At 33.6% G+C, this 72,089-nt stretch overlaps 1 pseudogene; it reads left to right on the top strand.

The window, feature by feature from the left end:
- The first annotated feature begins 53,549 nt into the window (after positions 1–53,549).
- On the top strand, positions 53,550–54,183 carry LOC141499073 (chromatin modification-related protein MEAF6 pseudogene; annotated as a pseudogene).
- Positions 54,184–72,089: the final 17,906 nt, after the last annotated feature.

Raw genomic sequence — 72,089 nt, 5'->3', positions numbered from 1 at the left:
CCAAGGAAGAAATGGAGAAACTCATTAAAAATAAACTAGACATTTATGAGTACATTAAATTAAAAAGCTTTTGTATAGGAAAACCACTGTAACCAAATCAAAAGAAATGTAAATTGGGAAACAATTTTTACAACTAGTATTTCTGACAAAGGACTTAATTCTAAAATATACAAAGAACTGAGTCAATTTTTTTTTAAAAAGACAAGCCATTCCCCAATTGACAAATAGGCAAATGATATGCAAAAGCAATTTACAAATGAGGAAATAAAAGCAACCCACAGTCATATGAAAAATTACTCTAAATCACTAATTATAAGAGAAATGCAAATTAAAGCATGAATGTCCTTCAGTTGTGGAATGGCTTAACTAACTGTGGTATATGTATGTGATAGAACACTATAGTGCTATTAGAAACCAGGAGGGTTGGGAATTCAAGGAAGCCTAGAACGATGCTGAGGAAAGAACAAAGACTATTACCTTTCATTTAAAAAGAACAAAACAAAACTTTATGTAACTTTGCTATCTCTTATACTTTATGCTTCTTCCTTAAGGATATGATTTCACATTCAACTTAGATTAATGCATACCACAGAAAAATGTAAAGACTAACATACTGCCTTCTGTGAGGGGGTGAGAGTAGGAAAGTAAGATTAGGGGGGATAATTGTAAAATCCAAAATAAATAAAATCATTCCTTAAAACAGAAAGATTAATAAAACTGATGGCAAAGAAATCATTGAACTAAGAATAACTAGAAGCTGGCTTTATGGGCGACAGGAGAAAACAAGTGAGAAAACATTGACTAATTTAATTTTTCCATGATTTTAAAAATAAGAGAAGAAAACAAATTATCAGTAGCAAAAACAAAAAGATTATTTCACTACCTTTCAAAAGAAAATTAAAACAATTTTGGTAATTATTTTATAAAATTACATCTCTATAAATCTAGCAATCTAAGTGAATTGCTTGTATATTTACAAAAATATATATTGCCCAGAATAATAGGAGAGGAAATAGTTTTCAATAATAACCCTATATTGGCACAAAAAAATGAACAAACAATCCATAAGTAAGCTTTCTATGAAAAATTAGCTAGAGCCAGAGGGATTCAAAAGTGAATTCTAGGGGGCAGCTAGGTGGTGCAATGGATAGATCACTGGCCCTGGAGTCAGGGGTTACTGAGTTCATGTGGGGCCTCAGACATTTAATAATTACCTAGATGTGTGACCTTAGGCAAGATACTTAACCCCATTGCCTTGCAACAAAAACCTAAAAAAAAGTGAATTCTACGAAATATCTAAAGAACAATTATTTCCAACACATATAAACCTTTTGTAAAAGTAGACAAAGAAAGCATCCCACCAAATTACTTTAATGAAAATATATGGTGATGATATCACAACTAGGAAGAACAAAACTAGAGAATGAAAGTTGTAGACTAATTATTCTAATAAATATGGATGCAAAAATCTTCATCACAAAGAACATACCTTAACTTGAGTATTTAACCAGGCATATAGGCTAGTTCAGTATTACAAAAAAAGTTTCAGTATAATTTACTATATCAACAATAAAGAAATGGAAATCATGCATTTATCTGAATAGGTGCAGAAACAAAATCTTTTGAAAAATATAAGAACCATGATCAAGCAAGAGATAAAGACTTTTATTGAATGTAAAATATATAACTGTGATATCATGGAATTTAAAAGGTTACTCACAAATTAAACTAATACAGCCAGCTTTAGAAGTAAAATAGATAAGTGGGAGGGGGAGAAAAAAAAGTTCCCCTGATAAAGCCTCATTTTACAAATAAATAGAAAACTGAGTCACATTTTAAGTATAAAAGTCAATCTCCAATCGGTAAATTGTCGAATGATATAAACAGAAAATTTTTAGTTAAATAAATCAAATCTATCTGTAGTTAAGTGTTATGAATCATTATTAATTATACAAATACAAAAGTCATTCTGAAATACCACTTTTCACCTATCATATTGGCTAGTATGTCAGAAAATACAATGACAAGTATTTCCAGCTATATGAGGAAATGGAAAACTAATGCATGATTGCTGGAGCTGTGCACTGATCCAAACATTCTCAAAAACAATTTTGAATCATGGTGAAAAGACTTCAAAACTAGGCCTATCCTTGGACTGAGCAATAGTCCTTACAAGTCTGCATGGCAAAGATATTTTATTAAAAGGATAAGGACTTGCCAATAAAAAAAATACTTAATCTTTTGGGGGGAGTGGCAAAAAATTAGAAACTGAACAAACGAGTTGGTATATATGATTCTGAGGATATCGTTTTGGGATATAAGAAATGATAAGCCCATTATTATTTTTTTTTAGATTTTTCAAGACAGTGTGGTTAAGTGGTTTACCCAAGGCCACACAGCTAGGTAATTATTAAGTGTCTGAGGTCGGATTTGAATCAAGGTACTCCTGACTCCAAGGCTCGTGCTCTGTCCACTGCGCCACCTAGCCTCCCCAAGCCCATTATTTTGAAAAAAATACTTTGAAATACTTTGAGGCAAATTGAAACAAGCAGAAACACAACATTCTACACAATAACCACAATATGATAATATCCCTACTTAAACACATTTCTACCTTTTGTAGCTAAACAAAAGAAAACCAACAAACAAAAAAATCTTCATTATCTTCTTAATCTCTTAAAAATATGGCTTCAAATTTTATTCCAATATAAATGTTTTCACTGGAATGAATCTAATGAAACTGTTCCCTTTCCAAGTTACTAGTAATCTCTTAGCTCTCAGATTCAATGGTCTTTTTTCAATCCTTATTCTCATTGACCTTTCTTCAGTCTTTGACACTGTTAATTACTATATTCTTCTTGATATTTCTGTCAATAAAGGATGCCACTCTCTTCTTGTTTTGTTCCTACTAATCTGCCCACACCTCTATCTCTTCTTTTCTGTTCTCTTCCTCAACCCATTAAGTATAGCTGTCACTCTTGTTGTTCTGTGTCCTCTTCTTGACACTGCATTTATTCTTCTTGATTTGGTGATCTCATCTGCTCTGTGAAATAAATAAAAATTCTTTATTGACTCTCAACACTATTTATCTTACTGCAAAGTCTTTGCTGACCGATTATAACACATCTCCATATAGCTGTTAGACATTTAACCTAGGTTTCTGGGAGACATCTTAAAATTAATATACTCATAATAGAACTCATTATTCCTCCCTAAATCTTTCTCACCATCCAACTTTCCTTTTTTACTGAAGAGTACCTCAAAGATTTACTGAAATCCTTCCTATCTTTACCCTTTCCAAATCCAATCTTTAGCCATGGTCTATTGGTTGAACTTTTGCAACATCTCAAATATGTGCTCCTTCTCTCCTCTGAATCTAACACCACTCTCCTGCAGGTCCAGCGCTTGTCCTTCAGAAGAAGATCACAACATCAGGGAGGTGATGGCATGACAAGCAAGTGAATTGGATTTTGATTGAAGGGGGACTGTACTAAGTCACTACACTCACTTTCTCCTTCAGAGTCATCTGGGTCCAGTGTTCAGATATGAATCAATATGACTGAAGATGACCTTGGATGTGAAGCAGACACTGTTAAGTGACTTGCCCAAAATCACACAGCCAGTAATTGTCAGAGGCTGGATTTGAGCTTCCATTCCAAGACCAGTGCTCTATCCACTCTGCCTCTTAGCTGTCCTATCTCTCATGCATGTGTTCATCACTTAACAGACTTCTGTTTTTTCAACATTCACCAAGTATTCTTACTGCATTTCATTCTCCATTAAATCAATAATGTGATTTTTTTAAATTCAAGTCTGACCATGTACCCCATTCTGTCACAATACAAATGCTCAATAAACTCCATTGATTCTCTATTTCTCTGATATATATATATATATATATATATATATGTGTGTGTGTGTGTGTGTGTGTGTGTGTTTGTGTGTGTATGTACATATATATATGTGTGTGCATGTACATATATATGTGTGTGTGTGTGTATGTGTGTGTGTGTGTGTGTGTGTGTGTGTTCTTTTCTTGTCATTGAAAGTCACTCACAACCTGCTCTCTCCTACTATTTCACTTCCAGTCATGTCTTTGTTCCACTGACAATGGCCTTCTGGTTACTGTATGAACAAGGTATTCCCTTTCTCAATCTGGGCATTGAATGCTTGCCATCCTCTGCTCTACATACTGATCTCACTAACTTCCTTAAAATCTTCTAATTTTTTCAAGATACAAGCATTATGCCTTTCTTTTAGCATACAACCAAAGCACATTTTCCATTCCAATTGGAAAATTATTCAGTAATAAACAATATGATATGTGTTAAACATAAGCCATCATTAGATAAAAGTCTGTAGGTATCCAGGTAGACCAAGAGTCTCTCTTTGCATTTTGGACCACCTGTATAATTTAGTATGAAAAGATAGTGATATTCAAAGATTCAATTATGTAGCTTCTAAAGGTAGACATTAATTAAGTAAAAAGATAAAAGCCCATGGTGTGGCAGAAATTAGAAACGGTTCTTTTTAAATCTTGCACTATTTATTCATTCATTCATTTATTTATTTATTCAGCCTCTCATTTATTTATTTATTTATTCAATGTCTATCTATCCCTTTGTTATTTATTTCTTTATTTCTTTCTTTATTGTTTTTGCAAGGCAATGGGGTTAAGTGACTTGCCCAAGGTCACACAACTAAATCTTATATTTATTGTAAGTCTTTGTTTTTATATCAGCTTCACTTCAAACATATCTATCCCCTTCTTCTGCCCCAGCTAAACAAAAGAAAAATAGAAAAAAGTCAGGATGTAAGACATGAATTTGTTTTGATAGTATATGCAATAATCTAGTATTCACCTTTCTTCACCTTTGCAAAGAAGAGAATAATGTTAATTTAACAAACTCTTCTTTAGATTATCTTAACTACATAGAGGTCAATCTCTTTTCATTTTTGTATTTTTACTGTTGTAGTAATTCAACTTTTGCTTATTTCACTTTACTTCAATTCATATAAGGCTTCTGATACTTATATAGGGCATGTCAAGAGGTATTTCCACAGATGATTGATAAAGTCTTCTATTATATGTTGGTAACATGGTGACTAGGTAGTCCATATTGTGACTGCTACTGACAATAGACTTTTGATCACCAATTATATTAGAAATCGGTACCTTCTGCTCAGCCAATGGGCTGTGCGTCTATCAAACCATGTAAAGAACTGCAGACCACATGATGGTCAAAAAGCACTTGATATTAAGAACTTTCCAAGATACTATCAGTATAGATATAGATATACATAGAGAGATAAAGATCTATATAAACTTTTTTATATGAATCTCTCTATCTATATCTATTCTGTTATATAATTTTCCTGGTTTACTGGGAGGTAGCAGCTATCAACAAATAAAGCCTAGAGGAGGAGAGAAAACAGGTGAAATTTTCTGCATGGATTAGTACATGATCAAGCATGTAGTGAGGTTCATGGACTCCAAAACTATAGATGTACAGAATTTAATCTTATGCCACTGCTGTTTTATCCTCTGTATCTTCATATCTTATCAACTACTATAATTTTCCAACCTCTGAAGCACTGAGCTGTAAGGTCTTAAAAACTAATAGAATTTGCATCTTACTTTGACAATTCACCTTAAGAAATTATTGTCATTCTAATTATATTACCATTGAACCCTCCCATATTCATAGCCTCTCCCATTAGAACAAAAACTTCTTAGATCACAAGGCCATCCTTGATTATTCACAGCCCAATATTAGCCCAATGATTGAGATATAGTAAAATAATTCATCCATTGATTATTTCATCTGTTAGCTTTCATTTATCTGAATTCTTTATATTTGCTGTTTCTAATAGTACAAAGATATTCCATAATGCTTATTTATATAACACATATTATTTGTCCATTGTATAATTTATTAACCTCCATTTTGTTTCCTAATTCTCTGATAAAACATATGCATAAGATAAAATCTATTAATATTTTGGTATATTTATTAGTTTTTTTCTATTTGTAATATCTAAATACATATTGATAGAAGATTTGTTCCTGGAGTATGGCCATTTTAATCACTTTTTAAAGCAAAAGAAACACAATTTCCTTTTCAGAATACACCCCAGAATGTGAAGTTGTAGCAATAGAAATAATCAATATTGGAAGAGAATTGGAAAACAAGGCATAGTGATACACTATTGGAAAGGTTGTGACTTGGTCAAAATATTATCAGTGTGGCACTAAGTATGTATTTGCATGTCTGGCTTAACAAAATCCCTTCAAAAATAATGTTACATTCTATTTATATTCTCAATTTTTTTGCATGTGAAAAGAAACTCAATGATGTTTTTATTTACCTTTCTTATATTATGGGGGATTTGGAGCAAACTATCATATAGATTTTTTTAAATCTATTTAATTTTTTCATCCATATGTACATGCTGATTTACAAGTTACAAAATTTTCCACCACTCTCCCTTCCCAACCCCCCTCTCCTGGGCAGGGAATACCCTGCTAGTATTTTACACACATATTTTAAAACATATTTTAAAATTACATATTAGTATTTTTTTGACATGAGGAATCAGGATTGAGGGAAAGAAATACATGAGAGATAATTTTTGAAGTGTTCATCAGATTAGCAATGGTATTTTTTTCTGTGTGTTTTGTTTTCTTCTGTTTTTCTTCCTCTGGTTGGGGATAATGTAGTCCATAACCACTTAACTACAGTTGTCCTAGTCCTCTGAACTGTCAAGAGGAGTTGCTCATCTCATAATGTTGTTGATGTATACCTTGTTCTCTTGGCTCTACTCCTTTCATTCAGCGTAAGATCCAATAAGTCATTCCATGCTTTATCTAGAGTGTCTTTTTATGGTTTGGTTTCTTATAGAACAATAATATTCCATGGAATTCATGTACTATAACTTGTATAGCCATTCTCCACTTGATGGACATCCCCTCAATTTACAATTCTTTGCCACTACAAAAAGCGCTGCTAGGAATATTTTGGAACATGTAGGACTTTTGCCATTTTTTTACAGCTTCTTTTGGATATAGTCCTAGAATTAAATTTGATAGGCCAAAGGGTATGAATAGTTTTATTGTTCTTGGCATAGTTCCATATTGCTCTCCAGAAATGTTGGATCCATTCACAACTCCACGAGCAATGTAGCAATGTCCCAATCCTCCCACAACCTCTCCAACATTGATCATCTTCCCTTTTCTCATCTGGGCTAATCTCATTTGCTGTTTTAATTTAGATTTCCCTAATCAAGAGTGATCTGGAGCATTTCTTCATATGATTATATCATTAATTTCTTCATTGGAAAATTGTTCATATTATTTGACCATTTATCAATTGGGGAATGACTTGTGATCTTATAAATTTGAAGCAATTCTCTAAATATTTTAGAAATGTGACCTTTTTCAGAGCTCATGGTTGTGAAGATGATTTTCCAGCTTTCTGCTTTTTTTTCAAATTTTGGCAGAATTGATTTTATTAATGTAGAACCTTTTTAATTCAATATAGTAAAAATCATTCCTTTTGAAGTTTATAATGTGCTCTAATTCTTTTTTTGTCATGAATTTATCCCTTTTCCATAGATCACATAGAGTATATTTTGTTCTATTAATTTCTGTATCGCTCTTTATGATTAAGTCCTTTATCCATTTTTATCTTATTTTGGAATAGGATTGAGATGTGGATCTATGTCCAGTTTTTGCCATACTATTCTCCAGTTTCCCCAACAAGTTTTCTGAAATAGTGAGTTCTTATTACAGAAGCTGTTGTCTTTGGGTTTGTTAAAAGTAGGCCGCTGTAGTCATTTACTAAAGTATCTTTTGAACCTATGCTAATCCATTGATCCATTACTCAATTGGTTAACCAGGACCAGACAGTTTTGATGACTGCTGCTTTATAGTACAAATTTAGATCTGGTAGAGCTAGGCCACATTCCTTTATTTTTGTTTTCATCAGTCCCCTTGCCATTCTTGCCCTTTTATTGCTACAGATGAATTTTTTTTTACTATTTTTCCTAGTTCAGTAGAGTAGTTATTTGGTAGTTTAAGTAATTAATTAACTTAATTTGGGTAGAATTGTAATTTTTATTATATTAGCTCCACCTATCCTTGAGCATTTGACATTTTTCCAATTTTTTAGATCTGACTTTATTTGGGTGAGGAGAGCTTTATAATTGTGTTCATACAGTTTCTGGGTTTATTATATAGATGTTAGTTGAGAATTTTTCTTCTGAGAAGTATTTGCATCCTTTGATGTTTGGTCTATTAAAAGGATGTATATTTTTAAATTATACATATATAATATATAAACTATACATAAAACATCAATATGTGATGCAAATTTTCTTCAACATACTTTCCTTTCTAATTCTAATGTTGATTTTGCTGGCAGAAAAATCATTTACTTTAATCTAATATCTCTCTTTCTCCCTGTCTCTTTTCTCTGTTTCAGACTCTCAATATCTCTGCTTTGTCCCTCTTTCCCTTCATCTTTCCTTCTCCTCCTTGCCCACTCTCACCCTTTTCTCTCTGTTATTGTGTGTGAAAGTATGTGTATGAGTGGGTGCTTTCTTATTCAGGTATAATATATATTTAGTTTCTTAAAACACAGTGTAGGATTGGAAATGGGAGAGTTTAGTGCAAAAAAACAGAGAATCTTTTATTCTAAAATATCTGTGTTCAAGTCCAAACTCTGATAAATAGTGATTGTGTGACTCTAGGTAAGTCAAATTAATTCTCAGTGTTCCATTAACAACAACACTATGAGATGAAGAACCTTGATGAAACTAACTTTGCTCAACAATTCAGGGCCAGGACAATGTATTAGACCAGTTATGGACAATGTTATCCCCATCCAGAGGAAGAAAAACCAAACAAACAAAAAACACACAAAAAATGATCCTTCAAAATCTGATGAACACTTTATAAAAATTATCTCTTCTATTAATCCTAATTACTCATACTGAAAAATAACTAATTTGCAAATATGGTTATCAAAAATATGTATATACAATGCTATCCTCCCTGATAGCCCCTGAGGGGAGGGGGAGGTAAGGGAGGGGGTAAGGATATTTTAAAGCTTAAAATATACATGTGTATATGGATAAAAATAAATAAAGTAAAAAAAACTACAAGAATAAAAATTCTCAGTGATCCAAACAAATTTCAAGCCTTCACTTTGACAATTATGAAGTCCTAGGTCAAGAACAACAACAAAACATACATGTGAGATTTTGTTGTGAATTTAGATTTTTGCTAAATGACTTTAAAGCTTTTTGAGCAATTCTTGTGTAAATGAGATGTATTTAAAATTATAATTTCATGAAATGGAAATCAGAAAATAGTATTCTTCCTATACAGTCAAATTGAATAAAATTTTATTAATCATCTGCTATATGACAGACACATATATTTCTGAACCAAACTCCTTATGCACTGTCATGCATTTTCCAAAGAGGTTTATGCTATACTAATTTGATATATTGGACATTTAACTGAAAAGCATTTTGAAGGAACAGGGGAAGATTTCTCATGCGTGTGTTGTTCCATTATTAATTATCAAGTTCATCTCTTCATATTTGTCATGTATTATAAGGAAGTGACTCTTTATTGTCTGTGGATTGATGTAAGTACATCAATGTTGTACATAAAAAACAAATACTACAAATCTTTCTCATGATTTATAAAACAACATTTCATTTGTACTTGAATAAAACAACTGATGTATTTTTTATTTTATGATTCATTTCATGCATACATCTAAATGGTGGTTACTCAAAAATTATCTTTGTGAATGCATTTATCAATGAATATAATATAACCTTAATATATGTACAAAAGACTTCATGTATTATAGGTAATCTATGATTATGATGATTTTTCTTCTTTCTTGACTAACACTTTGTTTATGTCATCAATAAAACATAAAAATAGAGCAATATCTGCACCTTTGAGTCAATGTAAGACTATAAAGAGGTTTGCTATAGGTCATCCCCAATTTTTTTGTTTTTTTCTTCTTCTACTAATGAAATATGGTCAGATCATTTTCATAAGGATTTTTATAATAATAAGTAAAACATGAGATAGTAATTATTAATATTTTTCAGATGACTTTTGAATTTCTCCCTGAAGTATTTTTTATCAAATATGTCCTCAATCTTTTCAAAATTGTGTTGACTAGAAAAGGTTTTATCTGTGTGTATATAGATATATACACACACATATATATGTATTTATAAATGCAATGATCATCTTTAATTAAACAAATTATAATTAATTTTATTTTGAAAAAAATTACATTTAGAGATGCTCAAGACTAAAAAAGAAACAGAATAGCCTGTACCAAAATGTCATAGAAGAGAATTCAAAGATAAAAAATATAACATAGCTTATTTTTAATTATATAAATATTTTTCAATTATGTATAATAGTAGTTACGACATATCATTTTTGGCAAGGTTTTGAATTTCACAATTCCCCCCTTACCCTCCCCTATCCCCCCAACATAAGGTAATCTGACATAGTCTTTGCATTTGTTTACTTGATATACATAGATGAAAATTGAATGTCTTGAGAGAACAGATATATACACCTGAAACAAAATATTAGATATAGCAAAATTATATAATACATAAGACAAATTTTGAAAAATTGAAGATAATAATCTTTGTTCTTTATTTAAACTCCATAGTTCCTTCTCTGGTTATCAATGGTTTTCTCCATCACGGATCACCTAAAATTATCCCTGATCATCGCACTGTTGGAGTAAGCATGTCCATCAAGGTTGATCATCACCCCATTGATTCTTAAAGTGTAAAATGTTCTTCTGGTTCTGGTCATCTTACTTAGCATCGATTCATGCAAGTTTTTATAGGTGTCTCTGAAATATGAAACCTCCTGGTTTCTAATAGAACAATAGTGTTCCCTCACATTCATATACCACACTTTGTTCAGTCATTCCCTAATAGATGGACATCACTTCAATTTCCAATTCTTTGCCACTACAAATAGAACTGCTTTGAATACTTTTGTACATGTTAGCTCTTTTTTTTTCCATGATCTTTTCAGGATATAGATCCTGTAGTGATATTGCTGAATCAAAGGATATGCACAGTTTTATTGCCCTTTGGGTATAATTACAATTTGCTCTCCACAAAAATGCATTATTGTCCAAGATAACCCACTTCCTACTTCCTTTCCTAAACTGATCATTAACTTTTCTGGACATATTGGACAATTTGAAAGGCTGGATGAGTTCATAGCATCACCAACAATGTATTAGTGTCCCTGATTTCCCACATCCCTACCAACATTGATCATTGTCCTTTCTGGGCATATTGACCAATCTGAGAGGTATGAGCTGGTACCTCAGAGATATTTTCATTTAAATTTCTCTAATCAGGAATGATTTACAGCAATTTTTCATATGCTTATAGATTGATGTGATTTCCTCAACTGACAGTTGTGTTTGCATATCCTTTGACCACTTGCCAATTGGAGAATGGCTTTTTTCCTTTACGAATTTGACTCAGTTCTCTATATATTATAGAAATGAGTCCATTGTCAGAAACAATAGGGGCAAAAATTATTTTCCAATTTACTACATTTCTTTTGATTTTGCTTGTGCAAAAATTTAATTTAATCAGAATTATTTGTTTTTTTTTTTATAATGTTCCCTATCACTTCTTTGGTCACAAACTGCTACTGCTTCCATAGATCTGACAGACAAGCAATACTTTGTTCTCCAAATTTACATATAACATTGCCTTTTTGTCGTTTTTATTTTTTTCATTATTCATCCATATGAATATATATTTTTAAGTTACAGAATTTCCTTCCACCATCCCTTCCTACTCCGTATCCCTCAGCAGTGAACAGTCAAGTTAACATTGTACTTACATATTTTTGATAAACATGTTTACAGATTAGTCATTTTTGATATGAGAAATTAAGATAAGGGAAATAAATATGTATCAAACAATTTTTATAATGTGTTCATCAGATTTTGAAGGGTTACTTTTTTATATTTTTGTTTGTTTTCTTTTGATTTTCTTACTCTGGATGAGGATAGAATTGTCCATAGCTGGTCTAATTGGTTTGTCCTACCTCTCTTAACTAATGAGAGAAGATGCTTCCAAAAAAAGTTGATCATCTCATAGTTATGGCTAATATGTACATTGCTTTCTTGGTTCTGTTCCCTTCACTCAACATCAGACCATGGAAGTCATTCTGAGCTTCTCAAGGGTCCAATCATTTATGGTTTCTTATAGAAGAATAATATTCCATAGTATTCATAAAGCAAAATGTGTTTAGACAGTTGCCAAATGATACTATTGTCGACTGATACTTTATAAAATAATATTAGATCTGGTAAGGCTAAGTCACCTTCTTTTCCATTTCCTCCCCTTAAATCCCTTGAAATTCTTGACTTTTTGTCACATTTTTTCTAGCACTCCGAAGAAATTTTTTAGATGTTTGATGGGTTTGGCACTAAAGTAGTTTAATTTTGGTAGAACTGTCATTTATATTCTATTAGCTTGACCTATCCATGAGCAATTGATATTTTTCCAGTTATTTAGATCTGAATATTGCATCTGCCTTGGCAGGTAGACTCCCAAATATTTTATGTTTTATGAAGTTATGCTAAATGATATTTCTCTTTCTAACACTTGCTGTTGTAGCTCTTTAACAATATATAGAAATGTTGAGGATTTATATGAGCTTATTTTATATCCTGTGGCACAATTAAAGTTGCTAATTATTATTTCCAGTAGTTTTTTTAGGTATTTATTTTAGGGCTCAGTAGATGTACCATATCATTTGGCAAATGAGAGTGTTTTGTTTCTTCATTCCAAATTTTAATTCCTTCAAAATCTTTTCTTCTCATTGTTAAAGCTAATATTTCTAATATAATTTTGAATAGTAGTGGTGATAACATTCACCTTGTTTGTCTGGTCTTATTCAGAATGTTTCTGGCTTATCCCAAATGCATATAATTCTTATTGATAGTTTCAGATAGATACTGCTTATCATTTTAAGAAAAAATCCATTTTCTCCTAGACTCTCAAGTGTTTTTAGTGGTAATGGTATTGTATTTTGTCAAAAGCTTTTTTGGCATTTATTGAGATAATCATATGATTCCTGTTCAGTTTGTTACTGTTATAGTCAAGTATGCTGACAGCATTCCTAATATGGAAAACTGCATTCCTGGAATAAATCCTACTTGGTCATAGGGTATTATGAATACAATGAACTTCCTGTTCATGAATGGCGTATTGAATTTCTTTTCCTGAGATAGATTTATTTAGATTTTTAATTTCCTCTTCATTTTACCTGAACAATTTATATTTCTGTGAATATTCATCCCTTTCACTTAGATTATTAAATTTATTTGACAAAATACCTTGGAAAAATAGTTCTGAATTATTATGTTAATTTCCTCCTCTTTGGCAGTGAGTTCACCATTTTCATTTTTGATAATAGTAACTTGGTTTTCTTCTTTCTTTTTTAAACAAATTAACCAAAGCTTCATCTTTATCTTTATCTATTTTATTGGTTTTTCATAAAACCAGCTCTTTGTTTTGTTAGTGCAATAGATTTCTTGCTTTCAATTTTATTAATTTCTCCTTTAATTTTTAGGATTTTTTTATTTGTTATTTCTCTAACTTTTTGTTGCATGCTCAGTTCATTGATTTCCTCTTTCTCTATTTTGTTCATGTAAGTATTTAATGATATATCCCTTAATACCTTCCTTGGCTGTATCCCATATTTTGGTATCTTGTCTCATTATTGTCATTATCTAGGATGAAATTATTAATGTTATCTATGATTTGGTGTTTGATCCACTGAGTCTTTAAAATGAGGTTATTTAGCTTCCAATTGGTTTTAGGTCTATCTCTCCATGGCCTATTATTGTACATGATTTTTATTGCATGGGCTAAAATTATATATTCATTATTTCTTATTTTATGCATCAGATTATGAGGTTTTTATGACCTAGAAGTGGTCAATTTAGGTGTAGGTGTCATGTACTGCAGAAAAAAAAGTATATTTCTTTCTACCTCTGTTCAGCTTTCTCCAAAGGTCTATCATATCTGTTTCTAACATGCTATTTATCTCCTTACCTTTTTTCTTGTTTATTTTATGATTAGATTTATCTAAATCTGAGAGCAGGAGGTTGAGGTCTCTCATTAGTTGAGTTTTGATACCTATGTCTTCCTGTAACTCATTCAGCTTCTCCTCTAAGAATTTGGATGCTATACCACTTGGTGCATACAAATTTAGTATCGAAATTATTTCATTTTCTATGGTACCATTTAGGAGAATATAATTTCCTTCCCTATCTGAGATATATTTTTGCAGCTGCTTTGCTGAGATATGGATTGCTACACCTGCCTTTTTCACCTCAATTGAAACATAATATATTTTGTTCCTTCCTTTTGCCTTTACTCTGTTTGTATCTCTGTATCAAATACATTCCTTGTAAGGCATCATATTACTGTATTCTGGTTTTAAATCAACTCTGCAATCTGCTTACATTTTATGGAACAGTTCATCCTATTCAAATTCAAAGTTATAATTACTGACTCTTTATTGTTCTACATGCTATCTTCTCTCCATTTGTATTTTTCCCTTTCTGCAACTTATCCCTATGTTCCACTATTTTGATTCTGAATACTTCATCATTCAGTGTTTTGCCCTCTAATATCCCACCTCTCCTTTCTTTCCCCTTTCCCTTTGACCCTCCTTCCTTCCCTTCTTTTGTCAGTTCCACTTTTCCTCGCCCTCCCCCTTTCCCCTCTTATTAATTTAAAGGCAAAATAATTTTCTAAATTCACCTGAGTTTGTGTGTATATGTGTGTTTGTGTGTGTGTGTGTGCATGTGTGTGTGTGTGTGTGTATGTGTGGCAATCCCTCTTTGAGCCACATCTAATGAGAATAAGTTTAAGGTGATTCTCACCTCCTCCCTTCTTCTCCTATATTGCAATATGCTCTTTGCACCGCTTCATGTGATGTAATTTACCTGATTTGATCATTCCCCCTTCATCCCTTTCCTTGACTTTGACAAATTTTAAGTAGATATGATTTTTGAATAATTCCATCAGTCATGGACTGATATGTATGTATGAATCGTCCATGACTGATGGAATGTATATATCTATATCTATATCTATATCTATATCTATATCTATATCTATATCTATATCTATATATATGTAGAGAGAGAGAGAGAGAGAGAGAGAGAGAGAGAGGGAGAGAGAGAGAGAGAGAGAGACCTCCATTACTTCTGACTAAATATAATCACACTAATGCTCTAATGGAGCTACAATTCCCCAAAATTATGAGAATTTTTATCCCAGTTTGGGTTATAGCCAGTTTCATCTTATTGGATGAGTTTTCCTCTTTTTACCTTTTCAAGTATCTCTGGAGTCTCCTGATTGAAGATCAAATTTTCTGTTTAGCTATGGTCTTATCAGGAAAAGCTGAAAGTATCCTATTTTATTATATGTCCATCATTTCTCCTGGAAGAAAAGGCTCATTTGTCCTGCATAGTGAATTTTTGTCTGCATTTAAAAGTTCCCTTGCTCTAAGGAATATTATATTCCAGGTCCTTCTATCTCTTAATTTTCATGCAACCCAGTCCTGTGTAATTCTAAATGTGACTCCTTGTTATCTGAATTATTTCTTTCTGAGTGTTTACAGGATTTTCTCCATGATCTGAGAGTTCTTGAGTTGACGACAATAGTCCTTGGTGTTTTCATTTTGATATCTCTTTTTTTCTGGCATAGAGGTATTCACTTATTGTGATAATCACTTATGTTATAAAAGTAAATTCTTGAGTATCCTAAGGATATAGTGAGCATACAACTTATAAATCATGTCCTCAGTTTATTAATTTTTTTCTGGAAATAACATTTGAGGAATATTGTTTAAAAAATATGAGATTCCCACTAAAGTTCAATACTTAGATACAATAAATTGTGCCCTGTCCAGTAAAAGGAATGCATTTTTTAGTTACAGGACTATTTGATTTATCAATAAATTAATCTTGAGTCTCATATTTGAAAATCAAAATTTCTGTTTAGCTCTGGTCTTTTCATTAGGAAAGATAAAAGTTCCCTATTTCATGGAATAATCATAAGTTCCCCTGAAAAAATATGTTTGTTCTGCTGATTATAATTCATTCTTGGTTGTAATCCAAGCTCTTTTGCTTCCAGAATATCATATTCCAAGTCTTATTATCCCTTAATGCAGAACTGCCAAATCTTGTGTTATTCTGTCTGACTTCATGAAGATTGAATACTATTTTTGAGAATGCTTGCAATATTTTCTCCTTGACCTGGGGGTTCTAAAATTTGGCTGCAATATTCCTAGGAGTTTTCAGGAGGTGACTGGTGGATCTTTTCAATCTCTATGTTCTCCTCCAATTCTAGAATATTAACAGTTTTCCTTAATAATTTCTTGGATTTCATGGATTTAAGGTAGTTCAAATTATTTTTAAATTATCTCTCCTGGATTCATTTTCCAGAACGGTTGTTTTTCCAATGAGATGTTTCACCTTTTCTTTCAATTTTTTATCCTTTTGGTTTTGTTTTAATTTTTCTTGAGTTCTCACAGAATCAACTACTTCCCTCTACTCAATTCTATGTTTTAAGGAATTATTTCTTTTCAGACAACTTTTATAACTCTTTTTTTCCATTTTATTAATTCTGATTTTTAAGGCATTCTTCTCATTGGTTTTTGGGACCTCTTTTTGCATTTGTTACAGTCTGGTCTTTGGCATTCAGAATGTTTTGTTTTATCTCCTTCATGATTTTCCTAAAACATTGTTATTTCTCTCCTCATTTTTCCCATTACTTCCCTTACTTGATTTTTAAAATCATTTTTGAGCTTTTTTTGTCACCTGAGATCAAGTCATATTTTCCCCAGACTCTTGGATGCAGAAGTTTTGAGTTTGTTACCTCCATCTGAGTATGTGTTTTGATCTTCTCTAACCCTACAAAAATTATATTTGGTCATAGTTTTTTCTTCTGTTGTTTACCCATTTCCACAATCTGTGACCTCATTTAAAAAATTTGTTAAGGTAGGACTCTACTTCCAGGGTATGGTGTACTTTCCCCAAGCTTTTTTTTGTTTGTTTGTTTTTGTTTTTGCAGCTATTTTCAAAGAAACTTCTAGGGAACTACAAGTTTTCAGTTAGTCCAGGGTAGTATAATCTAAGAATATGTGTTTACTATTCTCTTGGTCTGTTCTCTGGTTTGCTCCTGACTACAAGCACTCTTTTCTGCCCTGGAATTATGAGAGGCAGCAAGGTCTGTTTGTATACTTCTATTCTCTTCCTGGATCTGTGACTTGGGACTGAAATTCAGATAGTAGTATGGACAAAACAACAGAGTCCTACCTAAGAGGCAGAAACAGGACCCTTTAAATCTTATTCTGATTCCCATATTGTGTGAGAGTTGAGAGATCTAGAACAAGTTGCCACCACTGCTGCAAGGTTTCCCAAGGACCTCTTCTCCTCCACTAAGTCTGGATCTATGCTACTGAGGCCTGGGTAGGATTGTGCTGTACTTTTACCATGGTGCAACAGATCTTTCCTGCTGAGCTCTCAAGTTATCCTTAGCAATTTTAGGCGTGAAGATTGTCAACACCAACACCGACTCACTCACCTGGTTGTCTTTTCTTTTATTGCTGGCTTGGGTTTTTTCATCTACCTCAAGTTTCTTAATCTGGTGCAACAGACCTTTCCCATTGATCTTGCTGGAATCTTTTTTCACTCAATTTTTTTGTAGGTCTGCCACTCTAGCATTCACTTAGTCAATATTTAAAAGTATTTGAAGTGGTTTGGAGGAGATCTCAGGTGAGTTCCTGCCTTTAACTGTAATCTTGGTTCCTCCCTCCCAACTTCCATCTAAAGGAGAATTCATCTCATTCACATTCACAGGTAAGATTACTGTGTATTACCTTCATCTTATTTTCATTTTGTTTGTATTTTTCCCTTTGATTTCCCCCATCCCTCCTTCCCACTATTTTGCTTCTGACCACTGTCTCCCTCAATCTGCCTTCCTTTCTATCACCTTCCTACCAAATTTCCTTCTTCTCCTCCTCTTTCTTCTCTGCCTTCTGTCTACTTTCCTCTATTTACACTCTTTTATACCTCCTCCCTTTCCTTTCTTCTTTCCTCTCCTTCTTCCCTAAAAAGTAAAATAAATGCCTATACTCCATTGATTGTGTATGTTATTTATTTTTTGAAACAAATTAGATGAGAGCAAGTTTAAAACTTACTCATCTCTTGCCATCTTTCCATCTTTTGAAAACTATTTTTGTGACTTCATCTTATTTACTCTATTTATCCCTCCCCTTCCTATTCTCCCTGTACAATTCATTTTCTTACTCCTTAATTTTTATATCATCACATAAAATCATCTCATACAGTTTTTTTTGTCTATACTCATGAAGAGTGGCAAGTATCATCTTCTCAAGTAGGGATGTAAATAATTCAGCCTTTTAGAATAACATTTTTCCTTCCTGTTTACATATTTATGCTGCTCTTGAGTCTTGTATATGAAGATCAGATTTTCTTGTCAGTTCTGTTCTTTTCATTAGTAATGTTTGAAATTCCCCTATTTCATTAATTGTCCAATATTCTTATTGAAAGCTTATGCTCAATTTGCTGAGTAGTTGATTCGTGCTTATAACCTAAGTTTTTTGTCATCTTGGCTATACTTCTTTATTCTTCTAAAAATATTTATTTTCATACTAACACAAACACAACACATACACACAAATATATATATATAAATATGTATGTATTTATCTATTTATGGATGCATATATATATATATATTTATGTATGAGAGGGTACAGATATTAGGTGATTTCTTAGATGTTTCAACAAATTCTAGGCTTCTGACATATTAAATTAACTTTTCAGGGATCTACTCAAATAAATCTATAATTTGTAAAAATGTCATTTATTTGTCTTCAAGGAGATTATAGACAAATTTTAGAAAAATAAAAATCTAAGAAGATTTTTCTGTAAGTGATGTGTTTGACTATAGAATAGAAAATTAATCAGAAAGTATGGAAGTTTTATGCATTATCATTTTTAGGAAATAATTTTTGTCTATTTTGTTTGTTTTCTCAGTAATATTTTTAATGAATTCTGTCCACTTGTCATTAAGTGCACCCTCATTCATTTTAGAGGCACATTTTTCTGCACTAGATGAGAATTCTAATAAGACCCAAATTAAGTCTTTCAAAGTGTGATTTATGGCCATAGCAGGGCTTCTTAATGTGCAATAAGACTGATTTCCTTTGTAATACTAAAAACTTATTTTATTAATTTAAAATATTATTTTGAGAATGCTTTGTTTCTCCAGATTAACAAAGAGCTCCATTGTACACAAAAGGTTTAAGAATCTTCACCATAAAAGGTGTCATAATATAATGACAATTACTGTTACAAAAACAAAAGTTTGTCAATAGGAGAATATTTATTGAGACAATGTTTGGAATATAGCATTCCATCATATAAATGTGATTTTTGTTTTATTGCTTGTTTGTTTTTTCACTGTGGGAAACAGATCCCATGTCATACAGATGCTAGGATTTCCTTATTTAGAAATCAAGAATAGTGCAATTCTAATAAGCTTTATGCTACATTAGTCTCATCTGAACCTTGAACTACATCCAACTGTTAAATGTGACTCAGAAAGGGAAACAATTTGTGGAGGAGCATCTATACTCACAAACACTCTAGTGCCACTTGTACCAGGAAAAGTCAGAGTGTTCAAAACAGGAGATAATGGGAGCTAACATGAAATCACAACAAACAGCAAGAGTATATAGAGACTTTCTACTAGTGTGAGCATGACTTTGATCCCTAAGAAGGCATGCTAGATTGAATAATATTGTCAAATTCCATCAAAAACATATGTAAGAATCATATAAACATACCTAAGGCACAAAGAAACAGAAGCTGGTAACAAAGAATTTTTTTTTCCCTGTACATTTGTTTTCCCTGCTTCTATGCCAATTTTTACCATCTCCTCGGGTTTTCATTTTCTATTGTATCAGTTTCTTTGACTTTCCAAGTTTGACCTTTTTTTAATTGTTCCTGAATTTCTACTTGGACCAACATATTAACCTTAGCTCAGCCCTACTGCTGGGCCTAATTACCATTTAATTGATACCACTCTGATAAAACATGCATATATGCACATGTATTTAAACTCATTTTTAGGACAAATTTCTGTATATCATGTACACATATACATATGTGTGTACATGCACACACTTATTATATTTAATTTTTTTATTTATTTAAGGCAATGGGGTTAGATGGCTTTCCCAAGTTCACACAGCTAGGCAATTATTAAGTACTATGCAACTGAGGACAGATTTGAATTCTGATTCCAGGACTGGTTCTTTTATCCACTGTGCCACCTAGCTATCCCCTACTCTTTTACTTTTTCAAACACATATATTTTACAGTCAAATATGCATGCTAATATTTATTTTCTAATAGCTGAGAGGTAATCATTTAATATAATGGAGACCCACCCAATGATTGTTCACAATAAAATTTTAACATTTATTTTCCTTAAGCTCTTCTTTTTCTCATTCTCTAGCTATTGACCTTTCTGAGATAAGAATCTAGGGAAATTAGGCTTTGTAATTTTGCTTCTCAAACACTACAGTAATGAACCCTTTGCCTAGCAGGTTGATGTGTTTCCCCACTTGACCAGCTGTAATGGATTTTTATTCACCTGAAACCAAAGACCTGTTGAGCTAAGCACACATTGCTGTTCACCACAGGGTATCACTCTATTGGTAAGATGACTAATAAGGAAGCAATTCAGTTGTTCCCTCCTAATGCTGTCATTGAGATTTTTTTTTGAAGTAAACTTCAATCAATAATGCTGAGGCATTATTGCAACTCCTTTTGAACTTTTTGCCTGCTGAGGTAATCTAATCTCACTGCTGGTCATCCTGAAAGAGACTAAATGTGTTTGATGTGATCGAGAAATATAGGTATGGAGTATAACTCTTACATGAGCCTTTGAGTCATAGTTATCTAGAAGGAACCATTTCCCCTGGCCTAGTTAAATGAAGAAACAGGCTTTTATGGTCTTCCTCATTTCTTTTCCCCATTTTGTAGCCAGCTTTTTTTTTCTTTCTTCCTATTTTTTTTATTCTGGGAACAACAATGAAGGATGATTGAAGAGCAAAGACCCTAAGACTCTTTAATTTTCCAAATTGCCTTAATTTGATGAATAAGGAATGCAACATTTTGTTAAATTATATTATGATGAAGAGGAGCTGGTCGCTTCTCAGCATGAATCTGAAAGCAAATTATTTCTACAGAAAAGGATGATGTATTTAATGAGACAAGTAATTACATTGTGGTGCTACTATCTCCCCTGCCTCAGATTAGAAAAAGAATTCAATGATCACTCCATTAGATCAAAAAATAATTTTAGTGATACATTCAAACTGAATTCATTTATTCCTAAGCATGTTCTAATGCATTTTTGGATTAACCTTCATGCATTTTCCTGATTAGAATCTTTAGTCAATGCTTTTACTTAAAAATCTATTTTAACTTGACATACTTTTTATTTTCAGTTAACATATTCTACAATATTGATTTTTTCTTTTATTATTTAATGAATCATATTAAATTTTAGTTTTCAGATAATTGGTTTTTCTCATGAAGTTTAACTAAATTATTTTGCTATTAAAAATAAAAATACCTGGCTTATTTCAGGAAAATTCCATTTTTAATATTAATTTTCATGAAATTTATATCATATGCATATAACACCATACATGTATATATGATGATCTACATGATATAATTCAATGGCACAAATAATAAATACATAATGTTTATGTGTATGCATACATTTCTACATATATATATATCTGCATTTATGTAGATATTTGTGTATACAGTTGTATCAATGATTTTATTTGTATATATATACACATATATGTATACATGTATACATATATACACATACACAATTATCTTAACTAAAAGTCCAAATATATCACAACATTATGATGTTATATTTATAGAAGCCATATCATGCCGGGATCTGGAATATGATTTCCTGAATGCACACAATGCTTAATACTATATTCTGAATTTTTTCTGTTATATTTTCCAAGACAAGACTCCTTGATCTTTGCACAATAGTCCCAGATCTTAGGAAAACAGGATAAGTTCCAAAAATTGCAACCTTTGAACTCCTAACCCAGTTTTAACAACATTTGTATATGCAATGACTGTACATAAGTCTGCACATATACATAAATTTGTGTGGATGTACAAGTTTTTATATATAAGTAATATATGCACAGGTATATTGTATGCTTGCACACTGGTACAATATTCAGCTGCATTTTGTTTATGTGTATATGTATACATAAATACGTATGCACACTTTCCTGAATGTATGAAATGTGTGGGTCTGCATACATACATACAGATATATATATATATATATATATATATATATATATATATATATATATATATGGATGACACACAATTCAGATGTAAATAGCTGTATACATCTTTGATTATGTATGTATACAAACATACATACACAATGTATACATGCATTCAGGTAGGCATGTGTGCAATTATACAACATATTACATGGGTACATTTTAATGTATTATATATTAACTCAGGTAGCCACCATACAATGTGCCTTGCTCATGGCATCCACATTTGTTTTATGGCATAGATTGTCATCAGATAAAGTGTTTTGGGATTAGATACAATTACTGAAATATAACCTCTAATGATAGAAACATTTAGAGATACTTTTAATGAATTTTTTTGCTAACAAATCTTTGTCATGTTTATCCAGTTCCATGAAAATGATAATGTAGTAGAAAACTGTGATGTATGACTAATAAAGCATCACCATCAAAGAATATTGTCTTGTGGGTTGAAAATCATCATTTAAATGTTGTTTTCTTGTTTCCTTAAAATTAAGTAAATATAGATACTCTATTGACTTCCTGGCATTTGAAGAACCACCATAATCTATTTAATTACCTTCTATCTCATTTTTGAACTTGATAGTGTTGCAAATTTTTAAAGATTTGGAGACTGAAGACAGAAGATTTAAGGCCACTGAAAAAGCAAAGGAATTCACAGATCTTTGGGATGTTAAAACTATGCAGAATTCTACTATGGCAAAATGTTGTTATAATGTATATTGGCCAAAATTAGTAAGAAAAGCAGTAAACACCCTGAGTATAAATCAGGTGAAGTGACAGAGTGCAAGAGAGCAAAAGCAAGAGCGATAGTGCGAGTGAGAGCGAGAGCAAGAGAGAGAAAGGCAGGCAGTCGTGGGGCCTGGTTTAACCAGGTACATGGAGCTCCATGTCTATTAATCAAAAGTCATAGAAACCCCCATCCTTCAGAATAGGAGGCTGGAAGAAGCAAGATGCTTGAACAGCAACCATTGCTCAGGTAACACTTCCCCTTAAATACCCTTCTGGGATAGGTTGGGCAGAGGTTGGTGCTTGGGGAGTGGTTCTACACATTGGAGCCAGCCGTCCCCCAATGGGAAGCCATGTACTGGTCCTTCCTCTCTCAAGGTGCTGTATCTCCTAGTTCAAGGTGTCATTTCTTGCAGTGCCAGCATCCAGTGAAAAAGAGAAAATGGGGACAAGATAGGCAGGATACAATCAACAGGGTGTCAGTTTACATCTCAGGAACAGGGAACCTCCATTCATTTAACAAGATTTAACAGCATTTAAGATCACAGATTCTGTTTCTGCTACATTCATAATTCTCTGCATTATTTGCCTGCATCAGTAGTTAAATAAAAATTTATTTTATTTGATGAGACTTCTGGTATATTTTCATGACTGACCATACCATCTTTCCCTGGGAAGCTTCTTCCTTTTTCCATTATTAATTTACACACAAATTAGCACACATCATTCCAATTCTTTAGAGCATCTGGTAATCAGATTATTGTAACTTCTATTCCCTTAATCATTTTTTATACTACCATCCATTATAGAATGCTCTGATATGATGTTTTCACTGCTGAAATGAGACATCTTTATCAGTTATTTCAATGAAATTCTATTACCCCAGAGATTTTACCCATATTAATATTTTTTTTTACTTTCACTAAGCCTTCTTTGCAGTCATGTGATTTCTCTCCTCCCAGACCACTGATCATTCCTTCAGGAAATAATATGATTATTTACTGGTTTTACTACATATTAATTTAGTACAATTTCAGTTCTTCCTTTTTATTCATTTTTAGTTCCTATTCTCATTTTTCAATTTGATCACTAGTTTCCATTTGCTTTATATCATTAACTATTGATATTACCTTCAATGTTAACAGATAGATCAAAAGCATCTTTCATAAAACCCTTCCACTTCTCTTTTAAACATGCCAATTTCTCCTTTGATCATGTTACTTTATGAGAAGTTATGCTATTTCTCATCTTTAAATTCTTCTAAATTGCTAAACTTTATTCTTTCATTCCATCCTCCACCCTCACAATCTGACTCAATCCCTCATGACTCTAGAGAAACTTTCTGGAACGTCATTGGTGATATCTGAAACTGGTATCAAATGATAACTATGAATTACTGGACCCTCAAGAAGTATTTTCTTGAAAGTCATTTAAAAAGGCAGCACCTAAGTTTTCTTCAAATGCTCTAAAGACCTTTTCATTATGCTTGGCTTCCTATTAGCTCAGGAACTATTATTGTTAATTCAGTTGTAGCAGCTCATTTGGTTATTTACAAACTACCTTTTGCATTGAATTGCATCCATCTGACTATGAGAAGTGGGCCTGTCAAGGTCAAAGGTGAAATGTTGAATTTTTCAGTTCACCTAATAAAGACCCTCCAACAGAACTTTCCTTAATACACTGATAGGGAAAATAGCCTCTTTCAAGTCTCGATTAATTAATTGACAATTAATTTAAAAACTCAATGACTGCATGTTGATACATATTTCTTCGACTTCAAATATGTTCAGCCCTAACAATCAGGCAGAGAGTTTGAATTGGGGAAGTCCACTCTGAAAGGCTGGGTAAAATTTATATCCTTTGAAATTCATTTATACAAAAAAGAGAGAATTTTGTATTCATTGAGTTAACCACTTTCTGAAGTAGACTGCTTCATTTGAATCTAATGCCATTCTCCCTCCTTGTTCTTTTGTCCTGACTGAGGCAATTATAAGCACAGATTGCTACATGGGATTGGAGCACCAGGGAAACCATTAACACCTAGCCACTCTGGCACCAGATCACACTAAACAGCTTATTAAGATTCAGGCATCAACTCTGATGACTCATATGAAGCAAAGGACTGGGATTTACTTCCACCTCATTTAATTACAGAAATCAATGAATACTTGGAGTTGTGCCAGGCAAGAGGGAATGAACCTGCTCTGATGGACATTTCATTTGTGATATCAAGATAACACAAGCAACCCTGACTGGAGAAATCATTCTAGTATGTGAGTCCCAGAAAATTTTAAATGGAAGCAAAGAAATGGAGAAGATTGCCTGGGAGGAATGAATGGGAGTGTGGTATGAAATGTTATTAAAATATTTTAAAGAGATACCTTCCATAATACATCAATAAATGAATATTTTTAATTAACCTTTCCTATATATAAGGCATTGTGAAAGATGTTGAGAGTCTCATCAAGAATAATATTAGAGAATATTAAAATATATAGACTCCATTTTTCACATGGAGATGTTACGGGATTTTCTAAGTACTGTTCATATAAAATGAAATATACTTTAAAATATATATATATTATATATTTTATATTTTAAAATATATAATTTATATATTTTGTAAATATATATTATATGTTTTATATTTGGTTAAATATATATATATATATATATATATATATATATATATATATATATATATATATATATATATATAAAGCACACACAAATGCGTACATATGAAACCAATCAAAACCTGTGAGAAATAAACTATTTAAAAATAATATTTCTCTTTAATGTGTTGATGATTCTTATTAAGTCTTATACAGAAATTCCCTTGTCCTAGCTGTCTCCCCACAACACCCTGCACTAACAATCCAGAAACAACCCACTCTCATAAAGTGCAATACATATATATCAAGAGATTCAGGGTGCCAGACAGATGCAGAATGGTATAGGGATAGATTGCCAATTTTCCCCTCCCTTTAATAGCATATATGTATATATATATATATATATATATATATATATATATATATATATATGTATATATATATATATAATAGTGGTGAAACAGATGGTACTTCCCCAGCCTTCCTATTTTTCTCATCCCTTCTACAGTCTCATAGCTTCTTCCTATCATGCTCTGTCACCTTCATCTCGACATCTCAACAAACCATACTTGGCAGACATTTCAATAATGGGAATAAGTGTAAACTTCTTCCCCTCTCCACTCACTCCCACCTACATATTTCTGTTCCTCCATTCCCCAGCATGGGATGAGATCCAGGCTGTCAGGGTAGCCTAAGTTAAGGGGGCCAGTTTTCTTCCATCCCAGGATTCAATAAGTTCTCCTACATTATTTGTTGTGGAGACAGAAAGTACTTAGATCCTGAGAATTTTACAAATGTTTCATGGATATAGAACAGGGCAGCTAGATGGGTTAATCTTTTTTGTCTGCTCCTCGCAAAAAAACTTTCAGTCAATTGAATAATTTCAAAATTCCATCACATCATGACATTTATATCCTTGCTTTAGACTCCTGTTTCCTTTTTCCTGTTCTTTGATATAGAAATTGTTCTGTGTTCAGATCAATTAGATAATTCAGAAAGAGATACTTAGTTTGATTTCTTGGATACCTAAGTCAGGGATTGTACTAAAGCAGCACTTTTTAAAAGATCACTATCCAACTATAAAATAATTTATGATTTATTTTGATAATGCAGAATTGGTTGAAGTAAGAGCAATGGCATTTTAGATATCCTTCTATTCTTGTCAATTATTGTTCTATTTTCCTCTGCCCTTTGTAGTCAAACACCTCAAAAAAAGTCATTTACAACAGAAGCCTCTACATTCTCTCTAACTCTTTTTAAAGTCTTCTGATGTTGCTTCTATCCTGTTCAATCCATTGAAATTGCTCTCTCCCTCGGGGCGGCTAGATAACGCAGTGGATAAAGCACTGGCCCTGGAGTCAGGAGTACCTGGGTTCAAATCCCGTCTCAGACACTTAATAATTACCTAGCTGTGTGGCCTTGGGCAAGCCACTTAACCCCATTTGCCTTGCAAAAAAACCTAAAAAAAAAAGGAAATTGCTCTCTCCCAATTTACTAATTAGTTTCCAAATCTAATGGTCTTTTCTGAATTCTTTCATTTTGATGTCTGTAGAATTTGACACTATCAATCAATTTCTCTTCCTTGATACTTTTTTTCTCTCTCTGGGTTTTGGAGTCATCCCTTACTTGGATTTCTTTCTATCTGTCTGAACATTCCTTTTCTGTCTTTGTCCTCTTCCAGATCATGCCCATAAACATAAGTGTACCTTGTGGTTCAATCCTGTGACCTCTTCTCTTCTACTTCATTTGGTTATCTCATGAGTTTCTATAAATAACATCACTCTGCTGATGATTCTCAAATCTGTATGTGATTCCCCAATCTTGGTGACCACCAATCTTTCAACTTCAACTACCTTTTAGATAACACAAACCGGATCTACAATTGACAACTTAAACTCAATATTTCAGGACAGAATACCCTATCTTTTCCACTTTTAACCTCTTCCTCTTAAATTCCATATTATTGGAGGAGGTGACATTGTTCTCTCAGTCCCCCATACTCATAAATTTGGTGTCATTATGGATTCCTTGATATCTCTCAATCTATGTATCCAATTTGTGCTAAGGCATGTTGATTTCATATTTGTAACATTTTTAAAATATTCCCCTCTTCTTTTCTAACACACACCAGTAGTTTTGCCATCATCACCTCACACCTGGATTGCTGTAATAACCACCCTTTGTACCTGCCTACCTCAAGAGTCCCTGCTCCACTTTATCTTCCTTATAGCCAATGAAGTAATTTTCCTAAATCACGAGTGTAATCACATCAGTTTCCTTACTCAATAAACTCTAGTGACTCCCTATTGTCTTCAGAAGAAAAAATAAGCAAGCACTGTGTGATATTCAAAGATCTTCATAATTCTACTTTACAGTATTTTAAAATCTAATTATCAAATATGCACTCTTTGATCCAGTGATATAAGCTTTTTGGCTGTTCTACAAACAAGACACTCCTTTCTATAATCTGGGCATTCTGTCCAGTTGTTAGCCATGTCTTGAATGCTCTCCCTCCTAGGCTTTAGGCTGTTGACTTCCCTATCTTACTTTTAATTCCAAATTCCCCCTTCTGTAAGAAATCTTCCCTAAAATTCATAAACTGCCAATGCTTATATAGCTTGATTTTGTGTGTGTGTGTGTGTGTGTGTGTGTGTGTGTGTGTGTGTGTGTGTGTCTATGGTAAATTTATGTGTTTATATGTGTGTGTATTAGTGTTGGCATGTTAACACTCCTCTCCATTGGATTGTAAAAACATTGAGGGAAATATTTTTTTTGCCTTTTTGTATCTATTCCATCATTTAGCACATTGTCTGGTATATTTAGTTCATTGTCTGCTTAATAAATATTGATTGATCGAGTCATTGATTGATTTATGTTTTTAATCATATCAAAGTGTTTAAATAAAGTGAAAGGAGATATATTAAATTGGAAAAGAAACATGAAATAAAGAAGAGTTTTGATGGTATTCTAATTGGTACTCCAAAGAATTTTGTTTCTCTTTTTCATTGTTGTTAATTATTCCCTCTATATGTGACCATTCACACACATATACATAAACATTAAATATGTTCTAAAATTTATTTATAAATATAACTAAGCTTTTCATGAATTATATGTAAATTATCATGTATTTATGTATGTGGATGATTAAATATATATTCACCCATACAAGACTAGTTTAATTTCTAGTGTTTGCAAAATAAAAAAAGAAAATGAGTACAAGGAAAAATATATCAATAAGGTTGTAATTTAGACAAGTAAGAGTAGAGTGACTTTGGATCACTATAGCTATATTATAGAAAAGAAAATCATTTTCATTATTTCAAAATTAGACTCTATTATTAATTATAAGGATCTGAGATGGGCCTAGCCAAAATTTACCTTTTTTACACAGAAGTGTACATTAAAGTGGGACATTATCCACTGTAGGACCACTTCAATTTCAAATAATAACCAGTTTTTTAGAGTTTCAAGTGAAATTTACTGTGCTACTTTATCTTAACTGATATTCTACTGAAGGCAATTGACACAGTGACTACATCTTTTAACAAGTAGGTATTTATCTCAGCATGTAATAATAGGAATCATAGAATTTAAAAATTTTAAAAATCTTTAAAATTTATATAGACAAATCTCTTTTTATATTTTATAGTTCTTATTTTATTTTCCTTACTTTCATGTAATAAAAATTTTAACTTTTTAAAAAAATTTGTTGGTAGATAGAGGCAGAAAATTGCCTAAGCTCTCCCCAAGATTCCTCCAAATATCTTTAAATAATATTTCTAAACTAATTCTGGAGGGAAAGAACCTACAGAAAGATGGTGTGAATCAATTTTCCAATCCAAGTCAACTTTGAGGCTTGGCAGGAAAGGTCTATTAAAGCAGAGTGAGAAAGGATAATAGTCCAATATGGCCTGACCATCACAAACTGGGCCCCAGAAAACCAGGAATAGGCCTCTGAGGTGACTGCATCAAAAGCATCAGTGGAAGTTTTCAGACATCTCAACCCACAGACATAAAAGACAATTTAAAAGGTCAGGAAATAGGTTATGTCACACCTGAGTGAGTGGAGCACAATCCAGGGTAGAATCCTACAGCATAGACCTGATCCCAGGAAACCAAGAGCAGACCTTGAGAGCTTGAGAGCAGAGGCAGTTGCTGCTTCCACACCCATCAGCCAAAAGATTGTAAGGAGATCATATAATGAGTTAGAGATTAATACATAGGGATCTCTTTTCTAGCAGTAGCATCAGGACTCTGCCATACTTGAACTTGAATCCCATTCCTAAGTCTTAGTTCCAGTTCTAGGAAGACCAGATTATGTGACTCCAGGGTATGAGAGACCAATTCTGATGAAAGTTAAGTCCACTCACTCCCCTCAGTTCCCTCTCTTCCCTTCTACTTTAGAGGTTTTTTTTTTTTAAATTTACCTCTTTTATGTAAAATAATTGACTCAAATCTACCTTTCCCTTTCTCCCAGTTCATTCTCCCCTCAGAATTATATTCTTTTGATATCATCCTCTCATATTCAGTTTATACTTATGAGCTCTCACTCTGTATCCTTCCTTCCAACTACCTTAATAAGGAGCAGGTTTTATGAGTTACCAACATCACCTCATGTAGGAATGTAAATTTTAACCTCATTAAGTTTCTTGTGATTTCCCTTTCCTGTTCACCTCTTCTTTATCTTGAGTTTTGCAATTGAAGATCACATTTTCTTTTCATCTTTTCCATCAGGAAAATTTGAAAGTCCCCTATTTCACTGAGAATTTCTTTCAAGGGAAAAATGTATATTCCTATTTCATTGACTATCCACCTTTTCCCTTGAAAGACTATGCTCAATTTCACTGGGTAGGTGATATTTAGTTTCATACATTTTAGAATTTCATGCTCTTTGTTTCTTTAACATAGAAGTTGCTTACTCTTGTGTTATCCTGACAGGTTCCATGATACTTGAATTGTTTTTTCTGACACTTGCGAATCTTTCTCTATGACCTGGGAGCTCTGACATTTGCCTATAATATTCCTGACAGTTTCACTTTGGGATCTTTATCAGAAGCTGATCAGTGGATTCTTTGAATTTCTCTTTCACCCTCTACTCTTAGAATAGCAGGACAGTTTTCTTTGATAATTTCTTAAATGATACTATCTAGGCACTTTTAAAATCAAAGACTTTCAGGTAGTCCAATGATTTTTTAAATTATCTCTTCTGGATCTATTTTCCCAGATCAGTTGTTTTTACAATGAGATCTTTCACAGCCATTTTTTTCATTCTTTCAGTTTTCTTTTATTTTTTTCTTGATTTCTCATAAAGTCATTAGCTTCTTTTTTCCTCAATTTCAAAATTTTTTTTGGTTTTTGAAAGGCAATGGGACTAAGTAACTTGCCCAAGGTCAAACAGCTAGGTAATTATTAAGTATATGAGATCAGATTTGAACTTAGTTCCTCCTGACTCCAGGATTGGTGCTTTATCCACCATGCCATGTAGCCATCCTTCCACCCCCAAGTCCAATTTTTTTAAAGGAATTATTTTCTTCAATGAACTTTTGTACCTCTTTCTCCATTTGATCAAGTTGTTTAAAGAATAATAGTCTTCAATGCATTTTTGGACCTCTTCTTCCATTTGGACAATTACGATTTTACAAATATTCTTCTCTTCCCTGGCATTTTTGTACCTCTCCTATATATGGACTAGTCTGTTTTTAAGGTATTATTTTCCTCAGTATTTTTCATGTGTCTTCTATCAAGTTATTGACTTTTTTCATTATTTTCCTGCATAATCCAAAACTTCTATTTCAATTTTTTCCTCTGTCTCTCTTCCTTGATTTTTAAAATATATTTGGAGCTCTTTCTTTGCCTGATATGAATTCATTTTTTTCTCTGAGGCTTTGAAAGTTGGAGTTTTGAAATCGTTATTTTGCATGTGTGTGTGTGTGTGTGTGTGTGTGTTTTGATATTTCTTGTCACAATACTAACATTTTACATTCATATTTTTCTATTGTTTTGCTTATTTTTCTAGTATATTTCTTGACATTAAACTCTGCATTAAAGTGATGATGATGATGATTATGATGGTAATGATAATGATGGCAATGATAATGTTTGTTGATCCTTCAAAAAAAAAAGTCCATGGCATCAGGGAGGGAGCTGATGTCAAGAAATGCACATATATTGGATTTTAGTGAGGAGGGTCTTTGCAAAGTCACTAGCCTCACTTTGTCCTCTGGAGCCATTGGGTTCATTGCCAGATATGAATCAGGGTGACTAGAGATGACCCTGGATATGAAGTAGTCAGAATTAAATGTAGTTAAGTCCCATGTAAGAATCAAATATCTGAGGTGAATTTGAACTCAGGTCCTCCTGATTTGAGATTTGGTGCTCTATCCAATGTACCACCTATCTGCCCCATGTTAAAGTAAGGTTCTCCATTCACAATAAAGGGCATACTGTCCTAAGCATTAGAGGTTGCGTTCAGTTGCTCATGAGGAGGGTCCCTATTTCATTATAGTTGAATGATCTCATGTGCTACTGCTCCTTCTCAGGCTTGGATTGTCACTTGGGACTTTAAATCCAGATCCAATTATTTGCAAAGTAATAGATTATTAACCATGTACTAACAAAAAGATCCCTGTAATCTCCTTCTGACTAGTTGTTCAAACCCTTTTACTATCTGCAGGCTGAGAGATCTGGAAGTAGTTGCACCACTGTTTATTCAGTGATTATCAAAACTTGCTTCTCAATTGCTAGGGTCTGGTCTGTGTTGGTATAATTTGTACTAGACTTTACTCCACTCTCAACCTGCTTCAACACCTTTGGTTGGAAAATTGCTTCATTCCATCTTTTAATGTGTTCATCCACTGCAGAATTTGTTTAATAACTATTTAAAGATAGGTGAAGGGGTTTAGGGCAGAGTTCAGTAGTGTTCCTGTCCATCTTGTCTCTACCCCTCAGAGCTCAAAGTTTTAAAAGTGAATGTTAAACAGTGCTTTTACATGCAATTGGGGGAAAATTAATAAATAAAGAAAAGAAGAAAAATAAAGAACATTTTCCCCTGTTCATAATTTAGAGGCAAGCAATATAATACAGGTAATGCATGTGCAGGCATACAAAACATGTTCCTATTAGTTATGTGATGTTAAACTAAACCACTCCCCCCAAAAAAAGAAAAAGAAAGCATAAAAATATTTTCCTACTGGAGGTGAAAAACAATTACAACGTAAGTACCTTTGAAACATCTTGGATCATTAGAAAAATGAGAACAACTAAATCATTCATCGTTGATTCTTATGCAATATTTCATATTGTGTTCAGAGTTCTCCTTATTTCACTTCCCATCACTTCATTTAAGTCTTGCCAAGTTTTGCTGAGATCATGTTGCTCTTCATTTATTTTAGTACAAAAGTATTCCTCAGTTGATGGGCATCCCTTCAATTTCTGATTCTTTACTACCCCTGAAAGAACTGCTAGAAATATTTGTCTACATATAGTTCATTGTCCTTTTTAAAAAAAAATCTGTTTGAAATTCATAATTAAAATTAATATTTCTTTACCAAATATATATAGTTTAATATCACTTTGGGTATAGTTCCAAATAATGCCAAAGAATAATTGATTGATTTTACAGCTATGACAGCAATGCAAGAGTATCTCAATTTTCTAATATCTTGTCCAGAATTTATCATTTTACTTTTCTTCCATATTAACCACTCTGAAAAATGCAAGATGATGCCTCAGAACTATTTAAGTTTTTCTCTATCAATAGTGATTTAGAATAATTACAATACATCTTTATGTAATTTTGATTACTTTATCTGATATCCTTTGACTATCAGTTAAGGAATGACATATTCTTATAAACTTGATTCAATTATCTGCATATCTGAGAAATGAGACCTTTATCAGAGAAACTTGCTATTATTTTCAAAGCTATATATCCTATAGATGACTCTGGAGAATATAGGACACACTCAAATCCAATTCTTGTCCTTCTCATGGTATCATATCCCTAATGTCATGGTCTTCTTCTAGAATGTAGGACAAACATAATCATCATCATCATCATATATTGGGTTGGAGGGAACAGTCACAGAAGTTTAGAACCATGAACATAAAACCTTTAAATTTTTTGAGCACCACCTGCCCCATGAAATCTCCCTGATTCTCAATTCCATATAATCAAACCAATTATTCTTTTTTTAGGGTTTTTTTTTTTTTTTTGCAAGGCAAATGGGGTTATGTGGCTTGCCCAAGGCAACACAGCCAGGTAATTATTAAATGTCTGTAATTATTCTTTTTAATATACAATGCTCTACATAGAATGTTTCACTCATTACTTTGTATTAGGGTGATTTGTCCCCAAGGTTTTATTCCCTTTAGAAGGTCCTGGAAGAAATGGACAGTGTATTTGTCATCTTACTATGTTTCTTTTGGTGCCAGTAAAGCACTTTATTCTAAAAAAGTGTACAGTAGATAGGTATGGAATTGAAAATATTACTAGATGGCTTTAAAGCTCTAGGTTTTAGCATTTGTATATTAAGAGACTCTCAAGATAAGTTTCAGAATGACCTGAATTAGATTCAAGTAATTAAATGCATCCCAGAGTTACAAGTTACAGCTGGTTTCCTTCCTGACAAGTAGATTTATAAAAGTACAGCTATAGTGTGTATTTTCACCTTTCCCTCAATTTTTATATCATAATGTTTTGAAAAATGCTGCCATCAGAGCAGCATTCTTACTACTTAATTGCAACAAAATAGATTGTACCTTGTAGATATGGTGCTGAGCTTGAAGGAAAGATGATATGAGTTTGAATCACAGCTCAGTCTCAGTTTCAAAAGCTATAAAATGAAAGGGTTGAGTTTAAAAGCCCTAATTACCCTTCCAAAAATGGAGTCAAAATCATCAAAAATTTTACTTTTATGTTTAAGGTTTCACTTTTTGTATGTATGTGGAACAGGGAAGGGTTAAGTTTGGATTCATCTACTACTTGATAGCAGGTAAAAATTTTGTTCCTTTGCCCAACTTTAAAAAAGTAGGCCTATGCAAGGCATTAAAGAATTAGGAACTATTGGAAATCTTATTGGCAAGAGGAAGGAACTGTATAAGAAGTAATGTTTAAAAGTCACAATCAGACAGTAGCAAGAAACAGCAGGCAATTACATCCTTACTAAAGTTGAACTGTAGGATGGAAAATAGCCAGCTAAGGATGTTGCTAATGAGTCCAAAAAGGCAGTGCTTGTTTCAGAAATGTCAAAGAATAAGAATAAGTTAAATTGCATAAAGAAGAAAAGAAAAAGAAAAAAATACTTCTGTGGTTAATGATGGCAAGGAAAGCTTGAATTATTTTGATATTGATTTAGAATCCTTTGTCTTGCCTGGAAAAGAAAGGCAAAAACAATTCCAAACTCTTTCTTTGAAGGTTAATAGATTTGAGCTAAAATCCCTATGATGATTTAGCAAATTAAATATCACTAATTTCTGAGGGTAAGAATTAAAACATCAACTACAGTGAGAAAGAAAGGGTCTAGTGAGGGGAGGCAGCTAAAGAGAGAGTGATTAAACGAAGAATTAATGTGCCAGAGTTACATTAATTCCCTGGATAAAGAAACAGTGAACTAAGACAGTGACATTTCTTGCCTTTCTTAAGGTAAAATCTCTCAATCACCAAATGCTTGATAACAGTTCCTCATTGAGAATTATGGAGCGAATTCTCATAACTCTAGAGAAAAGGAGAAAGAATTGCACAAAGCGAGTTTCACTTTATTAACTCCTTGGCAAGTAAACATTAATTACTTCATTGGAAAGATACAGCAATCTGATGGAGAAAACTGTCTTATAGAAAAAAACAAGGAGGTTATAATTTTTTAATCAAGACCTGTCCTCAGGACACTTATATGTCCTTGATGAATCATCAGAATCCCCTTATGATACTTTCCCTCTCTCTTCCATGGTAGTCCTACTTATTAATTGGTTTGATGATGTTGTTCTTTCTTTGTCTATCAAAGACCACTCTTGAGAAATGATCCCCTCAATATAGCATCTTGGTGACACAGTGGATATTCTTGTCGGACTTGGAATCAGAAACACTGAAAGTCAAATCTTCATCCCAACCTTTAATAGCTATGTAACACTAGGAAAGTCAGATTTTTTTTTTCTTAGTTTATTTACTATTCTAAAAAAATAATAGCCACTAACTCATGTGACTATGAGTATTAAATTGAGATACATATGTAAAATAATATGCAAAACAAAATTCTAGAAAGACACTAGCTATTATTATTATTAACATTATTTTTACTTTTATACTCTTACCTTAGAGTGATTTTTATCACTTTATTCCAGTGAATTCTCCATAGAGTGTTCTAATGAGCTCACTAATTTCAATTTAATTCTAAAATTGAAGTTGGAAAATACTAAGTAAAGTTAAAGCTCCAGATAAATTAAAGATTTTACCTTTTTTGAACTTGAGTGCATAGATTTAGAGCTCTAACAAGGATGAGAAAGCATCAAATACAATTTACTCATGTTCAGATGAGGAAACTAAGTCCATGAAGATTAAATGACTTTCCCAAGACCACATAGCTCATATTCAAACTAACGTCCTCAAATTTCAAATCAGCATTCTTTCCACTACGTCTAAAATAATGCAACATACTATAAAGTAAAAAAAAAAAGGTTTAATGCAAAAGAGGATACTTTAAGTACATGAGAAGATATAATGAAGGTTGATGATAAAAAGATACCTTCCCCAGGGACTATTTGTTTATATATATAATGTGTGTGTGTATGTGTGTATGTGTGTATTTATACATATAAACAGATGTATATGTATGTATAGAAAATCATGGTTCAACAGCATTGCAGTAAAAAACCTCCTGGAGCTTGGGAAAATGTAAAGTTTGAATAGGACAAGGCCCCTGATCTTATAGAGTCTACAATCTAATTAAAAATTCCGAACATGAGAAAATTCATAGAGGAAAATTTTGTCCATAAACATTAAATAAATGACTTGTCCAAGGTCACATAGTTAAGTATCCAAACTAAGGTCATGATGTGCCAAATTCAGCATTCTTTTAACTACTTCAAATATATTGAGTGATGGCACAAAAAAAAAGTTTAATGCAAAAGAAGAAACTATAAGTATATAATAATTTAGCTTATATTATAGACTTCCATTTGAAGGGAATTCAAGAGAATTGAATATGTGAAGTATTGCACATGAAAAATACCTGGCCTTAACACATAGATTTGTAAGCTATCTTCAGGAAGATGGTTCAACTCATGGGAACTAATTATATTAATAAGTAATAGAAGAGAGTTCAAGTTCTCATTGATATGATCCATTAGTAGTTACTGAGGAGGGCTTTATTGTGGTAAAGTAAAAAAAAGGAAATCTAATGACTCAGAATCCCCTGGAAGTTAGAGTAATTAGGAGGGAATAGTAAAATCATCAAAAGTTTAATTTAAGGGGTGACTAGGTGGCGTGGTGGATAGAGCACTTTTCCTGGAGTTAGGAGTACCTGAGTTCAAATCCGACCTCAGACACTTAAATACCTAGCTGCGTGACCTTGGGCAAGCCACTTAACCCCATTTGCCTCTCAAAATCCTAAAAAAAAAAAATTATTTCAAGAGGCAATAGATTGTTTCTTTCTCTCTCTCTCTCTCTCTCTCTCTCTCTCTCTCTCTCTCTCTCTCTCTTTTTACTTTTTGCAAAGCAATAGGGTTAAGTGGCTGGCCGAAGTCCACACAGCTAGGTAATTATTAAGTGTCTGTTGCATTTGAACTCTGGTACTCCTGACTCCACGGCCAGTACTCTATCCACTGCACCACCTAGCTGCCCCAAAATAGATTGCTTTTAATGTAAAGTAATCTTTATTATGGAATTTCAGTCATCATTTAGGAGATGCACAATACTTTAAGGGATGAAAGTATTACTTGTTTAATTTCATTATATTAGCCATCAGTCTATTACAATATTTTTGGTCCTTGTTGTTTCAGCTTAATGTAAGAATACCACTTTAACAGACGTGAATGAGATAGAAGAAATCAAGTCCAATATATTCTATTCTACATTTCAAAGAGTTTACCTTGATTATGTCTGAATCTACCATACACTGATGGGTAACTGAAAAATAGATCAGGATATCTCTATTAAGCTTTAGCTTTGTGAATTTTATAGCCAAGGGAGACAGGTTACTGACTATTTGTTCCAAGGAGACTGCACTTCAAAAGGAAGGTGTAAATTTGCCTTAACTCATGCACCATGCTTGATTGCAAATAGAAAAGTATGAATAGAAAATGAAGCAAAATAGTAATTATCAACATTAAGATTACCTGTATATGAAATAACTTTCAGAGCAAGGATATTCTATTATAAAGATTTTCCTTATTTCTTTATTTTTGGAGCTTAATTCTCAGTATCTCAGGACAGAAGAATTAGACAGTCAATGCTTTTACTTGACAGATACTTCCTGCCTTGGTTGATAACATAAAAGGGAACAGAAAGAGTCAGGAGCTAGAAAGGCTTAGAAAAGCTAACAGGGCAGAATCAACCTCCTAACTGGGGCATTGGCTGACATCTCCAAAGTACATCAGCTTGATGAATTGACCCCAGTACTAGAACCTGTGATCATGAATGAATGCATGAGTCCAAATGGACACACACACATACACACATACACATACACACACATATCCTAAGACAATATTGAAACCTTCAAACTTAGATAATAAATGGCAGCAAAGGGATATAACTAGGAAAGTCAAGAGGGAGGTGCAGGCATGACAGACTTCAAATTACTGTACAAGGGAGAACCCAATATTATTTAAGAGACTCTTTCTAGGAGCGGAAGCACTAAGAGACTAAGCTTTCCCTGGGACTCTGGGGTATACCTTCACTTCATACATCAAGATTATTCAGAGTTAGTGATGTTCAGTGGTCTTGTTCTTAGGGGAGTTTTTTATTGTTATTTTTGTTTATTAAGGAAGGATTTTAGGAAGGCACTATTCCAGTGGCCCGCATGAAGATCTAACATATCTGAGATCATTGGATGAGCAACTTGTTGTTCAGTCTTTTTTTAAGCATATCCAACTCTTCATGAGGCCACTTGGGATTTTCTTGGTGAAGATAATAGATTAATCCGTCAGCTTAATTTACAGATGGGAAAACTGAGACAAACAGGGTCAAATGACTCGTCCGGTGCTGTACAGTTAGTATATATTTGAAACAACATTTAAACTCAGGAAGCTGAATCTTCCTTGCTCCAAAATCAGTACTCTTATCCACTATGCCACCTAATTGCTCTAGGAAGAGCAAAGGAATGGACAAGAATTTCTAGCTTTGAAATTTTAGTGAATGGAAGATTTAAAAATAACTGGAGACAGAAACAAAAAAGGGAAAAATAAGGTATAGAATAGGAAAACAAAGAAGTAACTATCAAGAGGTAGACATAAAGTGTAAATAATCAATAGCACAAGTAGCCATTGGATAAAGACTAGACTACGAAAAAATTTATCTGGAATCTAACACACATCATCACTCCTCTTTCTGCCATTTCTTCTCCTCCCACCTAAGCCCACCCAACCTATTCTCCAGCTCCATAAGAGCTAAAAGAAGAATCCTAGAAATTTAACTTTAGAAGGAAATTTGTAGATCATCTAATGATCTATTCCCTCTCAGTTTATTGATGTATTTTAAAGTGTTTATAAATGTGATTTCAATTCATTTATATACTTCAAATAAGGCAGGAATTTTTATTTTTAAAAGGAAAAGTATTTCTACCTCCAGCTAGTACCATCAATCAACCAAGCTCTTAATTCTTTAAAGATATGTTTATTCAACATAGAAAAAAATTTATAGTCCTAAACTCAAAATTAAAAGGACCAGTATCTAAAAAACAAATAGCTAAAGTGTTTTAGTAGGTAGGGAACAGGAGATAAAATCTTGAGCAAAAAGCTTCTAAATTGTTGCTCAGCAGTATCTGGCCTGGTTACTTAGCCAAGCATTCTATGGAACAAGACCTCCTACTGTTTTTATTTAAAGAGAATAGTACTTAGATTCATTCTCATTGGTTGATGCCATTTTGCTTTCAACATGAATGTGCTGCTGTAGATTTTAATGCTATCAACAGAACAAGATAGTCTCCCTGCAGCCCAGCTCAATTTCCCTATAGGGAAAGGGTTAATGTAGAAGGTTTAAGCTTATGTTTAGCTATAATTTTGTTAGAACTAAAAGTAGAATAAGGTCATGGCTTCTTTGCTATTAGATATCACAATTGAGAGAGTATTGACATCACCATTTGGGAGTAACCTTCCTTCCCCTGGTGCCTGAACTTCTAGTAATGGCCCACTTCTCTCTCCCCAGCATCAGAGGTGCTAAATAAAACATACGAGGCCCTAAATTCTAAGAGAGCAAACATGTTCCTTCTATGTACCATTTTATCCCTCCATCTCTTATCCAAATATCTAATATACTGGTGTTGCTCCTTGAATGCCTAGGTTTCTCTCTTGAGGGATTTTTTCTTCACTGATAATTCATATACCTTTTCCACTTTCCCAGATAATATTTTCTCCCTCTCCTCTCCTCTCCTCTCCTCTCCTCTCCTCTCCTCTCCTCTCCTCTCCTCTCCTCTCCTCTCCTCTCCTCTCCTCTCCTCTCCTCTCCTCTCCTCTCCTCTCCTCTCCTCTCCTCTCCTCTCCTCTCTCTCCTCTCCTCTCCTCTCCTCTCCTCTCCTCTCCTCTCCTCTCCTCTCCTCTCCTCTCCTCTCCTCCCCTCCCCTCCCCTCCCCTCCCCTCCCCTCCCCTCCCCTCCCCTCTTCTCTCTCTCTCTCTCTCTCTCTCTCTCTCTCTCTCTCTCTCTCTCCTGTATCTCTTAATATCTTTGTTTGATTTTCTCTCCCTCTTTCTCTATCCTTACTTCTATTAGTTTACCTGTTCTCTGATTCAGTCCTTCTTATCTAGCTATTTATATGGGAATCTAGCTGAAATATTGAGTAGCCCTAAGGTATTAAAGAGAGCTAATAGCTTACTTATGCAATTGTGAATGGCAAAGGTCCCCAACATTTATCAAGGGCCGGCTCTTGTAATAAACCATGTTGAGAGGTAGGGGAAGATTCAATTTAGAAGAAACCAAATTTGTTCATTAAGAAATAGGTTTAGTGCAGATATACATAACAATTGACATTTATATATCTACTTTAAAATTGCAAAAAAATAACACATAATTATAATAGCCCAATGACATAGGTATTATGCTTTATATTTCATTTTACAGATGACGGAATTGAGTTTTAAAGAGGACAGATGACTTTTACAATTGTTCATACAACAGGAAACAGTGGAGAATTTAGCACCATAAGATTTATACCTGAAAAGAACCTCAAAGTTCCTTCACTTCATTATAGAGATGAAGATGCTGAGAGCCTGAAAGCAGACGTGATATAAATCAAGATCATAAAGGTAGCAAATAGCAAAGCCATTATTTAAAACAAGGATTCAAGATTCAGTCTTTCTTTTAGTATGCCATGCTGATTTTAATCCATAATTATAATACAAGCAATATCATTAAAGAGTAAAAGCCAAGGACTGATTTCAAAGGAAGAAGAGAGTATATTGACATTGTATCTGGAAATTGACACTGGTATTGGATTGAAGAATAGGAAGAATTTTGATGGAAATAGAAGCTTCTCTGTCTAAGAAGATCAATCAGAGAAGAATTTGACATGAAAGGCAGTCAAGCTCTGATCATTTCCAACTATATCTTCTAGTACCTATAATAACAGTATATGCCATTTAAATAGAATTTTAAGATTTGCAAAATACTTTTCATGTATCACCTTCATTTGATCCTAGTTAAAGCCTTTTGAGGTTCTTTTCTATCTTAACATATAAGGAAAGTGTGGCTGAGAGAAAATACATGGCTTACACAGTTCACACAGCTTGAAAGTCTTTGAGGTAGAATTTGAAAACACCTTTTTCTGATTTTAAGCCCATTATTCTATCAATAGTGCCATCTAGGTACTCCAGTGCCTTGTTTGACTATGAACTTTAAGGATAGTTACACAGCTTACCCCTGTCAGATATGCAACACAGTGCTGATCTTAGACACAAATCATCTTTCAGCATCTCTGAAGTTATTGCTCATATCTGGACCCTGGAACAACACTACATAATCATAGAATCAACCAGAAAAATTTGAAGTACATAGACTCATTCCTGCTTCAGACCACCTCTCCCAGAGGACTGATAACCAGCTGCATATACAGATGGAGATAAATTACCCAGTGGCTCCAGACCACCTTGATTACTTCACTGTGCCATTCTCACAAGTTCCACCTGGCTTCTGATTTTGGAAATTTCCCAGCACAGTGATATCTTCAGGCAAAGACATATTGGTCAGTGTGAGTACATTAGCATTCTTCCACTGTTTAAATACAATTGCTAGGAGAGGCTCAGAATGGGATAGTGGTACCTTGTTTTCGTTTTTGTTGCTTTTGCTTTTTTTGGGGGGGTGGAAGAAATTTCCACCTTTTATTTTCATATGAACTCCTCTATGTATCACTTTTTTTTACTTCAATAATGACAGTGTATCTAGGAGTATAGTTTGAAAATAATGTGAGTTAAATTTTCATATATAAATTGGAACCTGATTGGAGGACACCTTCATTCTACAGGATTGAACTAAAAATTTTAATGAATATATATCATTACCCAGATTGATTTAGGAACTGACATGATCACAGTTATGTTTATTCATGAATTTTCATTCCTTTTAATATTCAGAACAACTGTCCATATTTTTGTTCTTGAACCACAATCTCACTTCCATTTTATAACATAGAAGTAAAGATGTGAAATATAAAGCTTATGACAGAAGAGTGGTTAAATAAGTGGGAAGAAAAAACAAGAAAGGAAAAGGAAAAAGTGCTAAGTCACATTTGGCCCCATCCAAAATATCAGAGAACTGGAGCAAGATTTCAGGTCCCAATAGGAAGAACTATAAATATTCAAGTAAAAGGAGAAATCTAAGAGTTAAAATATGAATTACTTACAGGAGATCATGTGAAGAGGAGAGAGAGAACAGGCTACATTTGGCTTCATGCAATGTTTTGCCATATATTTGGTATCTATTAAATATTGGTATATAGTTTTTATATACAATTTTCAATAATTTCCTAAAAAAATGTTAAAATATAATTTCTGGAAAAAATTTTTCAATGACTACATATTTTTTGAAAGAAGAAATCTGGGTGATCTGACCCCTATATACTTCATAATTCATTTAAAGAAAATTACCATTGAAATTTCCTTTGTTATGTGATCCATAATTCTCTACTACAATGGAAATATCTGTGATATCGAACTGGGAAACAGAGAAGATGAGCTGACAGCCCTCTGCTTTGTCTTAAGTTATTAGCATAGGTTGACACTGTAAAGGAAATTCCTACTATATGTCTTTTTATTTCTTTCCTTCCTCCTTTCCTTTCTTCTTCATTTCTTTCTGTCTTCTCTCTTTTCCTCTTTCCCTTATCTTATATAACAGTTTTCTTCATTTCTCTTTTCATTACCTTCTTTCCCTTCCCTAGTTAGCTTTGCACATCAGGGAAAGTCTATTGTAACTTGTATGTTTAAACCAATTCACTTGTCTAGGTCTAATTTTTCTCATCTGTAAAAATAAGGAAATTCCCTGGAAGACTTCTAGCTGTGACAATTTTTAGTTCTGTTTTCCATTATATTTTTTCTCCTTTTTTCTTCCTTCTGTCACATAGCCTTCTTCTTCAGGTTTTCTTCATGCCTTCCACTAGTTCCTATTTTTTTTTCTTTAAGTCATTTTTTTTCCTTTCCTCCCTCTATGTTTTCTGTCTGTCATTTCTCACCTTTATCTGATCCTACTTAAAATAACATTAACTGAAGAAAACAATCATTTTAAAAACAAATTGACCATCTGGACAATAAAATTAACCACTTGGAAAAGGAAACAACAAAGTAACCTGAAGAAAATAAAACCTTAATAACTAGAATTGGACAAATGGACATGAATAACGTTGTGAGGCAACACTATTTCATTAAATACAACCAAATGGCTGAAAAAATAGAAGAAAGTGTGAAGTAACTCTTGGCAAAAAACATGAAAAACCTGGAAAACAGAACCAGAAGAGATAATTTGCAAAGAATTAGTCTATTGAAAGCTACAATTGGACCAAAGAGCCTGGACAATATCAGAAAACTATGATGAAAAACTATGCTAATATCATAGAACATAGTTATTGGAAGTTATAGCTATTATAACTATATAAATAGTTATTCGAAGAATACATGGATCAATCCAGAAAGAGATGCCAAAATAAAAATTCCAAGGGTTATGTAACCAAATATTAGAATTCTTAAAGGAGAAATTTTAAAAACCTAAGAACAACAGTCAGGATTATGCAGAATTTATCAGTTTCATCAGTAGAGAATCAGAGGGCCTGGAATATGCAGTTCTGGAGAGCAATGTAACTTATAACCAATTATCAACTGTCCTACAAAATTCAGTATAATCTTTCAGGGGAAAAGATGGATTTTCAATGAGATAGAGGACTTTCAGACTTACATGTAAAAAGACAAAACTGACAGATAATTTGTTTTCATATATAAGACTTAAAAGATGGACCAAAAAGGTAAGAAGGAAGGGTAGGAATGTAAGTTAACTCTTGAGAACTGGTCTTCTTTTAGGACAATTGAAGCAATATATTTAAACATAACTTATGGTTATAAATTGACTGTGAAGTGACCAAACTTAAAGTTCTTAAGGATTGTATTCCTATTGGGTCAATGGAAAGGAGAGTACCTTAAAAGGGAATGGTGGTACAAATTTTCTGGGTTATTTATACTGGGCAAATTGGAAGAATTGATCTAAAAAAGAAGGTATGGGGCCAAGATGAGAGAGGACAGCACTGTGCTAAAGTCTCCAGATCTTCCCTCATATATAATATGAAACAAACTTCTTTTATTTTTTTTTAGAATTTTTGCAAGGCAAACGGGGTTAAATGGCTTGCCCAAGGCCACATAGCTAGGCAATTATTAAGTGTCTGAGACCAGATTTGAACCCAGGTACTCCTGACTCCAGGGCCGGTGCTTTATCCACTATGCCACCTAGCAGCCCCTGAAACAAACTTCTTAACAGATATCTGATTGACAAAACACAGAAAGAGAAGCTAGAAGAAGAACATCTACCTCAAAGTTTGTCTTACAGGATGATGAGTGAGCTGGGCACAGAAAGCAGACTCTGCTTGGAGCACAGGAGAGGGTGTGAGCCTGAGAGCAAAGCTAGCCTGATCAGCCATAGAGGCATGAGTTAAGTAGGGAGTAGAGGCATTGGTTGTGTCAATGACAGTCTGTACCTTACCAGCAGAGCTGGAGGGTGAGTTTCAGTGCAGGAGAGTTGCAGACATCAATTCCTGGGATTTTTTGTTCTGGTGGACCTCAGTGTCCATACCTTCATTTCAGCTAAAGTCTCTTCCTAGAACAAACAGGATTACAAACCACCTCCACCCCAGGTGTAGGTGTGAGCAACAGAGCTCCCTCAGTTGTGAATAGGGAAAGTAATTACCTTGCCCCAGGGCATAGTCCACCATTGTTCAAAGATAAAAATATTCAGCAGGTTCAACTACTCCCTCCATGCCAAGGGAGAGGGCATCAAATCAAGAACACAGACACTAAAAGCAACCAACAGAGCCTACTGGACAGCCCACATGGAGTTACTAAACCCAGTGAGTAAATCCTCTAGGGATCTCACTACCAAACCTCTGTGAACCAGACCCTTCTCAATACAAAGTCTGAGGAAAATGAAGAAAGGCCATTGAAAAGGAGGGCCATAGAATTATTCCTAGAAGGAAAAGACCCTAAATCAGAGAGACCTAGAAACTCTGAGGTGAATATGATCTGTCCTCTAATACTTCTTTCAATAAATCAGGAAGGAGTTTAAAAATCAATTGCATAATTTGGGAGAGAAAATTAACACCTTGCAACAAGAAAGCAAATCCTTAGAAAATACAAATGGACAAATGCAAAGAAGAAAATAATCCTCTGAAAACAAAAGTTGGGCTAATGGAAAACTCATTCAGAAATAGAATTTACAAGTTTGATAAGGAGTTGCAAAATATAAATGAAGAAAATTCTTCTAGAAAAAAAAGACTAGGGGAGGCTAGGTGGTGCAGTGGACAGAGCACCGGCCTTGGATTCAGGAGTACCTGGGTTCAAATCCGACCTCAGACACTTAATAATTACCTGGCCGTGTGGCCTTGGGCAAGCCACTTAAGCCCATTTCCTTGAAAAATCTAAAAAAAATGGAATCTGTGACTTCATCAGACAGCAAGAGTGTATTAAACAAAACCCCAAACTCAAAAAAATAGAAAAAAAATGTAAAATACCTCAAAATCCAAAATCATTGACTTCAGGATTAGATCAAGAAGGGACAGCCTGAAAATTATATAACTTTTTTTTATATGACTTTGGATTGCTTTGATCTCATCTGTAAATTGCATTTGGATAACCCTTGATGATTTGTCAATTGGGAAATGGCTATATTTTTTAAATTTACACTCAGGTCTCTGTATATTTTACAAATGAATCCCTTAATAGAAACATTAGTGGTAAAGATTGTTTCCCATTTTACTGCATTTCTTTTGATCTTGGTTACAGTTTTGTCTGTGCAAAAGCTTTTCAAATTAATGTAATTGAAATCATCTGGTTTGTTTTTAGTGATTTTCTCCATGTCTTTCTTAGTCAGAAACTGCTCCCTTTCCATAGATCAGACAGGTAAACTAGTCCTTGATGTTCTAGTTTGCTTATAGTATTGTTTTTTATGTCTAAATGTTGTATCCATTTGGATCTAATGTTGGTATAGAGTGTGAGGTGTTGATCTAAACTAAGTTTCTTCCATACTAACTTCCAATTTTCCCAGTAGTTTTAATTAAAGAGTGAGTTTTTATCCCAATAGCTGTACTTTGGGTTTATCAAACAGCAGATTACTATAATTCATTCCTGCTATTGAACTTAGTCTATTCCATTGGTCCACCATTTTATTTCTTAACCAATACAAGAAAGTTTTGATGACTGATGCTTAATGATATAATTTTAGATCAGCTAGGGCTAAGTCACCTTCTTTTGCACTTTTTTTCATTAAATCCCTGGAAATTCTTGACTTTTTATTTCTCCATATGTATTTAATTACAACTTTTTCTAACTCATTAAAGTATTTTTTGGAATTTTGATTTTGGGTAGTTTGGTTTTGGTAGAATTTTCATTTTTATTATATTAGTTCTGCATATCCATGAGAAGTTGATATTTGCCCAGTTATTTAAATCTGATTTAATTTGTGTGAGAAGTGCTTTATAATTGTTTTCAAAAAGTTTCTGAGTCTGACTTGGGAAATAGACTCCAAGGTATTTTATATTGTCTGAGGGTACTTTGAAGGGAATTTCTCTTTCTAGCTCTTGCTGCTGTATCTTGCTAGTCATATATAGAACATTTGCAGATTTATGAGGATTTACTTTATATCTGCAGTGTGAATATGATTACTAATTGTTTCCAGTAGTTTTTTGGATGATTTCTTGGGATTCTCTAGGTATACCACCATGTCATCTGTAAAGAGTGAGGGTTTTGTCTCTTCCTTCCCAAATCTATTTTCTCCGATTTCTTTTTCTTCTCTAATTGCTGAAGCTAAAATTTCTAATATGATATTGAATAATAGTGGGGTGATAATGGGCATCCTCATTTCACCGCTGATCTTATTGGGAATGCCTCGAGCCTCTCCTCCATTGAATATAGTCCTTGTTGATGGTTTCATATAGATACTGCTTATTATTATAAGGAACAGTTCATTTAATATTATATTCTTTAGTGTTTTTAGTAGGAATGGGTGCTGCATTTTGTCAAAAGTTGTTTCAGCATCTATAAGTAGGACCATATAATTTCTGATAGGTATGTTGTTGATATATGAAAAATTGATCTTAATGATTACTTATTAGAGAAATTCAAATTAAACCTTCTTTGAGGTACCAACTCACACCTCTCAGACTGGCCAATATGACCTGAAAGGATAATGATCATTGTTGGAAAGTTTGTAGGAAATCTAGGACACTATTACATTTTTGGTGGAGCTGTGAACTCAGCCAAACTTTCTGGAGAGAAATTTGGAACTAAGCCCAAAGGGCAGCAAAAATGTGCATAGCCTTTTATTCAGTAATACCACTACTGGTTTTATACCCTGAAGAGATGATGAAAAAGGCTACAAACATAACTTGTACAAAAATATTCATTGCAGCCCTGTTTGTGTTAATTGGAAATCAAGTAAATGCCCTTCAATTGGGGAATGGCTTAGCAATCTCTTGCATATGTATGCAATGGAAAACTATTGTTTCATTAGAAACCAGGAGAGATGGGAATTCAGGAAAGCCTGGAGGGATTTGCATGAACTGATGCTGAGTGAGAAGAGCAGAAACAGAAAAACACTATACACCCTAACAACAACATGGTGGTGATGATCAACTTTGCTGGACTCACTCATTCCATCAGTGCAACAATCAGGGACAATTTGGGGCTCTCTGAAATGGAGAATAACATCTGTATCCAAAGAAAGAACTGTGGATTTTGAACACAGACCAAGACCAAGGACTATTAACTTCAATTTAGAAAAATAAAACTGATACCTTATTGTCTGATCTTGCTTTCTCTTATACTTTATGTTTCTTGATTAAGGATATGATTTTTCTCTCATCACATTCAATTTGGATCAAGGTATACCATGGAAACCATGTAAAGTCTAACAAATTGCCTTCTGTTTGGGGTGGGGGAGGCAAGTAAGATCGGGGGAAAATTGAAAACTCAAAACAAATAAAATCTTTATTAAAAAAAGAAAATTATGATTCTTCCTGAAAACATTGAAGAGAAAAAAAAAACTGGACTTAATATTACAAGATTTACTGATAGAAAACTATCTGATATCATTGCACCAGAGGGCAAAATAGTTATTGAAAGAATAAATAGATCCCTCCAGATAGAAACACTAAAATGTATACACCAAGGAATGGTATGACCAAATCTCAGAACTATCAGATAATAGAGGAAAATACTGGAAGCAGCCAGAAAGAAAAAATTTAAACACCAAGGAGCCACAGTAAGTCTTACACAGGACCTGACTGCATCAGCAGTAAAGGATTGAAGGGTCTGGAATGAGACATTCCAAAGAGCAAAGGAGCATGGAATACATCACAGAATCCTGTATCCAGCAAAGCTGAATCTTCTCTTCCAGGGAAAAATATGGATACTTAATGAAATGGGAGACTGCCAATATTTCCTGATGAAAAGACCAGAGTCTCTCATGAGTCTCCTGTTTGATGACCAAATTTTCTATGAGACTCATGAGACACATGAAAAAGTTAAAAAAAAAGGATAAAGGAAAAAACCTGCTATCCAATAAGTTGAAACAGGCTATATCCATACCTGAGAGAAAGATTCTCATAACTCTTCAGAATTGTACCTCTATTAGAGAGAATATTCTTAGCCAGAAATGGATAATCATGAATTTTCTGTTACTCAGAAAGAAGGATTTTAAACAATACCTCCTAAAAAAGGGGGGATAGTGAGGAGATGGGAGGATGGAGGAGACTGAATGGGGAAAATCTCATTACATTAAGAGGTTCAAAAGAGCTATTTTAATAAAAGGGAAGAAGGGAGGAGGTGTGAATCACCTGAATGCTCATCTCAAGTAGTAAATGGGGAAAAGAGGAGGGGGCACAGGGAGGGGGGAGAAAAAGAGGAACTGACAGAAGGAAGGGAAGGAAGAAGGGGAAAAGGAAAGGGTAGTGGTTTGATATAGGAGGGCAAAAACACTGAAAGTGGTGGTAATCAGAAACAAAATACTAGAGAATACAGATAAAGGGGAAAAATGGGGAATAGAAACAGAGGGAAGATAGCATGGAGGGCAATAAAAAGTTAGTAATTGTAACTGAATGTGAATGGGATGAACTCACCCTTAAAACATAATCTAATAGGAAAGTGGATTATAAACCAGAATTCCTGCAATGTGCTGGTCAAAAAACTCATTTGAAGCACAGAGACACACATGTAGAGTAAAGGTAAAAGGTTGGAGCAAAACTTAAATGAAAAAAACCAGGGGTAGCAATCTTTATCTCAGACAAAGGAGTTTGAAAAATAGATAGCATTAATAGATATAAGGAAGGAAACTATATCCTCCTAAAAAGTTACCATAGCCAATAAAGTAATTTCAGTATTAAATACGTATGCACCCAATTGAATAGCATGCAAATTCTTAGAGGAGAATTTGAAAGAGCTACTGGAAGACATAGACAGTAAATCTCTACTAGTGGAAGATCCAAATCTCCCACTCTTAGATTTAGATAAATCTAATCATAAAATAAACAAGAAGGAAGTTAAGGAGGAAAACAGATGGTTAGAAAAGCTAGATACGATATACTTATGGAGGAAATTGAATAGGGATAGAAAGGAATATCCTTTTTTTTCTACAGTGCATGGCACTTACACAAAAATTGACCATGTACTAGGGCATAAAAACCTAATGATCAATTAAAGAAAGGCAGACATAGTGAATACATCTTCATCAGGTCATAATGGAATAAAAATCATATTCAATATTGGGTTAGGGAGATATAGACCCAAAACTAATTGGAAACTAAATAACCTCATTTTAAAGAATGAGTGGATCAAACAAGAAATTATAGAAAGAATAAATCATTTCATCCTAGATAATGACAATAAAGGAACAGCATACAAAAATCTATAGGATCCATTCAAGGTGGTTGTCAGGAGATATATTTTATCTTTAAATGCTTACAAGAATAAGTTAGAGAAAGAGGATTTGAATGAATTAAATATCAAACTAAAAAAAATTAGGGAAAGAACAAATTAAAATCCCCCAACTAAATACCAAATTAGAAATTCTTAAAATTTAAGGAGAAATGAATAAATCAAAAGCAAGAATACTATTGAATCAATAAATAAAACTGAGTTGGTTTTGTGAAAAAAAAACAATAAAATTGATAACCTATGATTGATTAGATTAATAAAAAGAAAGAAAACAAAATATCTAGTATCATAAATGAAAAAAAGATGAACTCACCACCAATGGGGAAAAATTCAAGTAATAATTTGGTATTAAGATGCCACAGAAAGAACTAGAAAGAGAACTCCTATTCAAAGAAACTGAAGACAATATAAGATATCTGAGTATCTACTTCCCAAGGCAGACTCAGAAAATTTTTCAAAACAATTACAAATAAAATCAGAATTAATAACTGGGCAACCATCAACTGCTCATGGATAAGCCAAGGTAATATAATAAAAATTATAATTATAACAGAACTAAATTATATGTTTTGTGCCCTACCAATCAAAATTCCAAAAGATAAATGAGTTAGAAAAAGTTTTAAGTAAATTCACATGGAGAAATAAAAAGTCAAGCATTTCCAGGGATTCAATGAAAAAAACTTCAAATCTCACCAAATCGAAAAATTTTATTATAAAAGCATCAGTCATTAAATTGTCTGGTATTGGTTAAGAAATAGAGTGATGGATTAGTGTAATAGACTAGGTACAATAGTAGGAAATGATAATAGTAATCTGCTAATCTGCTGTTTGATAAACCCAAAGTGCCCAGCTATCGGATAAAAACTCTCTCTTTGACAAAAAACTGTTGGGGAAAATTGGAAGCTAATATGGAAGAAACTTTGATTCGACCAATGCCTCACACCCTATATCAAGATAATGTCAAAATAGGGGCGTATAGGTGGCGCAATTGATAAAGCACTGGCCCTGGAGTCAGGAGTACCTGGGTTCAAATCTGGTCTCAGACACTTAATAATTACCTAGCTGTGTGGCCTTGGGCAAGCCATTTCACCACATTTGCCTTGCAAAAAAAAAAAAAGATAATTTCAAAATGGATACAGGATTTAGACATAAAAAATAATATAATAAGAAAACTAGAAATTCAAGTTGTAGTTTACCAATCAGAACTATGGGAATCAAAGCAGTTTATGAACAAGGAAAAGATGGAGAATATCATTTAAAAAGTAAGTAATTTTGATTACATTAAAATAAAAGGCTTTGGCACAGAGAAAACCACTGGAAACAAGATCAAAAGAGATGCAGTAAATTGGGAAATAATTTTTACAGCTACTATTTCTGACAAATGGCTCATTTCAATAATATATAGAGAACTGAGTCAAATTTTCAAAAAATCAAGCCATTCGTCAATTGACAAATGGTCCAAGGATATGCAAAGCAATTTGCAGATGAGGAAATCAAAACAATCTTTAGTCATATGAAAAATTGCTCTAAATCATTATTCATTAGAGAAATACAAATTAAAGCATCTCTGAGGTACCACCTCACACCTCTCAGACTGGCCAGTTTGACTGGAAAGGACAATGATCAAAGTTGGAAGGGATGTGAGAAATCTGGGACTCTAACACATTGTTGGTGGAGCTGTGAACTCATCCAAACTTTCTGGAGAGCAATTTGGAATTAAGCTTCAAAAATGTGCATACTCTTTGATCCATCAATACCAGTACTGGGTCTCTAAACTGAACAGATTATGAAAAGGTGTAAAACGATGACTTGTCCAAAAATGTTCATAGCAGCTGTATTTATAGTGGCAACAAATTGTAAATTTGTAAATTAAGTGATTGTCCTTCATTTGGGCAATGGCTTAACAAACTAGCATAAATAAAATGTGAAAAAATGGATAATTCTAGGAGAAGGAATCATTAGAAGTTAAATAAGAACATGTGGCATGACAGAAAAGACAAGTAAACGGAATGAAGCAGGGATGGAAACAATCTGCATAACTTACTTTAAACCCATTTGAATAAAAGACATTCCCAATTAAGTTTAGAAATTTATCCATCTCTTTAAGAAAGTAGGTGGGAGGGGGTAAAGGATAAGAAAGGATAAGGTTAAGGTGATTAAAGAAAGTAAAATTAATATTAAAGTAAGAGGAAAAAATAAAAGAGGAATGAGTGAAGAAATGGGAAGATGTTTGTTAGAAAAATAGCAGATTGAGAGTTGTAGAAGCTGGAAGTATAACATTGGGGAGGAAGCATGAGGAAAAGTAGAGAGAGAAAAGTATAAAGAAATGAAAGATGGAGAGAAATGAAAATTTTTTCATCTAAACTGTGAATGTGAATGGATTGAGCTCTCCCATAAAAGAGAAGTAGATTGCAGAGTGGATTAAAATCAGAATCCTACAATTTATTGCTTATAAAAAACAAATTTGAAGCAGAGAGGTAGAGACAAGGTACAAGTAAAGGTCCTGAGCAGAATATATCAAGCTTTAGCTTAAGGAAGCAAAGGCACTTATAGTATTCCTGATCCCAGACAATGCAAAAGAAAAAGATAGGTTTAATTAAAAGTATAAGGAAGGAGAAAGACAATATAATCTAAGGTTAATTACTAGATGTATTTGTGAAATTTTGTAAAATGCTCCTTAAAATGCCCACAAATTGTGGAATAACTAAACAAGCTATGGTGTATTAATGTTCTGTAAGAAATCATAAGCAGCTCCCTGGCTCGCTCCCTGCCCGGCTCGCGGGCACCCGCGCTCGCTCCCCGCCTCCCTCCTCGTGCCTTGGCCTAACATGGCGATGCACAACAAGGCGGTGCTGCCGCAGATCCTGGACACCCGGCGGGAGCTGGCCGAGCTGGTGAAGAGCAAGCAGGAGCTGGCGGAGACGCTGGCAAACTTGGAGAGACAGATCTATGCTCTTGAAGGGAGCTACCTGGAAGATACCCAGATGTATGGCAATATTATTCGGGGCTGGGACCGCTATCTGACAAATCAAAAAAAATTCCAATTGCAAAAGTGATGGCAGGAACCGAAAATTTAAAGAAGCTGAACGACTCTTCAGTAAATCCTCTGTTACTTCAGCAGCGGCAGTCAGTGCATTGGCTGGAGTTCAGGACCAACTCATTGTAAAAAGGGAACCAGGTAGTGGTACAGAGAGTGACACATCTTCAGACTTTCACAATCAGGAGAATGAGCCCAGCCAAGAGGAAACAATGGATCTGGATGGGTCTGTGCAGGGGGTGAAACCCCAGAAGGCTGCCTCCTCTACCTCTTCAGGGAGTCATCACAGCATCCATAAAAAGAGGAAGAATAAACATCGACACGGATTATTAGAAGACCCATTTGTACAGAACCTTATAGGCTATAGAGTCCAGCCCTCATACAACTTCACCAAGATAAAGACCCTTCCAATGAGTGGCCAATAATGTCTATGCCCCCAGCCCCAGGGCCTGCCTGGAGTGCGTTCTAAAGAGAGGTCAAAGAAAGTCCTTTCTGTAACCACAGCAGACCATTTACCTCGTGTCATTTGAGCAACTGAACAGGCAGGAAGACCAAGGCATGGTGCAGGCCTAGATCGCCTCCTTTCTGCACTTCTTCCCAGCACTGGCTGCTCTGGCCCTGGCTGCGTCAGATTCATCTGTGATTCCATCGAGAGATGTCTTGTCTTTGTTTTGTTTAGTTTTGTTTCTTTCCTTGATGCTGAACCCAGCACCCAGTTATGGTTTGTCCTATGGAGGCTGTAAATAACAGGCATTTCCTTCTTCTTTCTTATGTGTTGCTTTTTTTTATTACTGTCTTGTTTTCTTTGAGGGGTTTGTTGTAATCCAGTTGTACAGCTAATGGCTTCCTGCTGTTTTCTTTGGAATCTGATTATCTTTACTTGGCTCCAGGCCGATATCCTAACATAAATAATCTCTAGTAGCATAAATAAAATGGATGACTTCTGCTATTTGTCTTTTTGCAGGGGGAAGGTAGAGGGTTATTTAATTTTTTTTCCATCTTCTGAGTTGGAAGCATTTCTCATGTACAGGCAAATGGTAATAGCTAAAGACCATACGTTTGAATCCTTTTAAAAACATAAGTTTTTATTATTTTGTATAAAAAGAAAATTTCACAGGCTTCAAAAAAAAAAAAAGAAATCATTAGCAACCTGACTTTACAAAAGCCTGGAAATAATTCCATGAACTGATACTGAGCAAAGTGAGCAGAACGTGAACATTGTACTTATTAATAGCAAAATTGTGAGATGTCAACCAAAATGAAAATTAACCTCTCTTAGGGAAAATAGTATCCAAAGAAGAAACTATGGATTCGGAATGCTCAGCAAGACAAACTATGTTAAATTTTTAAAGCTTCTATTTTTATATTCCTTCTCAGGATTTTCCCCCTTAGCTCTAATTCCTCTTTCACAACATGACTAATATGAAAATGGGCTAAAATTGATTGTACATTTACATTCTATGTCATAATCTTTGCTGCCATGGGGAGGGGGGAAAGGAAGAATGACAGAAAAATATGGAACAAATCTTGCAAAAGGAAGAATGCTGAAAACTATCTATGTAAATTCAAAATTAAAAAAAAGAAAAAGACTTCTCTGGTACTTGGGAACTGAAATAGTACTAAAATAAAGAAAAGATGTCACAACTGATTCCTTAATTGAATCTGATTTTTACCATAAATCATCGCTCATTTTAACTTTTTATGATTTATAAAATGTAATTTTATTTTTGGTTCTTTGCTGTTATATAGGACAGAATATTTTTCACAAGGCATTTTTGTGATTTCTATTAATGATTAGCAGCATTCAATAGTGGTCCAAATTTTCTAAGTAAAAATAATTTGACTGATTTGATACCCTCTCACCAATCTACATGAAAATGTTCTAAAATATTAGGCCTGGATTCACATATTTCCAATTGTTACCAGAATTCTAGAGCATTAAGAAATGACTTGCACTTTAATTTGTCAAAAAGCAAGGTTTGCATTGTGGTAGTTACATGCTGCTTCTATTACATAGTAAATTAAACACCAGAACTACAAAGTGAGTGAACTTTTTTTTTTTGAGAAAGGGAAATTGTGAAATGAAATATCAGCATCTGAAGTCAGAAAACTCTGTGCTGTCCTAGGATTTATTTTATAGTTGACATATTTCATATTTTGATTCCTAACTCTAAAATGCCAAATTTTTTCCATTTGACCCAGTATTTTCAGATTCATCCTTTAGGAATATATAAGAAGAACTTGTGAAAATTGTTTGCTGAAAGGGAATCTTGAAAAATAAGATGGGGATATAGGGTTGGGGAGATAGATGGAGGAAAGCTTTATAAAATACTTGAGTTGTATTTAGCTATTATGTAGATTTAACTATTTTCATATCTTCAGTGAAATATAAGTCTGACACTTGTATCAATGGTTCATATTTTGAAATATCAGTTTCACCTAAGTTCTTTACATAATTGTTTGCAAGTTACTTAAGTTCATTTGAAATGGAACCATGGATACTTTTCCACAGGATTAACCAAATGCCAGGAATATCAGAACAAACACAAATAAAAAAAACAGAGTTTTTGAAAATCTGCATAGTGACAAGATTTAAAATGTTTTATTTCTATTATACACAAATGGGTTCTTTTTGCTAAAAGAAATCCGAGTGGAGTTGTAAGGAATGGAGATGTGCAAAAAGATTGCTTGAGTTAAAGGAAGATCAGACCATGTATGAATTTTCATTTTCTGGACCTTCTATAGAGTCACATTCTTCTCCTGCATTGTCTGATGTCCAGAATGTTAGGTTGTCTCTAAGCAACTTCATGATAATAGTACTGATTTTGTAGGAATCTTCTTTCAGTATTATCATGTTCTGCAATAACCTAAATATAAAATATCTTTTTAACAAATATACAGGCAAACTCTGAGTTATTAAGGCTCTTAGAGAAAAAATATAGAAAAGTTAAAGAGGTGAATTGGAAGTGTAGCTTCTATCTCTTTCTTGTTGTCAAAGTCTTCTTGATAAGCTCTTTGGGAATTATCTATTATTTGTTTTCAGTTATTGCCACAGGCTACTTCAGCAAAGTACCTGAGGTAATCTGTCATGTTCAGATAGAAGACCTTGCTCACTAGATTATTCACACTGGCTATTAAGAACTTATTCAAACATTCCAGGATGATGGTAAAGATGGATCTTTGTTCGTTTTCCTTGTAATCCTAGATCAGCTGGATCTTCTTAGCAGTGGTGTCCATTTTCTGTGTTACAAAAGTTCTTTTTGTAACTTTACTTCCAACATTTTCTAAGGCCTTCTTTCATGACCTCTCTTAGGAATCAGCACCACTCCCTTAGAAGTTGTCTCTTTTCTTCAGTCATTAGAACCTTAGGTCTGTATTATCCTAAAACATCATCACATTTTCTTAGAAATTGAGGCTGCTTTGTCACTCCAACGTGACAACTTGGCCCTTTTCTTTCATACAAGTAGTGATGTTTATACAGAGCTTGGCCTACTTGTCCAGCTAGGTCTCTTGTATCATCTTTTTTTTTTTTTTTAATTTTTTCCAAAATGAATAGGAATCTGGGTGGAGTAGGGTTAATGGCTGTGGTGGCAGTAGCAACATTCAGTGGATAGAGAGAAACAGCAATGAGAGTGGTGTCAGCAGAGGGTCAACCCACATCAGGAAGAATCACTGAAAGCCTAAAAGGTGTAGCTAGTGGGAGGGGATAAGGGAAAGTAAATAAGGAAATAAGGGTTTAGATAGAACAGAGGAAATGGAAATGGAAATCAAGAGAGAACAGGCAATATATTCCCCACCCAACACCTCTGGGACTCTATAATTCATTTTGACTTACTCAATTCACTCTATCCCTCCATAGACAGAATAAAGCTAAAAGATATACTCAACAGATTTGGTAGATGGATCAAAGTAGCTCCATTAAGGAGTCCTGTCATAATTGCAAATTGTCCTTCAAAGGACATTCACAATAGCCTATACAAAGTCCTGTATATGAGAAGTAGAACTGTTAGAGTGATTGTTATGAAGTCACAAGAAAGGAATCATATGGAATAACTGAAAAAGAGTTTTGAGTTAAAGGTAAAGGATTTTAAATGTTAAAGAGATAAATTTGTAGAAGCAATAAGAAACTACTAAATAATTTTTAAATGGAGCAGTGGTATGATTTACTTGTAGTTTGGGTTATCATGGAAATCAAGTAAAGGCTGTAATGGAAAAAGGAGATAATGGAAGTAGATAATTGAATTACATTACAATTCACATTAAAGTATAATATAATATTGTATAATCAATACTGTCTTGAATGTTACATAGACATCTCTAGAATATGATAATGGAGATAGCACATGGTAATTTATAGAAGATTGAAGAACTCACTTTGCCCAATAGAATAATTCAAAAACTTAGTTAAATGTGATATATAAAATTTCAAGTTCTTGAATAGATATGACATAAAATACACTAATTACAGTGAATTTGCTTAGAAAATGAGATAGTTAAGTCATGCAACAGAATATAAAAAGACAGGGAAGTATTCACAGGGTATCCTGATACCACCAAGGTACCAAGAGATCTAGAATGAAGGTGCTTATAATTTTTTAAAACCTCTAAAATGATTTAAGGCAAAGTATAAATGATAAATATATATATATAAGATGAATAAAGTGGAGGGAAGATCATGATATAGAATGGAAGGAGAAATCAGTCTGTTAAAGCATTAAATGATTATATTAATCCTTGGTTTATTTTGTTGTCTTTGTCACAATCTCATCCTTCCTTATTTTCTTTAAATTATTTTTACCTATCCACACCCAATTTCCCTGGAATAGTAACCCATTTTAATAACCCTAACAAAGGAGATGGAAAAGAAGTTAAAAATTTCTCCTAATGTCTTCTCTCTCCCATATACCCATAGATTCCATTGATTAATTTGTGCTTCACCTGTTCAGAGAAGAGCTGATATACACAGTAGCAAGGCTCCAAGTGTCATATACTTTTAGGTTCTTAAAGCATGAAACATAAAGTGAATTGTTTCTAAATTTGCTATCAGATTTTACAGGAAAGACTAATAAATTAGAGAGCAACCAGCAACATGGTGAAAAAAATCTAAAAAAAATCATAACAGAGCTCATAGTTACCACAATGCAATCAAAAAATGACTGCTATCTAACGATGATTGTGTGAAGAACAAATAAAGAAATTTCTTGAGTATAGGTTCTTGAAAAGGAATCAGTTACAAGCAGGCAAATTCTTGGAATGGAGTAATGGACTCCATGTATGTACCTTTTCAAGATAGGCTGCATAATCATGTCTTAGATTTAGTAAATATTGTGCTTCTATGCTGTACCAGACAAGGTGATTGTTCACATTACTCCCATCACTTTTCTTTCTAGAACTGTCATGATTCTGTGACTCACATAGGTAAGATTATACCAAAAACTGAATCTGTCAGTAAATTATTGAGAGAGACTGGTGTAATCATTCAATCAACAAGCACTGTTTTGAGGGTTGACTGTTAGGAAACTTGGAATGGGACTCTGCTGTTGCTGTTACCATTAGTTCAATTTAGGATTTCAAATTTGTTGCTCAAAGAATTTGTTATTTTCAATTGGTGGTTTTTCAATCCTCCTTTGTGGGGCAGTTCCTCAATCATGACTGGAAGAGCTACATTGCAAATTTAAGCAATTATTATGACCTTGAGATGGCAAAATTACCTTTAAAAATCAAAGTAGCAAGTTAAAGCACCAAAAGAAAAAATAAATGAAGGAAGGAGGAAGGGAGGGAAGGAAAAAAGAAACAAAAGCTAAGTCAAGTCCAGTGTTGTAATCAATTTTTGCTAGGGAAAAAAAAGCACATAACCAAGTATATGAGAAGTAATAGAATGAAAGATTACAAATCTTCAGGTTAAAATTTACTCTTTAAGTCATTGTGTTCCCCTTATTTTTCCAGACTGATCAGCTCACTCCCAGCCTACCCTGGCCCTCTTAAACATCCTAGAATCCACAAAAAGTCATTTAAATGTTATCTCAGTGTTTACTTAGAATCATACTCCCACTTTTCCTGTCTTGTCAATGCAGAGCTTTAGAAACAAATCTCATTGTCCACTTTCTATGTTTCTCCTTCTGTGACCCAGGAACAGAACTGGGAGACAATAATCAAAGTTGAAGAATGGAAGTTTAATACAGACTACTAAAGAGAGTTCCATTTTGAAAACTATGTAATGAAATACTTTTATTTGTCAGCAAGTTGTCTGGATTGCCTAGAGATGTTATTCCACCTGTTTTGAATTTTCTTAAACCCACGGTCTGCATGTGACTTCTCTTTCTACTTTATAGACCTGATATATAGACCTGATAACCACCTGATATATATTCCCTATTCATGTCAAAATTTCCATGTATCCAAGCCAGACATTGTCCTTTTTCCTCTTGTTTCTCATCTTACAAAAGTTCTTTTTGTTACTTTACTTTCAATATTTTCTAAGTCCTTCTTTCATGACCTGTCTTAGGAATCAGCACCACTCCCTTAGCAGCTGTCTTTTTGCTTCAGCCATTAGAACCTTAGGTCTGTATTATCCTAAAACATCATCGGATTTTCTTAGTACTTGAGGCCACTTTGCCCTCTCCAAAATTTTCTTAACTGACAAGCATCTGTCTGAAGTCATTTCCTGCACTTTCCATATCTTATTCCATTCCCTGAAATTTGAAATTTACCTGATAACACTTTTTTCACCTGATAAATGATATCTTAATTGACAATTTTTTTTATTCCAAGTCTTAATGTACTTTACTAATGGACTTTGCCTTGTTGATTGCCATTCCTATCTAATTTTTAATTTGATCTCATTGGTTTTATTACCACTATCATTATTACTCTATTTCTCTTAAAATTCTCTATTTCCTTGTTGACTTCTTTTTCATGTCTTTCTAATTGTAGCCACTTTGAAGAATTTATTTCTCCTTTTCTCTGTTCTTCCATTTCATTGAACACTAAATCTTGATCACATTTATTATGAGGCTTACAATTTTTAACAATATATACATTTTTCTCTACATAGCTCCAAAATCACATTTCTAATCACATAATAAAGAATTATATGTAGTTTTGATTTTTGTACTTCAAATTCAACAATGAATTAGAGAACTCCCTAATAAAGAATTTTGACATCTTCCCTCCTCTTTAACAAGTCTATTGAGGGAAGGGACTTAATCATTCATTTTCAATTCCCTTCTCATGTCTTTCACAAATTTATGTACACAATCATATGGTTATCAAAAGATTTTTTGATGAAAGAAATAATGAATTAAGAAAATAGTTTTGTCTATTAATAGAGAAAATGCATCCCTATGTACTTAAAAGATTTAGGATAAAAATGGGATTTGAAGAGATTTGGGGGACAAAAGGGGGTAATAAGAAACTTTATATTATTAAAATCGACACAGTTCAGAGTTGAAAGGGCATTAGTGAAACAAACATGGACATTGACGTTAGAATTGAAAATAAATAGATTCTCATTCCCCAATAGATAAATGGTCAAATGATAGGAACAGACAGATTTCAAATGAAGAAATTAAAGCTATATATATATATATATATATATATATATAATCATATGAAAAGTGCTCCAATTCACTACTGATTTGAGAAATGAAAATTAAAGCAAGGTATCACCTCACAACTATTAAGCTAGGCCAGATGAGAAAAAAGGAAGGTGATCAATGTTGGAGAGGTTATGGGGGGATTGAGACATTGATCAATTGCTGGTAGAGCTGTGAATGGATCCAACCATTCTGCAGAGCAATATGTAACTATGCACAAAGAGAAATAAAACTGTTCATACCTTTTGACCCAACAATTCCAATTCTATAACTATATCAAGAAGAAATTGTAAAAAATGGGAAAATTCCTACATATTCCAACATATTCATAGCAGCTTTTTTTGTAGTGGCAAAGAATTGGAAATTGAGAGAGTGCTCATCAACTGGAGAATGACTAAACAAATTATGCTACATGAATATGATGGAATATTATTGTTCTACAAAAACCATAAGTGCTTGGAAACTAGAGTAGCATAGAATGACTTATGGGAGCTAATGCTAAACAAAGGGAGCAGAGCCAAGAGAACATCAACAGCATTATGATATGGACAACCCTGAGTGAAGCATCACCTCTCAACCATCCAGAGACTCAGGACAATTGTATTTGATTGATTATGTACTATATTATCCCCAACCCAAGAAAAAACAAAATGAAACAAAAAGAAAATATCTCTACTGAATCTGATGAGTAATTGATAAAAATTATCTCTTTTGTATGTCTTTTCCTTAATCTTAATTCCTCCTGCCAAAGATTTCTAATTTGTAGATATGTTTAACAAAATATGTATGTAAAATGCTAACCTGACTATTCCCTGCTGAGGGTATTGTGGTCAGAAGGGAGGGTGGAGGGAAGTTTTGTAACTTGGACAAAGGCTTGTGCAAATGGATGAAAATAAATATATATTTTTTAAATGAAAGAAAGGAAAATAAGAAGATTCTTTGTGGGAAAAAATGTCTACTATATAAAGTACCAAAAATATCATATATTGACTCAATATTCTTGGTTTGTGGACTATATCTTAAAATGTTATGCAAAAGAGAGGAAAAAAGAACTATGTGAAGATATTGTACATGCACTGTTTATAATTGCAAAAAAATTATTGATCTAATTTCAAATCAAATGAAAAATACCTGAATACATTTTGGTGCATCAGTATAATAAAATAAGTTTACAAATGTTAGGAAATATTTAATTCCTGGAAAGAAATCTGTTAGATAACTTAAATGCAGAAAAATATATGATAATGAGATACAAAAACAGTATTGTGAGATTTGTGAATTGTATCTTTGCATTTTTCTTTGTACTTGACTGCCTTGGGTTGTGAAAGGTTGAGTTATTTATCCATGAACACAAAGCCAGTGTATAAGAGGTGGAACTTGAACCCAGTTACATCTAATTTTGAAGCCATTTCTTTTTTTTCTTATCCTACTCTGCCTCATATATAACTACATAATGCATACATATATATATGTATGCATTATGTAGTTATATATGTATGTATATATATATGTATATATATACATATATATATATATATATATATATACTCAAATAAGTGAAGAGAAAAGAGTAAATGATAGGCTGCTTTGAACATTTTGAATAATATATTTCAAATTTAAAGTTCTAAAATACATTAGTCTTGACTATTTCAATAAATCTGATGTTGAGTATTGTAACTTGTTACCATGAGAATAGAATGAGAGTGAGTGGATAGCTTAGACTTCCATGAAGATAAATAAGAGATGTACAAGTGGTGGATACTGAATATGGAATAGTGTGTTCCAGCAGAATTGGGAAAATATTTTTTGAAAAATGACAAGATGTAGGTGAGGTGAAATGTTAAGCAAAAGACAGAAAAAGTTTAAAAGAGATATAATTTCCAAAAATGGGATAAACATTGAGATTGCCTAACAAGTTAGCCTGTCCTCACCCCCATGCAAACTTGAAAAATTCAGGACTTAGAGACACATTGGCAAATGTTTATGTAAACATTTATAAATGGAATAAAGTACCTGGAAAGAAATAAAATTTTCCTTACAATTTTTCTTGGGTCAATCTCAATTGTCCATGGGAATGCAATTATTTATCAAACATAGAATGTATGACCAGTAGTGTAAAAATAGCCCATCTCATTTTATATCATTGTCTCAAATTCTATTAATTTTTCCAATTGCATGTAAAGATAGTTTTCAACATTAATATTTTGTAAAATTTTCTCCTTCCTACCGTTTCTCCCCCCCCAATATGGCAAGTAATCTGACATAGGTTATGTATACATATGCATAAGCATATTACACATAGTTTCATATTAATTAAGCTGAAAGAATTGGAATAAAAAAACTAAAGGAAGAGAAAACTAATTTAAAAAATTTAAAAAGTTAAAATAAGAAGCTTTGTTCTAATTACAGAGACTACTTAATTCTTTTGCTCAACATGAATGAAATATTCAATCACAAATCTTTTAAAATTGTCTTTGCTCAATATATTGCTGAGAAGAACTAAGTCTCTCACAGCTGATCATCACACAATGTTGCTACTGTTAAGTGCAATATACTTGTAGTTCTGCCCACTGACAGTAGCAGTTCATTTAAGTGTTTCCTTGGTTTCTCTGAAATCTGCCTGCTTATCATTTCTTATAAAACAAGAACATCACATTATATTCATTTGCCATACCCTGCTTAACCATCCCCAATCCATGACCATCCCTACAATTTGCAATTCTCTGCCACCACAAAAAAAAGATTTGCTATGAATGTTTTTATAAATGTGTGTGTCTTTCCCTCCTTTTAAAGATCACTTTGAGATACAGACCTTGTGGTATTGCTGGATGAAAGTGCATGCACAGTTTTATGAACAAATTGTCCCTTGGTTCTAGTTCCAAATTGTTTCCCACAATCATTGAATCAGTTTACAATTCTACAACAGTGAATTAGTTTCCCCATTTTCACACATCCCCTCTAACCTTGAACATTTTCCTTTTCTGTCATATGGGTCAATATAATAAATATTACCTCAGAGTTGTTTTAATTTTAATTTCTCTAATCTATACTGATTTAGAATTTTTTTTAATATGGCTATAAATAGATTTAATTTCATCATCTGAAAACTGCCTGTTGAAATTCTTTAATAATTTATCAATTGGAGAATGAATTGTATTCCTGTAAATTTGACACAATTATCTATACATTTTAGAAATGATGACTTGATCAGAAACACTGATTGTTACGATTGCTTCCTAACTTTATGAATTTATTCTAATCTTGGTTGCATTAGGTCTGTTCATTCAAGCCCTTTTTACTTTAGTGCGATCAAAATTATATTTTTTGTGTAATTATAAAATTTTGCATTTCATATTGTTTACTGTTGCTTGTTTAGACATAAATTCATTTACTCTCCATGTTTGATAGCCAAATGATTCCTTACAGCCTTAATTGCTTTATGGCATCATAAAACTATTAGTTGGGGGGGCAGAGCCAAGATGGTGACAGGAGAAGGTCCTCTCTTAGGTGCTTTCTCTCAAAATTTATAAAATAAGGACTCTAACTAAATTTTCTAGAGACAGAACCTAAAGAGGGATCCAGTGAGGCAGTTCTCCAGCCCAATGTAAACTGGAAAATAGCAGAAAGGCTTGGGTCCATGAGGTTTGAGGGGCAGCCCACCAGAGTGAAGGAACTTCAGCCTCCAGGAGGCAGGCCCAGGGACCTAGGAGTCATGGCACATGACAGTGGGGGAAGTTTCCTGACCAACACTCAGGCAGCACTGGGCGCAACTTGCAAGTTCAGTGGGTTGAGCTAAGCCAGCCCTAGCCATGAAAACAAGCCCTCAGAGCACTCAGTGAGCCACTTGGCCACTTCAGCTGAGATCCAGAAACCTGAAGCAGGCAGAGCACATAAGCAGGAGCCCCCAGGCAACTCAGCCTTGTGTACTCAACCTAGTTAGGGAAGTGTAGAGAGAATTCTGAGGTCTGTCTTCTGTACTTGGAACAGGACTCTGGGGCTCTGACCACATTCAAATCCTGATCATAGTCTAGAGCAGTCAGAGCCTCACCCATTGAGGTCCTTGTGGGGATGTCCTAATAATACTCAAAATCTCAGGAAGTTCCCCAAGCACAGGCTGGGGAAATGAGTAAACAGAGAAAAAAGAGAAACACTATTGAGAAATACTTTATCAGTGATCTCCGGAAGGATCAAAATACTCAGTCAGAAGATGAGCAAGTCTAAGCTCCTGCATCTAAATACTCCAACAAAAAATGGAAATTGGGCTCAAGTTATGACAGAGTTCAAAAAAGATTTTGAAAATCAAGTGAGGGAGATAGAAGAAAAATTGGGAAAAGAAATGAGAGAGATGCAGGCAAAATATGAAAAATAAGTCAGCATTTTATTCAAGGAGATCCAAAAAATTGCTGAAGAAAATAGCATGTTAAAAACCAGCTTAGTCCAAATGGATAAAACAGTTAAAAAAAGTTATTGAGGAGAAAAATGCTTTAAAAAGCAGAATTGGCCAGGTGGAAAAAGTGATCAGAAATCTTTCTGAGGAAAACAAATCATTCAGATATAGAATGGAGCTGAAGGAAGCTACTGACTTTAGGAGAAGTCAGGGCACAATACTTCAAAACCAAAAGAATGAAAAATTAGAAGAAAATGTGAAACATCTCATTGAAAAAACAATCTATCTGGAAAACAGATTTAGGAAAGATAAAATACCTGGAATAGCAGAATTGGCCAGATGGAAAAGGAGATAAGAAAACAAATCCTTCAAATGTAGAATGGAACTGAAGGAACTGATGCCTTTGCAAGAAATTAGGACACAATAAATATCAAAATAATGAAGAACATGAAGAAAATGTGAAATATCTCATTGAAAAAATAAAAGATCTTGAAAACAGATTCAGAAGTAACAATTTAAAAATTATTGGGCTACTTGAAAGTCATGATCAGGAAAAGAGCCTGGACTTAATTTTTAAAGAATTTCTAGAAGAAAATTGTCCTGATATCCTAGAAGCACAGGGCAAAATAGAAATCAAGAGAATTCACCAATCTCCTAATGAAAGCAACCCAAAATATATAACCCCCAGGAACATTATACCCAAGTTCCAGAACTCCCAAGTCAAAGAGAAAATACTACAAACAGCCAGAATAAAACAATTCAACTATCATGGAGCTACAGTCAGGATCACACAGGACTTAGCAGCATCCACATTAAGGGCTCATATGTCTTGGAATATAATATTCTGCAGGGCAAAAGACCTGGGAATGCAACCAAGAATCAGCTACCCAGTAAAACTGAATATCCTTTTCCAGGGGAAAAGATGGACTTTCAATGAAACAGGGGGATTTCAAATTATCCTGTTGAAATGGCCAGAGTTGATCAGAAAGTTTGAAAAGTACAGGACTCAGGTGAAGCCTAGAGAGGGTGAAAGAGAAGGGTAAATTATGAGGGATTTAGTGATGATGAACTTCTTGTATTCCTGCATAGGAAAATTATACTGACTATACTCATATAAAGCTTCTCATTTATGAAAATATTTGTAAGGAGCTTTTTATAGACAAGGCACAGCAGAGAGCTCATTATGAAGGTAGAAAATATTTTTTAAAAAGGAGTCAATGGGTGAAAAGAAAATGTACTGGGAGAAAGGAGAGGTAGAATAGACTAATATATTTCATGAAAAAGAGGCAATAAATAACTTTTGCAGTGGTATGGAAGGAGGGGAGGGAGGTGAGAGGGATTGAGGTAGGCTCTATTCTCATCAAAAATGACTCCGAAAGGAAACAACTTATATACTTCATATGGCATAGAAGTCTAGAAGAAAAAGCTTAGAAAGGGGGATGGAAGAAAGGGGAAATGGGAAAGGAGGGGGGCTGTAGGGGATAGAGGAGACGTTAGATCATGTGAGAGGATAATCAGATATACCACATTTTCTTTTTTTTCTTTTTTGCTAGACGGTGCAGTTGGGTGGCATGTCCAGGACCATGCAAGTGGATGGTCACTTGGGGGAATGTAGGCTTGGGACCTCTTGGCCCCCAAGGCCAGTGCTTTGTCTACTGTGCCATTTTTGAAGAGGGACACAGCACACTTTTGAAGAGGGACACAGTGAAAGGAGAGAGAAAATATAATAACTGGTAGTGGGGAGAAATGGATGGAGGAAATTACAAGCAGCCACAGCAACTGTGGAAAAATATGGAAGCATGGACTTAATGAAAAATGATGAGATCCACCCCAGAGACAGAGCTGATGGTATCAGGACCAGATTGAAGGGCATTTTTTTTCTTTCCTTCACTTTATTTCTCATGATTTATTTTTATTATTTTTGTGGGGGAAGGGCAGCTTGTATATTCTTACAAGAGTTCTATTTTTAGTAATGTGTAAATAAATCAAAAATTGTTCAATAAAAAATAAAGTGAATCCAACTGCCAAAAAATATGTATGTACAATATAAAGCTTACTGTTCACCCCTGAGGGAAGGAGGGTGGGAAGGGAGGATGGAAGGAAATTTTGGAACTTAAAAATAAATATATCCTAATTCACTGATCCATTCCTCTATTTCTTAACCAGTATCAGGCAGTTTTGGTGACTGCCTCTTTGAATTATACTTTTAGATCTGGTATGGCTAGCTCATTTTATTTTATTTTTTTCATAAATTCTCTTACTATTCTTGAAGTTTGTTTCTCGAAGGAGGAAGAGAGAGGGAGATTGAGGTCCTCCATCATTAGAGTTTTGATTGCTCTGTTTCTTTGTAATTCACTCAAACTATCTTGGGGAAATTTGGATGCTTTTCCATTAGGTATATAAATGTTTAATAATAATCAATCTTCATTATCTATAGTGCATTTTAAGAATATGTAATTTCCTTCCTTGTCCCATTTAATGATATCTATTTTTTTTACTTTTGCTTTATCTGAGATCAGGATTCTTATGCCTGAGTTGTTTACTTACGCTGAAGTATATTTTTCTCTTTTTTTCCTTTACTCTGTGTTTCTTGTAAACAACATATTGTAAGATTCTGGTTTTTAAACCATTTTGCTTTCCACCTCAGTTTTTTTTGGGATAGTTAATAAAAATCACATTTGTTTCATTTCCCCTCTATACTATTTCCCCCCATTTATATCTTTCTCTTCCCTTTCTTTTTATTCCACCTCAACAAAGTTTTAATCCCTTTTCCCTTTAACTTTTATTTTAAAATATAGCTATCAGTTTATTTTTCGTTATACCTTCACCTTCCCTTTTATCAATCCCTTCTTCACTTATCTTTCCCATCCCCTTCCCCTCTTCTTCCCTGCAGAGTAGAATAGATTGTTAAACCCAAATGGGAATGTATCTCATTAACTTTCTGGTGCAAATTGATTGAATAGAATTTACTCAGTGTTCACACCTTCCATTCCTTCCTTTTAAAAGTCTAAATTTTCTTGCCTGTTCACCAGGTGTTAGTTATCACTCAAATTCTATGAATCTGGTATCATCAATCATTGCTTGATTAATTGATTTCTTGATAAGCACAAAGTGGTATCTAAGTACTATCTCAGATTGATTTAAGTTTACTTGATTGTTTGGTAAGCAGATTGCCTCAAAGTCTCTAAGTACCTTCCCCTCTTCTGTCTCATTAGAAGTACACTTCTCAGGAGTCTTAAAATGCAACACCCCCTTTTCAAGTACCCCCCCATGGACAAAACCATCCTCCTGAGCCAAATTATCATCATTTCATAAACTATTTGTATCCTGTCCCTCAATCCCTCAAGCATACTTTCTCCCACACTTCCCCAATCTCTTTCCTCCCATAGTACTTAACTCCTTGTTGAGTCAAGCATGGATTAAGTACAATCCTGAATTAATTTAGTATAAGTATCCAAAAGAGCTCTAAGTACTCTACAGAGAATGTGCTAAACTTCATGAGCACAGCAGAATTAGATTAATTCCAAGGAAGCTGAGACTTATATTTAGAGTAAACAGCCCAGTTTTTTTTTTTATCATTTTGTCTCCAACATATTAATGTCATCTTGAAACTCTTCAATGGAGAGATAAGATTCAACCATACCAATATTGTAAATTAGATTCAATTTTTTTTGGAACCTTTAGTTATCCCAAGGGAAGTACAATTATCAAGACTAATAAGTATTAGATCTTTCCTTTTACAATTCTGTACAAATTGATGGTCTTTACTAATATTTGTTTTCCTTTGTTTTGTCCTTCCACTTTTTATTTACCTATTCATGCATGTCTTGAATCTTGTATTTGGAGAATGAATTCTCTGTTCATTTGTGTTCTTTTTGTCCAGAAATTTTGGAAGTCTATCTATTTGGTTGAAGACCTATCTTTTCCCTGACTATCTATGCTGAATTTGCTGGGTAGTTAAATTCTTGATTGTAGTCCCAGAGCCATTGCTCTTCCCTGTCCTCCAGATTTCAGTGTTGAGACTGATAAATTCTGTGTGAGTCTTATGGTGTTTTGTTTGTATTTCTTTTTTTTCTTTTTATTGCTTGCAGAATTTTCTCCATTATTTGAGAATTCTGGAATTTGGTTAAAACAGTCCTTATAGTTTTAATATTGGGGTCTGTTTCTGGAGGGGTTCTGTTTATTCTTTCATTGGCTATATTGTGTTCTTGTTCTAGCAGATTCAGACAGTTTTTTTCCAGATAATTTCCTGCATGATGTTTTACAGGTTCTTTTTCTTATGTAGGCTTTCTTGAAGTCTGATGATTCATTCATTATCTCTCCTGGATCTATTTTCCATGTCATGTGTTTTTCCTAACAGTTTCTTTAAATTTTCTTCATTTTTAACCCTCTTTATTTTGTTTGATGGAATCTTGTAATCCCATAACTTTATTGGTTTCAATTTGTTCATTTCTTATTTTTTTTTCAATTAGCTTTTGTGCTTCCTATTCCAGTTGTTTCTTTTCCCTTTTAAGAGTTGTTGTCTTTGGTTATTTTTTTCATAATTTTCGTGCATGACTATCTCATTTCTTTTTTTTTATTTCTCTTCCTTTTTTGGTTTTTAAACTATTTTTTCAAGCTCTTCTATGAGCTTTTGATTTGGGTTCAATTCAGAGATTCTGTTGAGATTGTCCCATGAATAATTTTTCATGATTTCATCTTCTATCATGGCATTGTTATCATCTTTGTCTGCAAAGTAGTTTTCTATAGTGAACATTTTTTTAGCTTTTTTGCTTATCTTTGTTGTTTTAGCTCTGCACTTGGGGTATTGGTAATATTGATCTAAGCTTTTTATGTAGGGACTGGAGTTTTTTACCTGGCCTGTCACTGGCCAAGATTTTGCCTACGCATTCTGGGTCTTGCTTTTGCAGATATTTATTTCCACTTTTGTGTCCAGTTTCTGCCTATGCAGTGTTTTGTTCCTGACTCATTCCTGTCTTCTGGTCCAGTATTTCCATGTTTCAGACTTTTTTTGCGTTTATTACTCTCATTGTTGCCTTGCTATCTAGCTGACAGGACCTATGGTGTTGTCATGCTCTCAAGACCTTGACTGTACTTGTGTCTAAAATACTCCCACTGGTTTCTTGCTCTTCAGACTCACTGATCTTTACTTCCCCTTTCCCCCCAAAGAGACAGACCTTCACTGAAGTTCCTCAATGATGTTTACTGTTGGAAACTTCTTTGAATCTTCTCTTTATCTAGATGGGATCTATATCTTTAATGTCCATGCAGAGGCTACATTTATGTAAAGCTCCAGGAGTCTGTTAGCTTCATGCCACAATCTTGACTCCACCCTAGAATTCTCTCAATTATTTTTAATTTTCCTGATATCAAAATCAATGCGCACACACACACACACACACACACGCACACACACACATAGAGTTTCAGATTTTATTGTTTCATCAAAGGTTCTGAAGTGTAACTAGTATAATTGTCCAGCTTGGGAATTTAAGCAGTTTATTTTACTATGTATATGTATACATATATAAATATATATATATATATATATATATATATATATATATATGTACACACACACACACACACACACACACACACACACATATATATATATATATATATGTATGTATGTATGTATATATTCGGTAAAAATTTTATGCTTTTCTTGATTCTTGTATTTGAAGATCACATTTTCTGCTCTATTTTTGTGTTTTGATAAGTTACATTTGGTATTCCAGTATTTAGTTGACGATTCTTCTTTTCCAATGAAAGAGTGTGTTCAGTTTTGCAAGGTATTTTTCATTGTTGGTTATAATCCAAGCACTTTTACTCTCTGGAATATCATGTTCCAGATCTTATAATCATTTAAATTTGCATGTGACAAATTCTGTGTTATGATTACTGTGGTTCTTTGGTAGTTGAATTGCTTTTTTCTTTGGCTGTCTGCAGGATTTTCAACTTGTCCTGATTATTAGGGAATTTGTCAAAAATATTACTTTGCATTTTCATTTAAGGCTCCATTTCAGGATGAGACTGGTGTATTCTATCAATAAATATTTTACATCTTGTTCATGGATATCAGGGCAGTTTTCCTTGAAGATTTCTTGTAAGATGTTGACCAGGTTCTTTTGTAACATGATTTAGGCAATGCAATCATTGTTAAATAATTTTTAAATACTTATTTTCATATCTTAGCTTTTGCATCTCTTTTATCTTTTTGTCAAAGGTATTCAAGAAGGAGTTATATTCATTTTCCTTTTAATCAATTCTTTTCAAACAAATTAATCTTTTGACTTCCAGCCAAGTTAGTGAAGAGAATCCAGTAATTCTCCTAAGGTCTCCTGGC

The sequence above is a fragment of the Macrotis lagotis genome, chromosome X (genome assembly GCF_037893015.1).
Source record: "Macrotis lagotis isolate mMagLag1 chromosome X, bilby.v1.9.chrom.fasta, whole genome shotgun sequence".
Lineage (NCBI taxonomy): Eukaryota > Metazoa > Chordata > Mammalia > Peramelemorphia > Peramelidae > Macrotis > Macrotis lagotis.
Note: the sequence above shows the minus strand (reverse complement) of the source record. Positions and strands in the feature narration are given on the sequence as shown.